The sequence below is a fragment of the Cavia porcellus genome, unplaced genomic scaffold (genome assembly GCF_034190915.1).
Source record: "Cavia porcellus strain 051 isolate PalLab524CR breed Dunkin Hartley unplaced genomic scaffold, mCavPor4.1 scaffold_1, whole genome shotgun sequence".
In the NCBI taxonomy this organism is placed as follows: Eukaryota; Metazoa; Chordata; class Mammalia; order Rodentia; family Caviidae; genus Cavia; species Cavia porcellus.
In genome coordinates, this window is record NW_026947484.1 from 183,448,360 (window position 1) to 183,520,448 (window position 72,089).

The 72,089-nt window shown below is 37.2% G+C and overlaps 2 long non-coding RNA genes across 2 annotated transcripts; one reads left to right on the plus strand and one right to left on the minus strand.

The window, feature by feature from the left end:
• Positions 1-21,474: 21,474 nt before the first annotated feature.
• On the plus strand, positions 21,475-46,560 carry LOC134470410 (uncharacterized). Its single transcript, XR_010039253.1, has 3 exons — positions 21,475-21,767; positions 22,160-22,287; positions 42,888-46,560. It is a non-coding gene; the product is annotated as an uncharacterized LOC134470410 (long non-coding RNA).
• Positions 26,902-30,601, minus strand: LOC134470407 (uncharacterized). Its single transcript, XR_010039252.1, has 2 exons — positions 30,032-30,601; positions 26,902-27,951 (listed from the first exon to the last, which is right to left on the minus strand). It is a non-coding gene; the product is annotated as an uncharacterized LOC134470407 (long non-coding RNA).
• Positions 46,561-72,089: the final 25,529 nt, after the last annotated feature.

Genomic DNA, 72,089 nt, shown 5'->3' on the forward strand with positions numbered 1-72,089 from the left:
TCCGATAAAGTCACATCCCTTTCAAATAAACATACAAAACACAGTAGACTTAAAAGCAAAAAAGAAAATTTGTGGACCAGTAAAGGTAATGAATAAATGATTAACCGTACACATTTTTTTTCAGATAAGTCAGTTGACTCTAAAAGTCAATTTATAGAAGCTTTCCACTTACAAATTAATGTATAGTTTTAAATTAGAGATTATGACATGCTTAAAATAACAGAAGTGTGTAACAAAAAGATAATATCAGAAAATTGCCTCATTTTATAGATAAAAAAATCTTGGATAAGATAAATGGCTTTCTAAAATTAAAAACTTTGCAATTTCAAGAGGAAGACTCCAATCCAGACTCCTTGACCCTAAATTCAGGGCTATATGAACTAGTTTCTAAAATGGTATTGCAGGGTTCCGAGAAGCCTTTGTTCTGTTGGTTGTTAGCATCTTTTGGCAATATTAATTGGGGTTATTCTACTGGAAACACTTTCTGCTGTGATCTGTAAAAAAGTGATTTTTTTCAACAAACTGATTCTCTGTTTTATTTTAGGATTAGTATTGAACCGAAAATGTGGAAGTTGTCAGTGATATCATTTTATTTATCTTCAAACGTTTACTAAAACTATTTTGAGAAAATTGTTCTTTGAGATTTTAATTAATATTCAATATTTTCTTATGGTTTATGAATATTTAGTTGGATTTGACCAAAGTATCTGTAATTATTTGTTATTAAATTTTTAATCTGTTTATTTGAGAAGCAAGTTAGAACTAACTTTGAATTTCTGGGAATATAAAACTAAATAACACATGGCATTTATTTTGAGAAATTCAGAGTAAAATAAGAAGAAAGAAATTACGTATTTATAATGCAATGTAATAAGCAGTAGTGTGTGGGGAAGGATCAGAGTGTTCTAAAAACATATGGTTCTTGTCCCAAGGAGTGTCTATATATGAAAGATCGAAGTTCCTCTACTCAAGGATTTCATAATTGAGAACTTCAATATTTTTAAATAACCAGTGGGACAAATTCCTTATGGGACTAAGTTTGCATGATTATTTAATAAAAATAATGATTAAAAAACATTTGATTTTTACTAGTTTTTTTCCAGTAAGAAACCAGAAACCAAAATACTCAGATATATTTCCCCCTATTTCTAATATGGCAGTGAAGTTAACGATGCAGAATAGAAAGTTGCAGATTTTATGAAAATAAAGAAGGCAATGCTGTGCAAATTTAGAGGTAGGACAGGTCTTTTCTAAATAGGAAGACTAGGACTGGGGATATAGCTCAATGGCACATGCCTGCCTGGCAAGAATAAAGTCCTGAATTCAATTCCTGGTACCAAAGTAGATAGATAGATAGATAGATAGATAGATAGATAGATAGATAGATAGATGATAGATAGATAAGGAAGGGTAGAATCCCTAGCAAACCTGATAGTTTAATTAGTAAATGAATATTATCAACAATCTTAGATTTTTTTAAGTTACAAATATATTAGTTCTATCTGGTTACAGCATCAAAGAAGTGGCATAAAGTGAGGTTTAAAACAAACTTGAAAGCAAATTAGTCATTAAAAGGCCTAGTACTGATTCACCAGTCTACCCAATAACCAATTTGGAACCAACAAAGGTGTTCAAACTACAAACTGATAAGATTTTTCTTGTGTTTCAGAAAAGTTAAACCACTAGTCTCTGTGTAACTTGAAAGTGAGAAATCCTTGAGGGTAAAGAGGTCAATTAGATTCAGCATATGTAGAGATGGGGACAGCTATCACAAAGAGAATGAGAGATGCGATGGTAGTTACTATTGTCTTCCCTAATTTGGAACTTGAGGACCTAAAAAGCCTTCATCATCCTGTAATGATTTGATTAGTTCTATAATATGCAATAAGTATATAAAGTGGGTGAAGATAGGGACAACTATTTGTAAGAAACTAGAGACAGTTAGATAGACAATGAAGATCTCCAGTGGACTTGTTTGAAATCTGTATTTCTTTAAATTGTTTTTTTTTAATGTTCTGTTCTGTTTTGATATGTTTAATCTTACCCTCTTTGAGATGTAAAACAAACGTGTAGGACTGATAACCATATTACTGAGCTTTTGTTCGATCATAGAGCAGAACAGTTTGTAGTGTCACTTTTTGAATGTCATTCTAAATACTTTAATTCTATAACCTGAACAGCTATTTCTAAGATGACAATGTGTAACTTATCAACCAGCAATTTCTTACCGTTTGTTTTTCTGTAATTTTGTATTATTTCTACCCTTTTTTTTTATCTCTATGTATTTTTTTGTTTCCTTTTCTTTAAATAAATAAATAAATAAAAAGAGGTCAATTAGAAAATTATCTCAGCAATCTAGGAGCTGAAGACCTGGAGTAAGCCAGTAAAAGAGATTTCTAGGAAACACTATACAAAGCATGAAATTGTTTTTACATAAAATAAATGCATCTTATATAATCTATACATATAAGTGGGCATTTTACACACACATATTTAAAAATACACATGATAAATATTTTAGTAAAATAAAACATATCTTCTTAGTGAAAGTTACCCAAAATGGTATGCATTTTAGAAAAAATGTAGAAGAGATCCAAATGGATCAATGTGATATATTTAATTTTTCTTTATAAGTGAGGATCTGATGGGAATGAGAAATGGGAAGATGAATTAAAAAAAATACACTGAGTAAGATGTGAGGAGAAGGTATCCAAGAATATTAATTAGAAAGGCTTTATTCTGGGCTTTTTGATATGGAAATATTTGAAGCTATAGTATATAAAGTTTTATCCAAATATTTTAAGGAAAAAGACAGACACTATGGTAACTACTATTCTTTAAAAAAATTATTTAGCTATTTCTTATGTTTATTTTAATTAAGGGAAAAATTTAAAAAATTAGGATATATAATAGTAACTCTTTTCGATCTCCTATTAACTTGTTTTGAAGTCCTGTAATACTCCCACGATCTTGTTTTGACTGATTAGACTCTGTTCCATTCTGTGCGATAGTAGCAAGTCTGAGGGTATAGGCAACTAATTTGAAGGCAATAAGATTCACAAAGATGCCCATTCTGGTTTGACTATTGTCTCCTTTGGAAGTCCTGTAATGTTCACAATGCCTAAGTTTTATTGGTCTTGTTCTCCACTGTTTTGTCCAACTTTATAATATCTAATGAGAGAGACAATTCCTTTTAAGGAAACAAGAGACAACGTTGATAACCATTGTTAATAACCTTGTACTCTGTTCTACATCATGTGCTATGTCTATCCTTGGTTTTGACTTACAGCTTTGTTTTGTCATATTTGACTTTATTCTCTCCCCCCCCAAAAAAGTAATAAGAACTAAGGAGTAATAAAATCCAAAATGTGTAAATTTTGTTGTAAAAAAGAGAGGGAGGAAAAAAAAAAAAGAGCTCTAACGGATATAACAGCAAGTGTGTTTAGGGGTGTTAAATAGCTGACTATATTAATGTTTTTGGATCATTGAACACAGCTGTTTGCAGTCTCTCTGTTTGAATGTCTACTTTGTATTCTTTGATACTGTGATTTGAGCAACTATTTCCAAGATGATAATATGTAATCTATTAACAGGTGATTTCTTACTGTTATGTTTTTTTTTGTAGTTCTGTATTATGTGTAACCTTACACTGCTTTGTTTTGTTTTGTGTTTTTCTCTTTTTCCTCTTAAATAAAAAAAAAAGAATTATTTATCAAAAAGATCTAATTAAGGAGGGATGCTAAAGAGATGACTTAGCTACTACTGAAAGATTTCTGGAGAAAAGGAGAATATTTTCTTTTTCTAACTGTGAACCCTATTGTCAAAGTCTCAGTATGTCAGTTTTTCCATTTTTAAGATAGGCACAGTATTATCTACTGGCTATTGGTAATGACTGAGAAAGTGAGAGTCATATCATAACCTTTACTATGCTTTAATCAGTATTACTTTAATGGTTAGGAAGCAGACAGCAATGGAAAGTGCCATCTAAATGGTAGAAAGCAGAGACTTGGAGGGATAGAATAAACTAAAAAAAGGGAAGACATTGCATGCCATCCACAGGGCATAGCCAATGCCTAGCACATAGGAAAAGATCATTACTTTCCTAAATAGAAACAAAAATAAGGGGTTCGTAGCTAACTATACTTATATTCTTTTGATATGTGATATTTGGAAATTAAATGACCCCAGCTTAAACTCAACAAGAGAAAAACAGCATTAAGAATCTTCAAATTAACAACTGAATCAATTTATTTATGTCTAAATTAGGGAGCCATCATTCAATCCTATTGGGTCCACCAGTTAATGATGTTTTTTCTTAGTGAGTTTCCCCATATGGCATGTTTTTAAATTTAAATTAAGTGAGAAAACAAATTTTTCATGGCTTTCTGAGATTTTACCCAGAAGCAAATTTCTTTAAAACCCCATGTTTTTTTGCTTGCACTGCTTTAATGATGTTCTTTTATGAAAATGTTCATGAATATTAAAATTAAGACAATGCATATTTATATGTATACAAGCTGGCTCAAAAAGACAAAAAAGTTGAGTCCAGTACACAGAATAATTACCTGTCCCTCTTTCTCCCACTACATTAGCTACACAATTTGAAGAAAGTTTCTCGTTTGCTGTGTGCCCTGTAGCATTGTAGTTGTTTCCCACAAGAATAAACTCTACTTGCGTTTTTCACACAGTTATAAGAGAACCAAATCAAGCTTAACTCTTCAAGATGAGTTCAGGAACAGACCTGACCTGTCCCTGGCTAAGTAGTGCTCGGAGGACAAAACAATTATAGGTGATCATCACACACAAGCACACACAGAATAATTTAAGCCAATGGTAACCACATTGGTAAAAAATGCTGCCATTCTTGTGGTTTTAACTGAGATTTACAAATCGGAAGTTTTTATTATAAGTAGTAGGGATATATCTGCATATTTTAAGAGAATAGAGCACATATGTGTCTGACAAAGTAAAGCCAGCACATGAGAAATTAACAGAAAAATTTTAAAATCTGCCCTCCCTGGAGAACATACCAAAACAAAAACAAAAACTAACAAACAAAAACAATGGCTGAGAAGCTTTCTAGACACATTTCAAACACTCTTTCTCTATAGTTACCTCTGTTTATTTGACTCTGGGTTTCAGTGAGCAGGATGATGCAAGACCTTAACCTCATAAGTCTCTTTTAACATAATTAAAAGATATTTCTTCTGATGCACAGACCTGATCTCTGAAAGGGTTGCTGTCTTTTATCCTTCTTTCTTGGCTACTCTGATGAATTGACTTGGTGGAAAAATAAAGATGAAATTTAAACTCTTGAATTGTTTGTACATCTACAAAATAAGGCTATGATCACTTATCAAATGAGAAAATTAAGCTATATATATAAAATATTTGTTGAAATTTTGAAGACAAAATAAATACTCAAAATGATTTGAACAAATTATGTTTCTCATCATAGACATTAAGGTTGAGATAAGAAAGATTATTTTTCTTTAAAAAGTCTAGAGAAAGAAATATAACATATTGTAAAGAATATCTTTTTTGCCCAAATATTAGGAAGTTGATTTAAAAATAAAAATTATCAAATAAAATTTATTTGATAACTATTTTTGAATTCATGCAGTTTAAGAGAAAATTTGGCTCTTACTACATCTTATCATTTCTGGAACAAGATTGAACTAGATTAGTTTAACTAGGGCCTTATCAGCACAATTGACTTTAAGACCATATTTCTACCAGGAGATTTTATCCATAATGATGTTAGTTAGCTCCTAGGTAGAGAAAGAGAAGTTTCTATCATATTCTGTACAATAATAAGTTCAGTTTCAGGGCTAAGATTTCAATCAAGATGTCCCACCCAATGCCTCATGCACTTATAGCTGGGCTTTGGGGAGGTAACTGGATCAAGGGGGCACTATACGCATCAATGATTAGTCTACTGATGAGTTAATAGCTCAGTGTGCCATGAGAAGGTGAACCTAGTAGGAACAGGTAGGTTCCTGGGGGTGTGGTCCTTTTCATCTCTCACTTTGGGTCCTCCCATATTTTCTGCTTCCTGGCTGCAACGAGATGAGCAGCTTTGCCTGTACTATGCCCCTCTGTTTTCCTGCTTTGGAGCCAGTAGAACATGAACTGAAACCTCTACAAACTGTAAGCTAAAATATACCTTCCCTCCTTTAATTTGTGGGTGTTGGTATTGTGTTTTAGTGATGAGAAATAATTAAGACATATAGTAAAAACACAAAGCTTTTTGAAAAGCCAATTAGGCTTATTTTCTTCACTAATAGTGATTTTTGACTAGATTTGACACAGGAAACCAGTGACTTGATCTAACTGGGCTGTGAGTAATAAAACTTGTGTATATACAACATACTGAGTGATTATCCAACAGTCACCAAATCTCCATAGATGAGGAGATTGGAAATTTCACAGCCCATGTTTCAGTCTTCAGTATTGAATAAGCCTGGGGGTCTCAGGTTTTTACACTGAAGTCATTGATTATCTTATTATGGGATTATAAGACTTTTCCAAGTAGTGGGATTCAGAATTGGAGAAATTCATGAGGAAAAAGGGTAATTCGGGAAAGAGAAATCTTCTAAGTGTCATAGAGTTTACTGGGAGATGCATGGGAGATTTTAATGTGTAAAACTTGGAAAGTTTAGGGAATAATTGAAAACTCAGAGAAAGAGAGAAGGACCTTTGGTTCTTATTATATTGTCCAATCATATTTTTGAGAGGAGTCACACTGGTATCATAGAGTGATTTCTTTGCCCCATTTGGCCCACTTCTTGACACGAATGGTTTAAGTCAGGGTCCTGAAAAAGACAGCAGTTAGCAGCACTATTTGTACACTAAACTACTCTCAACCTCCAACATCATTAATACAGACTACACTAACAACACTAAAAATAGAATAGTATAATAATTCTAATATAGCAAAGGCAACTTTGGGTTTTATATTAACAGCTAAACATCAATGACTGAGTTGGGTATCAACATATAATTATTTCTTTTTCCACAGTATGTACAGCCTGGTACAGGATAAAGAAAATAAAATGAAAATGTTAATGAAATTTTACATACTACAGAATAGGAAAAATGAGTCCTTTGCAAAGTGTTAAGCGATAGCTAAGAGAGGTAATAATCTCATTTATTTTACTAAGATCACTATTCCTAGAAATAAAGTCAATATGGTTCTTATATGTTGACATTTCTAAAGTTTATTTTCACATTTAATTTGCTAGTATTTTATCTAGAGTTTTAACTTGTCTGTTTATGCAGAAAATGAGTTATAATTTTATTTATTGTGATAACTATCAGATGTTAGCATTTAATTGTTGTGGGCCTCATAAAACAAATTGAGAGAATTATGTTTTAAGAGTATGTCTAGTTAGGTGTGGTGGTGCACAACTATAATCCCAGCACTTGGGAGGCTGAGACAGAAAGATTGTTGCCAGTTCAAGACCAGAGTGGGTTACAAAGTGAACTCAAGTCCAGGCTGAACTGCATAGTGAGACCCCCCGTATCAAAAAGGCAAAAAAAAAAAAAGTCTATTAAATGTTGGAGTTATATCTTGCTTATGTTTGGCAAAAGTTAGTACTGAAGTCAATTGCACCTGAGGAATTCATTATGGGAATATTTTAAGTTAAAGATTTAGTTTAATAATTTAATTAGTAGACATACATTGTGAATCTAAATTTTTATTACTAAATTAATTTGAGGATATGAAAGAGTTTTATGTGTGAAAGAGATAACATGATTTGATATTCAGTTTTTAAAAAATATCATCTTCACAATCCGATAAACAGATTGGAAACTCCAAAGTCACAGGAAACCACATATGAGGTTTGGCAGTGGTTAGGTGAAAAATTACACTTACTTGGGCCAACTGATTTTGGTGACCATAAAGTGATGTAGAGGACTGGGCAAGAGTTTGTAAAGAAGTTGAGGGAAAAGAATGATTGTGAATAAAACCTAGATTTCATCTTGTACAACAAGAGGAGCATAGTAGAAGTGACATATAATATGAAGAAAAGTAGCTTACACAAGAAACGTACTGACCGTGGAATATGACTCAACCACTTAAAAGGGATGAAACCCTGTCTTTCACCACAACATGGATGAAACTGGAAGACTGTATTAGTCAGCTTCCTTGTGGGTGAGACACAAATGCTAGTCACCTACAATTTACACGAGGAGAGAGGGATATTTTGGCTGAAGTTTGAGAGGATTCAGCTGTGATTGGCTCCAAATGCAGAAATAGCAATGACAGGGGAAGCTACTATGGTAGAGAAGGGAAGCACCAGGGTCAAGAAAACACTCTCATCAGGCAGAGGGATTTCACGTGACAGTGAGCCTCCTGAGTGCATAAACAAGCATGCTGAAGCTGTTGGAGCCCCGCTCCGCTCTCCCTCTCTCCTCCTCCTCTTTCTTCTTCCTTCCTTCCTTTCTATCAGAGAGAGGGCTCCATTAGGTCTCAGTTTCCTGAAAGAAAAAAGAAAGAAAGAAAGAAAGAAAGAAAGAAAGAAAGAAAGAAAGAAAGAAAGAAAGAAAGAAAGAAAGAAAGAAAGAGAGAGAGAAAGAAAGACTTCTTTTAGGTCACACACCTCAGTAACCTACTGCTTCAGATCAGGACTCACTTTATAACAGCAAATTAAACTATGAACTCAGTACTGATGAGTGTAGAATCCCCAAGATCAAATCTCCTTTTGAAAACCTCATCTCTTAACATCTGAGAGTTTTACGTAATATTTATAATCTAATCTATAATATTCTACTCCTGGCCCCTAAAAGACTGGTGCCCATCTCATTATGTAAAATACATTTAGTCTGTCTTTAAGAGTCACCAAAACATAGAGTCCCCAAAGTCTTAAAAATTCCAGCATTATTGAAAAGTTCAAGCACAAAGTCTCCTTTTGAGACCCTACACAAATAAAAAAGAGGCTAAATAATTCTAGTACGTAACAGCACAAAGTAAACATCACCATTTAAAGAACAGAGGAATATGGGAAAAGAATAGAATCAGACCAAAGCAAAAATGAAACACACCAGGGAAAACATTAAATCCTGTAATCCATGACTAGTATTTCGAGTGCATGGTGGCAAAGGCTTGGACAGCCTCTCCAGCACTGCCAGTTGCAGGAATGGTCTGTGTCTTGGGCAGGACCTACTGGTTCCCCGAATGTTCCCTGTTAGACATTCCACATCCCGACATCTCCAACTTCCCGGGGTCTCCATTGTACTTTTGGCGTCATTCTTACATATTCATTCATTTCCCTCTCCATTGTCTCCCCGTTCTTAGGTCAGCAGCTTCTTTCTTTCTGGTGAACCTGCCAACTTTACACATCTGTGTTTTGCTCCTGATTTTCACTGTTGGCCTGGCTAGATATGGCAGAGACAGCAAACCCATGCCACAGCCTGACTATTGGGAGTTTTCTGTGGTAGATTAGTTAGTCTGCCACCTTTAAAGTTGCCTTCACACAAAACCTTGCACTTGCCAGGCAGGCGCTTATGTCACTAAGCTATCTCCTCTGCCAAGTGCAGTTTCTAATAGAATTTTCATTTCCATTGGAAACCTCATGGTTTCTGTACACATTTCAATCAGTGTTGTGGTCTTCTGAGTTCTGATCCAAATGACCCCTAAAGCTCTTTTGAAAGCACCTTAGGCATTCTCTAACACATTTCTCCAGAACTTTCCAAACTCCTCTGTCAAGTTCTAAAAGATTCTGAATCACATGGTCAGGATACATTTAGCAACAACCCACACCTACCGTCAATTTCTGAATTAGCGAGCTATCTTATTGTTGAAACATAATATTTAACACCCATAATTTAAAGGACTATAGGTTTATTTTGACTCATGTTTTAGGGGATTCTGTCCATGGTTGGTTGTCTCTGAGGCAGAAATAGTGAGGCAGAGGAACATGGTGGGGAAAGCCATTCAACTCATGATAGCCAGAGAGCAAAGAGAGAAAGGGAAGAGAGAGACAGGGAAAAGAACTCGCTCATGCCTCTAGTGAGACACCCCTTCAGACCGCAGTCATCTGTACAGCACATTCAGCTATGAACTCTTCAGGAAATGAGTTCAGTATTCTCCAAAATGTGTGCTGAAACATTTCACTAACATTTGGGAACACAAATTTAGATCACTTTCTTATATTATGCAGTGAAAAAAGTCCCGGATAAGTTTACAGCATTGAATGATAAAAACCACCTCAGAACCATATATAACAATATAAATAGTAGATCAATACTTAGCCCTTTTTTGGAAAAATTTCAATTCTCAAAATAGTAGATTCCACTGAAAATAATGAAATGGTTAAATATTAACAGTAAACAAATCCCACTGGAAATAATGAAATGATTGTAAATATTTTAAAATATATCAACACCAAGAATAAAACTGGTTAAAAAATATAAATGACAAGAGGAAGTAATCTGAGACAAAATGCCTGAAAGGGCACTGCTGGGTCAGGAATCTAGCTCAGTGGCACAAGTGCCTGCCTAGCAAGCAGAAGGCTGTGAGTTTGATCCCTGGTACAGAAATAAATTCTATTCTACCTATATCAAAAAGAAATTGAAATGCTACATTAGAGTTGTTTAATAAACTCACTGACCAGGTATACAGAAGGAAAGATCTAACACAAAACCTTGTATGTAGCAAGGTACACATAAATGTCAGAGTTTTGTCTACAGAAAAATGAAGTAAATAAAGTAATGATCAAAGATGTTCATACGACTAAGAGAGATGATCTCCCTGGCTACAGAGATGAATGTGGATTGATCTGTGTTATCGTTTGTGTCTAGATGTCTCCCTAAAGCCTCATGCACTATGAAGGGGCAGATTTTTCAGAAGTGGCTGAATCTAGATTTTGTGATTGACTCATGGTGCAATGCTGGGATTAAGAATGTGAGTGTGACACCGGCCCTGGGGCAGGAAGTCTGCGTACAACATAAGGGACAGAAAGAGGCTTGATCTCTTTTACTCTCAATTGTTGCATTTACTATCTTCTGTCACCATGAATGATTGTCCCTTCCCCACGTGCCAGCCTGCCTTGGACCCAGTTGATTATGGACTAAATAAAGTTTTCCTCCTTTAACTTTGGGTGTTGAGTATTTGGTCCCAGCAAGAGAAAAGGAACTCAGATAGTATGGCCGGTACCAGCAGCCACAATACTGGTTAGAATCATGAAGGCAGCATATAAAAGTCTATAAAAAATGTGATATAATGTCTTGGGAGAGTAAGAAATACTGTAATAATTGACTTCTGGAAAATTGTCTCAACTTTGAGGTTTCATTTTTCCCTCATTTATATCTGCAAAGCAATTTTATTATTTCCATCCATAGAATGTTACATAAACCTCTTTTATGCCACAGCTTTTAAGTTACGTATGTCACATGTTCTCCTCCCAGACCTATTCTCTCTACTTTTGGCCAAATATTTTTCAAGCTAGAAATGCTTTATAAATGTGAAATGGAAACTGGTGATTTTATAGGGACTGTACATATATTTGAGTTTAGTTGTTAAAAATTGTGGTCAAATCATTGACCCAGTAAACCTATTTTGTGACTCTTCATCAACTCAATCCAAAATCAGGTACCAAAGAATTGTGGAGTAAAGAATTATAAAAGATTAATTGAGAATCACAATATGATCTATATCATAATAGAGTAATATATAGCCATTAAAGTGACTATTAAAAAGACTGTAACAATGAGAACATTCTTTGGAATTATTTAAGCAGTATATAAACATTTGTGTCTACTATGGCTAAAACACTATAAAAATTATATATATTTGGGACAGAGTCTGGAGAGGAGCCATAAAATTTTGTTTCACAGAGGCAACAAAATAGTGGTTCTCAAACCACAGAGTGCAGTGGATCACGTGAAATGCTTCCTAAAAATTCACATTTCTGGGCCACTTCTAAGAGATTCATGTTCAGCTACTTGGGAGAAGGGATCCAGGTCTTATGTTATAAAATGCATTCTAGAGTGATTCTAAGGTTTAAACTTTTGGGATCCTTGTGATAAGACTGTGGGTCATTCAGAGAATTGTATCTACAGCCAGTGGTGACACATGCCTGTGATCTCAACATACAGAAGGTTGAGGCAGAAGGATCATCTTGCATTTGAGGTCAGCCTAAGCTACACAGTGAGTTCAAGGTCAGCCTAAAATACATAGTAAGGACCTGAGTCAAAAACAAACAAACAAAACATAAATAACAAACTATAACTCCACCAGTATGGTCATGTGGTCATGTGGTTTGTCCCACAAGGACAAAATATGGATTAAACTGCACTTGTTTGTCTAATCCCTCATTAAAATGTGACAGACTGAACTAGAGGGATGAAGAATGTAGCTCTGAAAGCCTCAGAGCTCTCTGGAGAGTGAGCCTATACTGAAAGCCTGCAGAGGCTGAAGTCTGATGTCCACAGGAGTTGGCAGATGCAAGGGATACAGCAGTGAAAGGAAGACCAGCTTTTAATCCCAGGCTGGACTTCTCCTTCCCTTTTCCTTCCATCTTGTCTATAAGAGGACTGGACACCTGCCCACAGTGCATGCTGCTCTTCCCCTCCATGTGCAGGTTCACCTGACAGTCTTCTCTGTCAGCTTCTCACAGCACACCTGGAAGTGTGGTTAGGCGTCTCCGAGGCATCTCTCAGCCCGGTCAAGTTACCAATCATTATTAACCATCTCAGGCACATTAATAATTTTCAAATTATTTCAAATGTGCCTTTAGCTTCTGTTTCCTCAATTACTTACCCATTTGGTAAGTTACTCATTTGGTAACTTATTCTCATAAAGTTCTCAGGATTGAGCAGGGCAAAAGTAGATTTACTACAAGCATTTACTAATTAATGAGGACTTCTTAATGATAATTTCTACCCGAGAAAGTTTAGAGTTAAGTGTGCTGTTGTGGATTCAGTATTCACATTGTTGGGCAAATCTACCCTTGCTACCTCTGTCTTCTTCAAAACTAGATTTTCTTTCACCTGTTGAAACTGCAGCCCATGTATATGATGCAAGCCCTGCCAGAATCTGCTGAGTCTTGCCTGTGTTCCTCTAATGCTAGCCGGAGCCCTGAGTTGCCTTGCTTGAGTCAACTCCCTAGCTTCTGCCTTGAAAGGGACTTACCAGCAGGAAGCATATAACTGTGGCCAGCTGGGATTTATTTATTGACAACTCCCTAATCAGCTGCTGCACTTACAGCTATAATTGACACATAGAAGCTGGTTTAAAAAGGTTAATAGTTATCAGAGACCTGAACAGGATGTCAGTAGAATCCTATGTTGGCTCTGAACCTAAACAGTAAAAATTCTGCATTAGGTACTTAGATTGGACTTTAAATTAGTTGACCTACTCAGCCTCATTAATGCCCTTAATCCCTAGCTTTTTTCTTTCATCTTTCTCCTCATCTAATCATAGGAATGCAGTTCCAGTAAGTCTTATAACCCAATTTCATCATATTTATATTAGGTTAAAATTGTATGTAATTTGTGTTTTGATATAGATAGGACAGATATGTCAATGTCTTCGCAAAACACCCTACACAAACTATGCACAGAAAACAAGAAAATAGCATAGTTTAGGTGCATGGCACACATTTCAAGAATCTGTGTAATGTGAGGAAGCTGAAGTTGGATGTTAACAGAAGTCAAAGTAAAGTAACCCTAAGCAAGCTTCTAGTTTCACATTTATTGCATTTAGTGTCTTTTTTTGCCACCGTGCTTTTCTTTAAAAGATAAAAACAAACCACTTAGCAGGAAGAATTTCTTTTTTTTTTTAATTTTTTTTTTATTTAAAGAAAAGGAAACAGCAGGAAGAATTTCTAACATGATGTCAAGTGAGACAAACAGTGGCATGATGGGTTTTTGTTGTTTGTGTGGTTTTGTTTTTTTAGAACTGCTACTCTTTATGACTTGGCTATTATGTTGTTTTAAATCTTGGACAAGGCCAAAAATAATGAAAGAAAGATGAGAGATAGAGTTTTAAGTGGAGAAACTGTAGACAAATTCCTGACACAAAATTAATGTGCAGGGCAAATGGGAGGCTAAGCAAAAATGATTAATTGCTCATTAAAATTTGCCTTGATATTAAAGTATGTCAAGGGCATATAGTTCTGAAAGGCTATCAGACAGGACTAAGAGTGTGAGAAAAATAAGAAATAGTTCTGAGGTCTTTTTTTTGTTCTGTTCTATGAACTTAATAGCAGAGGAACCATTGCATAATGACTGACATGATGATATAGATCGAAAACGAACAATACAGCAATGCAAATTAAGAAACTGGTATTAGTCTGACTGAGGAGAGGAATAATGAATAAGAAAGGTCATGGCATGAGTTTTCCTTTTATTCAAGAGCTTTAAAAAGAGTTTTAAATAAAAATTAAGTTGCAGACTGTATTCTAAACTTATCAGTACACTTTCCAATAAAAATACTCACAAAGACAGTTGAAGATAACACTTAAAAATCATTCTGAAAACTATGGATATATGTCAGCCATTGAAAGGAGGACCAGAGGAGTTTCCATGAACCTCCAGAAACAGATAAAACTGAATTGAGAAACACAATTATGACTATGTATTGAATCTCTGTGAGAGAAAAGATTGAAGGGAATTAAATATCAGTCTCGAATATAGTTTTATCCCTCCCACCTTAGCCTGGATTTTGAACAAAAACCAACCTAAACAACCACAGCTTTTCCCTGGGGTTTCTGCACCGCTAGAGGCAGGGTTTGGTGCTACCTACTTCAGTGCTCACAGACACCTTTCCTGCTCCACCCATTCGAGGAACAGAAACAAAAGAAATAAATCAAATGGCAGCAGTGAAGACTGATAGTGCCGTGCGTTTCTTGATGGGCTTTTCCAATCACAGGCAGAGATTTAAGTGCAGAGAGAGAAAGAAGGATACAGATGTAAATAATGCTGATAATTATAAAAATTTACATGTTCTATTCAGTAGATAAAGGGTCAGAAATATATTTTGCCTCAAATTTATCTGCTGATTTACTGAAATTAAAACCACTTTAATTTGTATGAAAATCAATTTTTATTAACTTTCTGTGCCCCTCTTACATTTAATTCTTCATACAACCTGCTCGAAACTGAATTCTGCCCCTCATCCTCCAATTTATGTTACAGCTCAGTTGAGATATGACTTTAAAGGGAAACGGGAAGTATAAAGAGTTAATGGGGAGAAATGAGATTGTAAGGTGGATCCCCAGGCTGATACAGCCAGTGCTCTTAAGGAAGCATAAGAGACATACAAGGACACAGAGAGAAGACAGGAAGGCAGCCAGCCCAAAGCCAGAAGGGGAACCCTCCATAGGAACTGAACCAACAATATATTGACCTTGGATTTCAGTCTCCAGTTGTTTAAGCCATCAGTCCATGGTTATGTTTTGACACTCTAGCTGATATATGTAATCTTGATAGTGATTTACATTACTTTGTTGCATTATTTTTAATTTATTGTATTATTTTTAATTTGTTTAGTTTGTCCTTTTCTAATTCACTTCCATTTCTCTGACTTTTGATTATTCTGATGTCATCTAATTTTTTAGTGTTATGCATTTATCATGTAAACTAGTTGGTAGTAAAAATCTCATTTAATAGTCTTTGAAAAATGTTTACTAAGTTATTCAGGTTTACTTTTTCTTTCTAAATTATTTTAGCTAATTTTGAATGTATCTATATAATTTTGTATATTGAGATTGTGATAACTCCTTAATTAAGGAATAATTAAATCTTTTAGGAAACCAATTCTTCACATGCAAGGTCTCCCTGAAATATTTTATAACTTTGATGCAAACTTTGATGTTGCCCAAACAGACTTTAGAGCAAAAGACAATTATCAGAGAAAGAATACTGTATCATTAAAAATATTAGGGTACAAAGAAGACTTCCAATACTAACTTAATTAAAAATAGAATTGCAAAATATGTCTAGAAACTTTCAAAATTACAAAGAGAAATAGACAAACCCACAGTTATAACTGAAAATTTCAACATCCTTATATCATCAATTGATAGAACATTGTGCCCAGGAAATAAAGGAAGAAATAAAACTGAGCACCAAAGACAACAGAAGAAAGAGAGAAAAAATTACTGTAATTCAGTAGGACAATGAATCTAAAACTGTACCTTGATTTAGTATAATTGTCTTACATTTTTATTATGATTTTTGGCCTAGGAGTCTTTTGTTTAATCTGTACACCTGATAATTAACTTTTTAAGTTCTTATAAGATAATTAAATGATTCTGATTCTGGCAAAATAAAAATGTGATTAAGCAAAAACAAAGAGTTTAAATGTGTTATGTATATATACCAATTTCCATCTCCCAAATGTAAATATTTTGTACTGTAGACATTTACTAATAAAAAGTTAAAAACTAGACACCTACACCAATGAATAGAATATAATGAAAATTTACAGTACATCATATTCAATAAAAATTTGACTTATATAGATCATAATTTATCCCCTCAATACTCATCAAATATAAAAAAATAAAAATCATACAGAATGTGCTCACTAACTATACAATGCAAACTAGAAATTCATGATAGAAAAGTATTGGGAAATATCCAAACTATTAAAAATGAAATAGTTGTTTTCTAAAAAGCTCATGGATCACAGAGAAAATATCAATGAAAAACTGCATAAACCAGTGAAAATAAAAATATTTTATATTAAAATGTGTAGAACAAACTAAAAAAACCAGAAAATGGACAAATGATTTGAGTAGACATTTCTCAAAAGAAGACACATGGGAGGCAAACAGGCACATGAAAATACACTGAACATCACTTATCATTAGAGAAATGAAAATCACAATGTGATAGAAAGTTTGACAATACGCACTGGACAGTTATTGACAAACAAACAGAAATTAACACTTTGGAAAGATATGTTTGTGAGGAAATTTAAACCTCATGAATTGCTGGTGGAAATGTTAAATGGTGCAGCAAGTTTGGAAAACAGTGTAGCTATTCCTCAAATAATTAAACACAGAATTAATATATGACTACACAACTTCATTTCTGAGTATATATCAAAAATAACTGAAAGCAAGGACTTGAATGGATATTTTTACACTTATATTCCTAGCGGTAGAATTCACAGTAGCTAAAAGGTAGACATAACCTAAGTGTCCATTGACAAATCACTAAATATATAATACATAGTACATAATTCATGCACACAAAAAGGCAAGCATTGTACAATTCTAGTTTCAGTGCAATAGTCAAATTAGAGACCAAAAGTAGAACAATAATAGCCAGTGTATGAAGGAAAGAAGAATGAGAAGTTTGAGTTTGATGGGTGCACAGTTTTGGTTTGAGAAGATAAATAATTCTGGAGATGGGTAGCAGTGATGTTTGTGTAACAATGTGAATGTATTACAACAGAACTGTGCAAGTAAAATGTTTAAAATAGAAAATTTTCTATCATGTACATTTTATTATAATAAAAAATCGAGGGACATGCTTTAAACAATGCTGAGAGGGAAATTTATTGCTCTAAATGTACCCATTAGAAACCAGGAAACATGGGCTGAAAGCTTAGCTCAGTGGTATAGTGTGAGCTTTGTACAAACGTATCCCTAGGTCTGAGGACTGGACAAGGGGTTCAGGAAAGCCAGGTGGGGACAGAATAAGAAATATCTCTCTACTTGGTAATCTAAGATCCCAGATTAAAGTCTAAAATAGACAAACAAAATAAACATGGAGCAAGCAGATGGAAGAAATAATAAAGATAGCATCAGAAATCAATGACATGGAAGATAAACCAATAGAGAAATACAACTACAACCAAAAACAACTTTCCCTTGAACTTGAAACGATTAATGTAATGAATAACCCTCTTCCAAGACTGACACAAAAGAAGAGAGAGAAGATTGAAATCACCAATATGAGAGATGAGTACAGCTAATCATCATAGATTTTAGAACCCTATCAAGTGTTCTTTTTGAGACATTAAGTTTGCTACACATCATGAAATTTCAAAGTCATCAGGCAGACACAGAGTTTCCAGTGCTTTGAAATACAAGGGTTTTTGTTAAAACCTGCCTGAGTAGCTCAAATATTTCTTGGTCATTTGCCATGTGACAATATATCCTTCATCTGAGAACAAACAAGCCTGATTAAACTGCTATGTGGAAGGTATTGTACAAGTCTTATTTTCATTCATTGCACTGAGATAATTTATTTGTCATAACAAGAAATAGAATGAGAGCATGTACATTTCCTAATACATTTTTCATGATGCCATGAACATTTTTACATGATTGCTACATTATAATAGCTCCATTAATAAAAGAATCAGGTACTTCTACATCCCAAATGACATCATTGTAGTCACTGTGTGTAGGTGAAAGAAGGTCACTTTATAGGAGAAAGAAATGATAAGATGATGTCTATGTAGCTTGACTGCTAATGAACCATGCATACCCACCTTCTTTTTTAAAAAAATTTATTTTAAAGAGAATAAAACAAAACAAAACAGAACAAAACAAATCAGAATAGAACAATGCAAGCAACACAGACTTCTTAACAAGACAACAGGAAATCAACAGTGGCTACCATAATGTCTTTTGTTTTTCTTCAAAATAGTAGTTCAGACCTTTACACACAATACAATCAAACAAAACAAAATAGTATAAAACCAATCAAAACAAAAGAATGAATGCATTATGGGACTTCAAAACAAGACAATAGGAAATAAAGAGTTGCTACCATAATGTCTCTTTTTCTTTTCAAAATAACTGTCTATACCCTCATACACAATGAAATCAAATAATAGAAAAGACTAAAACCAATCAGAACTTAAGAATGAAAGCATTACAGGACTTCAAAATCAGATAATAGGAAATACACAATGGTTACTATAATGTCTTGTTTTCTTCAAAATAGTTCATACCATCACACATAATAAAATAAAACAAAATAATAAAACCAATTAAACAAAAGAATGCAAGCATTATAGGGCTTCAAAACAGGATAACAGGAAACCAACTACAATTACCATAATACATTCCATTATGTTGAAAATACCATATCTTACCCATTCTGAGTTAATGGGTAAGTTACCCTTGCTTTTTTTCTGCTCTCCTGTCCCTTAGAATGATTGCTTTCTTTTCTTTGATTTTCAGTCTATGAATTTCCTCTCAAGTTAAAGGTGTTTCTTGTATCCAGTATACTGATGGATCTTGTTTCTTGATCCTCTCTCCCTGTGTTTCTTTTTATTGCTGAACTGAGGCCAGCTACATTAATGGTTACAACCAGCATGCATTGGTTTGTCTCTGCCATGCAGTCTTCCTGCTGTTGGCCCTCCACTTCCCCTCTTCATTCAATTGCCTGTTCTATTTGATGATCCTCCTCGGCTGCTGTTCGTGGAACTATAGTCATCTTTATCTCTTTCTAGAATATCTTTTAGCATTCTTGGTAGGGTTGGTTTGATGGTCATGAATTCCTTCAGTTTTTTTTTTTTATTGTGGAATTATCTTATTTTTCTATCTATTTTGAAAGATAGCTTTACAGGGTACAACAATCTGGGTTAGAAGTTGTTTTCTTTCAGGATTTGAAATATTTCACTCCAAACTCTTCTTGTCTTGATGGTTTATGTTGAAAAGTCTGCTTTGATTCTGATTGGTTTTCCTTTATAGGTGATCTGGTTCATTTCTCTAATGTCTTTTAATATTCTGTTCCTGTATTGAATTTCTGGGATCTTTATTATATGTCCAGGTGTAGATTTACTTTGGTTATGACTAGTTGGAGTTCTATATGCTTCACTAATCTGCATACTAGATCTTTTCCCATGTTTAGGAAGTTTTCTGCTGTTACTTCTGTAAAGAACCTTGGTAGTTCATTTGTGTTGACCCCCGCTTCTTCACTGATACCTATCATTCTTGTTTTTTCTCTTTTCACAGTGTTGCAGCTGTTGAATTATTTCTTACTTCATTAGTTTTAGAAGATCTTTCCTTTCATGATCGCTAGCTGCAATCCTATCTTCAAGGTTTGAATGTCTACCTTCAGTCTCTTTCAAGTGATTTTGCCAGATTTTGATTGACTTTTTAATTTCCTGTTTATCTTTTTTAATCTATCTCATGCATTATAATTTCTATGTTGTTCATTTAAGTTTTCTCTTATTTTCCTATGCTCCTCTTTTCTATCTTTTTTTTTTTTTTTGACCCAAGATTGAACGCATGACCTGGTGCTTGCCAGGCAGGCATTTATGCTACTGAGCTAAGTCCCTGGCTCCGTCTTTTTTAGATATGCTGATCAATTCTTTCATTATGTTTTTCATTTCTTCTTTTACCTGAGACATTATTTCTGATTTGATTAATTTTACAGTCTCCTGAAGTTGTTTTCTTACTTCAGTTGCTCTCCTCTCAGAGATTTCAGGTGACTTCTGTTTTCTTCTATGATTGCATCTCCCAGACTTCTCTGCATGGGACAGAGGTCTGAGATTGTATTTTGCTCCTTTGTCTTGATATTCTCCTGGGTTCCTCCCAACAAGCTGGTTGTGGGGTCCTAGGCACTTCCCATGTTGGTTACCCCTCTGTGGTGTGGGGCAATGACACAAGCACCTGTGTTCCTCTGACCCCAGATTTACAAGGAGGTAGTAGGGCATGGGGTGGGCTTCTCCAGGCCTGTGCCTCTACACTGGGGCTTCCCAAGTGGCCAGGGGTGCATGGAGGTGGGGCTGCTTCTCTTACTCAGCCTGTGTGTCTACCCTGGGACTCCTCCGATACTGGCAGACACACAGGGATGTGTTTCTCTGATTCTCCTGGTGGGTGACAGCTGCCTGAAGGAAGCAAAAGCCTCCAATAGTGGCCTACAGGTGGGCTGCATGGGGCTTACCTGGCTGTATGTCTCTATTCCCACACCTGCCTGCAGGAAGGAGGCTTTCTCCTGTGGGCAGCCTGGCAGGCAAAGGTCATTCTGCTGATTCTCTTTGCCCATACTGGCTGCTTACAGGAAGAAGCCTCTGTCCACCTTCTTAAAGGTAGCTGACAGCGGTGTGACTGCCCAGACAAAACAGTCTCCAGTTCTTCTCAGACTTTTGAAACTCAAAGTATAAAATATTCCTTATCAGAGTGCTGAAAAGAGAAGTGTGTGACACATATGATTGCCACTTGATCATGCGGAAAGTGATTACTTTTGCAGAGGAAGATTTCTGGCTGTAGTCTTTCTCCAAATTCTGAATGTTTCACTCAACTGACTTCTAAAAAGAATCTATTATATAGTTAGGCTCTGGAGAGAAAAAAATACAGTCTGTACTTTTTTCTTTTCTTTTTTTTTTTTTTTTGCCACAAGTTTCTCTAAATCACCAAGGAGACAGCATCATAAAAGTTGTAATCAAAATACATGGTGAAAGTTTAAAAATTGTCATAGTAAGACACATCTCCATTAATCCCTCTCAACATATTCTCCCTTGCTTCAGACACATCTATCCTAGCATTCTTTTCACTTTTGAAGCAGTGCCAGAAGTTGTCTTTCGTGACTGGTGTTAGGAGATGTGGCAAAAAGTATAGTCAATCCTGCTGCTACCTGCCACCAGTGGAAAGCAAACTCATAAGAATATTATTCCTTGTTCACCAGGTCTGGCATGTGAAACTTCTGGCTGTTTGGCAAGGAAAAATGGTCATGAAAAATAAATTTCTTGAGTGAATTTGAGGCATCTGGGCATCCATGCCAGCACAACTTCAGACACTTCAGCAACAGAATTTTCAGAATTGCTTGAGAAAGAGCAAAAACAGTGGGTAAGTATGTTCTAAATGAGGGGGAGTATTTTGGAGGGATTAATGTTAATGTATTTTTATTGTAATAATTTTATAAAGTTTATTCACTTCTTTATCACACTTCATATACATTTTTGAAAGAGAAATTTCTGTAGTTATGTAGAAAAGTGTTTCTCAAGCTTTTGGTAACTTGTAATTGATTTAAAGTACATTAAAAAGATTCATTAAAACCTAAAGCAATAAGAATAAAACAATAATATTTAAAATGATCCTTATGATGACTTTTTCAGGTCAATGAAAAAGAAGATAGTTATTATTTGAAATTTCTCACCAAGCTTTATCTGGTGAGATAATAATGCAGGATTGTAGTTGAGAGTTAAGGGTATATTTAGTTGATGTATTTTGTTTTTGAGACAGGGTCATGCTATGTGGTTCCCTCTGGCCTGTTGATCACTATGAGGTCTGGGCTGGCCTTTAACTCACAGTGATCCTCCTGCCTCTGCCTCCCAATGCTGGAAACACAGGTGTACCACCATGCCTGGTAATGTATGCTTTTTTTATTTTCTTATTTTATTTTCAGCTTCATTAAAATTTTATATGCTTATAGTGGAAATGCAATATTTTAATATACATATACATTGTGCAATGTTTAAATTAAGTTACTTTAATGTATTTAACACCTCATATATGTCTCACTTTTTTCTTTGTGATGAAAATGAGTAAGATTTATTCTCTTAACAATTTTCAAGTACATATTACATTATTAACCAGAGCGACAATGGTTTACAAGATATATTCAGAACTTACTCCTTTTCCTATCTAACCCTGCATACCTTTGAAAAATATTCCTTCATTTCTCAGCCTCTGAAAACTACTGTTTTGCTCTCTGCTTATCTTTAAAATACCACATAGCTCAGCGGCACAGTACCTGTATGGCAAGTGCAAGTTTCTGAGTTCGATTCTTGATATCTCCCCCGAAATAAAACAAAATATCACATGTAAGTTATACCAGGTAGTATTTGTCTTTTTCTTTCTGTGCCTGTTTCATTTCAATTAGCCAAATTCCCTCCAGGTTAATTCATATTTTTGCAAGTGGCAAAAAAATCACCAACAAAAAAACCAAAACCACACAAGTGAGTTGGCGTCAAACTAAAGACTAAACTTTCTTGCACAGCCAAGAAAACAATCAGCAGAACAATAGATAGTATATGGAATGGTACAAAATATCTGCAAACCTGAGATCTGATAAAGGGTTAGTATTAAAAATATGTGACTAACTGAACTTGACAGTAAAAATAGTAGCTTCAGTAAAAAGACAAAGATTTTACACTGGTAACTATATTCTCTCTACTCTACAACAGAATACAGAGACTTTTTCCTTCTATCTAATTGCAGCACTACACCCATTGATAAACTGCTCATCTCTACTCCTCTCTATTCCCTTTAGCCTCAAATAACTACTATTTTACTCTTAAATTCTAAATACACACACACATATACACATATACATATATATGTGATATTTGTTTTGTGTGTCTGGCTTATTACACTTAATGTGATATTTATTGTATATCTTAAAATTGTTAGAGGATTTTGAATGTATTCACCATAAGGAAATGATAAACGTTAGCCAGGAGCAATGATATATGCCAGTAACCTCTGTACTCTGGGAGGCTGAGGCAGGAAGACCATAAATTCAAGCCCAGCATTGGCAGTTTAGTGACTTTAGAAAACCCTGTCTTAAAATTAAAAAAAGAATGGAATGGCTTCAATCCCTTGGGATAAAAGGAAAGGAAGGAAGGATGAAAGAATAAAAGTTTCAGTTGATGGATGTGCTAATTATCTCCATTTGTTTATCACTCAATATATGCCTAAGACAAAATATCACATTTATTTCATAAATATGTACAGTTTCATATCAATTAAAAAATAGAAATAGTATCTGCATAGACAGTTCTTAAAAGAACATATGTGAATTGCTGAGAGATACGTGAAAAATGCCTAACCTTACCAATCATTAGAAAAACACAAATTAAAACCACAATGAAATATCACCATGTATCTACTAGAATGGCTCTTATAAAGCAGACAAAAGATAGTAAGTGTTGCAAGCTTACAGAGAAAGCAGAAACATTACATACAGCCATTGTGAGATTATGAAGTTTTCTCAGAAATAAAAATAGGACTACTATGTAATCCAATAATCCCACTATATTACTACTGGCATATGGAAAGATAAATAGACAGATAGAAGATATGTAATGAAATGAATTCATCAAATATATCTACACTTCCATGTTTAGAGTAACATTCTTTACAATAGCCAATATTTGGAATCAACCTACATGCCCACCAATAGATTGTTGGATAAAGAAAATGTGGAATATAAACACAATGGAACACTAGTTAGCCATAAAAAGAAGGAAAGAATGTCATTCATGACAGCATGGATAAACCTGTAGAACTCTATGGAAAGTCAAACATGTCAAGCACAAGAAAGTCACGCGGTCTTCTTCCTATATGGAAGGTAAAGCAGCTGCACTTATTTAGGCGGAGAATAGGATGGTTGTTACCCAGGGCTGAGGCTGTGACAGTGAGGATGCAGGAGACTTCCATCAAATGATACAAAATTTAATTTACCTAGGGAAATCTGTTCAACAGATTTACCGTTCATCATGGTGACTGGAATTAGTAGCAATACAGTGTACTTTGAAAAAGCTAAGAGAGTAAACAAATGTTTTTATGACCAAAATGATAATTAGGTGAGTCAATGCATATGTTAACTAGCCAAGATTAGTTATGTAACCTTCAAAATCATGCTATACACAATAAATACATACAATTATATGTCAATTTAAAAATTAAAATAGCACCAAGAAACAAAAGAAAATTGTAGAAAAGCAGGTCTTTCTAGTTAATTCTTTTCCAACCTTCTTTTTAGAAACCTATTTCTTCATCTCTGGCTGAATTTTCTGGCTTGTTCTCTGTATTTTGAATAATAAAAAAAATAGCTTCATCTCCCAGTGTTAAAAAATTCAGATTTATATGAAAGCATCAATGTTTCATTTACTTTGAAGTGTTCTCCTATCTTTCAACAGGAGATTCTGCAGTGGGGAAGTACAGATGGTGCTGATTTCCTTGCCGTTTTCCCTGTTTGATTTTCTCTTTCTCTAACGCTGAAGTGGGAGAACAAAGAGAGATGGGGGCAAGAAAGGCTTTTCTTGTAGGGTGTGATCATAATCTGCCATGAGTTCGTTCTGAGTGTGGCAAATGTTCAAACACTCTTTCTGATTGAGCGCTGTAAGAGTTTCTTGGAAGCTTACCAGGAACCTCTTACTTGTAATTCTTCCACATGAATGAGGCACCCCATGGCTAACCACTTACCATTTTCTGTTTGGTTCCTGGATTCTGAAAAGCATTTCAAGATTCTCTCTAAAGAATATACTCACCACGTCTGGTGGCACTTTTCGATGGGAATCAACACCCAAAGTCCAGTTAAACAATCAAGTTTGGTGATCTTCCATAGAGTCTACATCTATCCTAACATACTGCTTCCAAAGTCCAGGCCACTCTCAAGTAGCAGTCTATGCTGAGATTAGGAATGGCATTAGCTGATTTTGTACGGTTATCTGATTTAGTTAGGCTTCCCTGCTGCCGTAGTCCAGCGCTGCCTAGATTGGGGTATCCCACTTTTCCATTTTGGAGTTAATTTAGTTGATGTATTTGATTTTCTTATCAAGTATATTTTTCTACTTTGCTTCATCAAAATTTTAGATAATATTTTAACCTTTAATTTCATTGTCTGTTCTATTTCTCACATTTTTTTTTTCAGAATCTAGCAGAGCAAAGAGATTCTGTTTAATAAATAACCTGAGGAATCTTAGCAGTCCACAGCCCACAGTGCTAAGCAGTATTAATCTGCTGGGGAAAATATGGACTCAAGCAAGGGAGAACTTAGGCCATGACCTCTCTGCCCTCCACTTTTTCACCTATTAGTGAGCTGGACAAAGAAATGATCATGTGCTGCTTAATATGCTCACAACAATAATGGATATTTTTATTAACAATGTCACTATTTATATTTTTTTTATTGTCACAACAAACCTGCATTAAGAACAACCATAATCTCCATTTTATAGATGTAAACTGAGGGTTAAAAGGAGTCAGAGATCAAATTTAAGCCCAGGTCTGTCTGGTCTCAAATTTGAAAGGCTTCACTTTGATTATTAAAAGCTGAGAATCAAAGAGAGAGCCAGACATCCAAATCTTCAATTCAGGGAAGCATAAGAACATTCTAAGTAATAATGATTCTTTTATTTTTGTGCCAGGAATCAAACTCAGGGTCTCACACTTGCCAAGCAGGCACTGTGCAACTGAGTTACATCACTGGCCCTAAATAATGATTCTTAGTGCTCATACGTACCACCCAGTCAGCTAAGTCATCGCCACTCGGGTTATTAACCCAACCCAGTGATTTTTAGTATATTCCAAATACATGTAAGCTTTACTCAGAATCACAAAAAAAACCATCATGTTTTGAGCTTCCAAAAGATTAAAATGTTTACATTTAAGATATATAGCATTAAATTGCACACAAATAATAGCTCAACTTAGTATTACATTTTTAAAGAGGTGATTTAATATACATCTACTTACTTGATATTTGTACTGGTTTTATGGCATATAGTAGTATTATTACCAACAGCATTATGATTATTATTAAATTTTAAGGACCCTCGAGCTCAGGGTTATAAAGCAACTTGCCAAGTCACCCAGGCAGCAGGTGTGTAGCCTTTTTTCCATTTGTCAATTCTGTGCTCTGTGCCTCGGATACCACCAGCAGTTGTTCTCGCCTTTCCTTGGCGAGTTGCTCCAGAATAATAAATACCTTGAAAAAACTGCCAACGTGACTACAAGAACTGATTATTGGCTGACAGGAAACAAAGCATACATCAGACGCTGTGGTAAGGTACAAAACACTTTTATAGAGGCATTGTTTTGAATCATGAAAAGCTGGTATGACAGGCAATTTTTTGAAATATTAAATTGTGTTTTGCTTTTCGGGCCATAAAAACATAAGAAAATGAATGAACAGAATTTATGTTTTGTCGATGTCCGCTCCCGGCCGGCAGGAAGGACACACGACATAGTCTGGTAGTGGACAACCTTTTCTTTTTATTTTTCTTCTCCGTACAGCCTGCCCTGGGTTCTCCCAGCTGAAGCCTCCTTTGGTCCGCTCTCCGCGGCTCCTCTTGTGCTTCAGTCTGCCCCGAAGCCTCTATCGGTCCGCTCTCCGCAGCTCCTTCTGGGCTTCTACTTCCGGGCTTCTATCTGGCTTCTACTTCCTCCCAGGGGTGGCACCAGTATATATACGGGTACAGTGTCCAATCATGTTAAAGTAAGCAAGGCAAGCTGATTGGCTAACATCATCAGTTGCCAGGCAGACTATATTGTTGAGCGGGTTGTTTACGCGGTAAGCAGGAAACTAGCATATTCGATGGGAGGGGTAATCTACCTCAGGCCTCACTCTTTACTACAGGCCTCACGTCCGCCAAGTGAGGCGACCGGGCTCGGGGCTGCGGCTCCCAACATCTCCCCCTTTTTTATTTTTTATGAATGTGCGCATCGTAGCCCTTCCTGGACTGGGTGCAGAGGCTTATGCCCTATGCGTAGGCCCACCGTAGGTCCTTGGCTTAGACCCTGGTCGGCCGTCCCATGGTCTGCCAAGGCCCTGAGGCCCTCGTCCTTTTTCTAGGGCCAGGCACAAACTGGACGGAACCTGGATGCACACAAGCTTGCACTCATTTCCTCTCCGTAAAGAAATCCCCTCGGAGAGAAATTTAGACCTGGGCAGCATCTAACAGTCCAGCGGCTTACGTGCAGGATGGGGTAGGGCCTGGCTTAGGTCGAGTCATGCTGGGGAGGCACGCTCTTACCCGTCATTGACTCATCTACCCTGCTATATCATAATTTTTTAGAGGAGGAGTGTGGGAAGCTCACCGTCCCTAGACTCGGTCGTAGGCTAGGCGAGCGAGCCATGCATATGCCTGAGGATCTTCTTGTCCATTTCGGGCTACCGCTATTTCTATTCATCTTGTTGGTTGGTCTGTGATGGATCTCCAGTAGGGCAGGTCTGATCTTCAGTCGAGGGCTTTGTTGCCCGTGTCAGTCTCTCCGGTATCCACAGTGGTTCTCGTCCCGGTTCCTGTGGGAAAACACAAACCGCGCCTCGGTTCCAGCTGACCACTGGATCCGGGCCCATCCATTGTCCTGTCAGGACATCTTTCCACTTCACCCACCCTTTATGGTTGGGGGAAGGGTTGCAGTGCTCCACAGCTGGGGAGCGATTATCATTATTTAAATTTAAAAAATTGTGTGTGAATAGTGCCATGGATAATCGTGCCTTTGGGGCCAGGCCTTGGCCTACTCCCCCTTTTTGTTTTTGTAAAATTTTTTTGAGGCTTCTATGAGCCCTCTCAATGATTCCTTGACCTTGGGGATTGTATGGGATACCATGTTTTAATTGAACCTCCATCATTTTGCAGAACTCATTGAAAGCTTTGCCTATATAGGCTGGTCCATTATCAGTTTTTAATATTTTTGGTTTGCCCCATGCGGCCCAAGCCGCCAGGCAATGATTGATCACATTAGACACTTTTTCACCTGTTTCTGCTGTTGCAAATATGACGCGAGAACAGGTGTCTGTGGAAACATGAACATATTTAAGAGTCCCAAACTCCTGTATATGTGTGATGTCCATCTGCCAAACATCACCAGGGATCAAACCTCGAGGGTTTACTCCCCCTTTTTGTTTTTTATTTTTTATTTTTTATTTTTATCTTTTTCGTTTTTTTTTTTTTTTTTTTTTTTTTTTTTTTTTTTTTATTGGTACCAGGGATCGAACTAACAACTGCACACTTGCAAGGCAGGCGCTTAAGCCGCTGAGCTAAATCCCCAGCCCCTTTTTCCTCGACCGGCGTTTTTCTCAGCCTGCTCGGCAGAGTAGCCGCCCATGAAAATACCGTCTGCCCAGCGGCGCGACGTCATAAGACTGCGGTCGCGACAGAGTGAAACGGGGCGTCACTTCCTGTGCCGGCTGAGGGAAGGGAGGGTTTCCTGTGGCGGCCTCTCGGCGGGGAGCCGCTTTTAGAAAAGAGCTCCAGGGCGGAGCGGATGGCTCTCTATCTCCTCCCCGCCAGAGAGCGCCGGGGAACCGAGTCTGACCATCAGCGCGCCGACCCTCTCCCACAAGCATTCTCTTGTTCCACCCCCGGTCTCCCCGATTGGCGTTTCTCTCAGCCTGCTCTGCAGAGGACTCTGCATACCAGGCTCGCCAATCCAGGTAACCACCCGAGGGCAGACACGCCCCCGCCAGCTGAATCCAGTCCGCGGGGGTGAGGGGCCCAGAAGACAGATTCTCCAGCATGGCAATGGTGTAAGGCGCAGTCGGCCCAAAGGTTGTAACTGCATTTTTAAGTTCTCTAATCTGCTTTATCTCAAAAGGCTCCCATACATTGCGTCCCTGGCCCATAGCTACTTGTACAGGAAATATCTCGTAGGGGCCACTATCTATCCCAGGTGGATGTACCTCATGAGACAAGCGTCTCCCCTGCCAAAGCCACCTGTGAAAATACCGATCCGCCGGCGGCGGAGCATAAAACAACGGCCGTGATTGGGCGGAAAATGGGGGCCCGTGCATCACTTCCTGTTCTGGCGAAGAGGAAGGGAGCTCCCGGGCGGCCGCCCCGCGGCGAGGGATCGCCTCCGGAAACGGCCCCCAAGGTGGGGCGGAAGGCTTCGCCTCCCTCTCGCGCCGGGGCGCACTCAGGAGCTCTCTACTCCTCCGCAGACCAGGTTGAGCAGAGCGCAATTCGCGGGGCAACGCTGGAAAAGAACCCTGCGACTCCTTATTGAGCGACTTAGGCTCCTGACAGCTGGTCTCTTTGGCCTCCTTGCCATTCAACTTTCCCTCGTCCTCGGAGTCAGACGACTCCGAGGCTAGAGCCCCGTCCTCCTCCTTAGCATCCTTGTTCCCCTTGACAAACACCTCTCGGGAGCTCCCTGACTGGGCCTGCTCAGATACCCTGCGTACTTTTGTAAGCTCTTGAGAGCTTTCTCCACAACCACCCTCGCTCTTAGTGTTGCTACCTAACATGTTTCCCATCTTTTAATATGTTACTCACCGCGTGAGGCCCAAAAATCCGCCACTTACGCGTGAGCCTGAGGGGAGTCTAAAAGCCCTGTAGGTGCGCGCCACCCAGAGCCCAGGCTTATCCCCAACTCACCTGTCTCGCAGCTCTGTACTGGAGCGTTGTCCACTTCCACGTCGCGGGGGTGATCAGTCCCCGGGCGGGCCTCCAAATGTCGATGTCCGCTCCCGGCCGGCAGGAAGGACACACGACATAGTCTGGTAGTGGACAACCTTTTCTTTTTATTTTCCTTCTCCGTACAGCCTGCCCTGGGTTCTCCCAGCTGAAGCCTCCTTTGGTCCGCTCTCCGCGGCTCCTCTTGTGCTTCAGTCTGCCCCGAAGCCTCTATCGGTCCGCTCTCCGCAGCTCCTTCTGGGCTTCTACTTCCGGGCTTCTATCTGGCTTCTACTTCCTCCCAGGGGTGGCACCAGTATATATACGGGTACAGTGTCCAATCATGTTAAAGTAAGCAAGGCAAGCTGATTGGCTAACATCATCAGTTGCCAGGCAGACTATATTGTTGAGCGGGTTGTTTACGCGGTAAGCAGGAAACTAGCATATTCGATGGGAGGGGTAATCTACCTCAGGCCTCACTCTTTACTACAGGCCTCACGTCCGCCAAGTGAGGCGACCGGGCTCGGGGCTGCGGCTCCCAACAATGTTTTATGTTTTATATTTTCCTCCACTCATTCCAAAAAGGCAACAGAACTTTGCATTGCCTTCCCTTGGGTGTAATTACTGAGTCAAAGCAAAATTACCGGAAGAAAATAACTTTTTATGGTCTTTATGGAGGCTTAAATTCATGGAGGATTACATGAGAGGCAGGGAAGAGAAATGAGGTTTTTCCAGATTGAAAAAAAAAACAGATAAAAGCAATGTAAGAGTTGGGGCGTACAATAATAAGAGTTCAAGGGCAAATGATAATTTACTAACTTATGGAATATTTTAGATGTGACATCATCTCCCTTGCAATACTCAGAAACAGGAAGAATCTCCAAGAATGCACAACCCCTCGATAACCTTCTCAAGATCAACCCTACACACCAGGGCTGGAACATAGGCTAAATCCAGGTATCTTTGCCAGTACAGAAGCTCTCCAGAGCCACACAACTTCAAAGTTCTGTGGAGGAATTGATTTGTTAGCTTTTCTAAAATTTCCTAAGGGCAGAGGAAGTCTGTGAAGTCCAGTTTTGGTGGAATCCCTATCACCATCACATAAAGACAAAGGCAGGAAAAAGACAGTCAAAAAGATTAGTGTTCTGGACAAATACAAGGTAGAAACTTGAAGTCTAATTTAATTTAAAAACAATCATATATATGCAAATATGTTCATGAAGACAGTTGGATAAATAAAATGATGTTGGAAAAATGTGAGTAGTTCAAGGAATGATGGTCACGTGGGGACACAGTTTGAAATTATTCATAAGAAACCATTGAAAAGGGCAGTATAGCTAGGTAGCAGTTCTTGCACATCAACTCTGTAGATTAAAGGTCTATGCAGGCTTTGTGGGAAAGAGCCTGAAAGTACAGTGTGAAGACAGTGTCTAAGTAGCATTGCCAGTCATAGGCTTAGACAGGAGAAGGGACCATCTAAGTGACTTGAATTTTCTACCTTTAATCAAGATTCTACAGCTATTTTTGTTATAAACAAAACTAAGAAATCAAAACTTGCATCCAGCTATCCTCACATATTATACTTTTGTGAGGACAGACTAGTAATTTAGAACCATAGGCACGCTTTTGTTATCAATTATCTTATTGCCCAATGGAGGTATTTTGTTTACAGTCTTTTTATGAAAATACTTACTGAAATGTTTCTGTTTCCTTTAGTTCCAGGAAGGACTATGCTAGGAACAGAGGTAGGATTTAACTAGAATCTCAGATCCACTGAAGATTGTAGATACAACTATTCCTGCTGGTTTTAGCCCACCAGACTGAAAGAAGCGTGGCAGATCGTCTCCTAGAATCTACAGGCCAGACTTCAAACTCAGAAAAAAATTAATTAATACATTTTTTAAAAAATGCCCTTGTGTCCAACTTTCACCACATGCAGGTGTCCTGAGTCATCAGGTTCCCCCAAGGTCCTGCCAGCCTTCTGGGGCAGCCCAGTCAGATATGTAGGGCTCCCCGGTGATCAGAGTCTTGCTTTTCTGGAAGCTCAAGCTGTCAGACTCACTGATGTGTCTGAGTTGGAAGCTTCTTTCTTATTTTGCCGTAGATCTTGCAAACTGAGCAGTCCCAGAAGTCTGAGTGAACAGGTATTCATCCAGGCATGGTGCCTAACACTGCCATGCCCTGAATGCAGGAAACTCATACTGAGGGAAACCAAATCACCATCTAGGAAGGCCTGGAACGAACTTCAAAAGGCTCTGCTCTCTAAGAGGGGCGACACCGGGGAGAGCTTGCCCCCTTGAGCCAGTCATAAAAGGTTGCTTCCAATAACTCTTGAAGATTTAAAGGTTAGCTCCTGTGCAACACAGAATACCAGAAAAGTACCAGACACATCTAGGTCTTTGAGGGATATTTAATTATACTTAGGACTGACTCAAGAGCAACTGTGTCACCAAAGGAAACAGCTTCTACTGAGAGTTTCCCACTCAGATCACTAAGAGGTCTTTGATCTCTAAGGGCTGAGGAAACAGTATCAAAAACAGAAAAAGTGCCAGGCATCCTGGCATATGCCTGTAATCCCAGCACTCAGGAGGCTGAGGTAAGAAGATTGCTGTGAGTTTGAGACCAACCAGGGCTACTAAGCGAACTACACAGTGACACCTTGTTTCAAAATAACAAACAACGAAAACCACACACACACACACACACACACACACACACACACACACACACACACATTCCACTTTTTTTTGGCTTTAACCAATACAGTTTCCTTGTTATTTTTTCTAACACTAAATGACAAGAGCCGCAAATTTGATGACCCTTATTTTGATGACTAGTAGATGTCATTAGAGTACTATCTGCAAGAAATCCTCAGAAAAAATTAAGACACTATGTACTGTCTCTTCCCAAGGTAAAGATGAAAATCTAATAGTGAATGGGAGAATAATTATTTGTTTTGCTTTTAATCCTGCTATAGGAAAAGAACATTGAAAATAGATGTTTGGAAACGTTTACATCATCTTGTAAAAAATGATAAGGCTCATTTCTTTTTTTTTTTTTTTTTGTTTTTTGTTTTTTGTCTTTTTCATTTTTATCGGTACTGGGGATCAAACTCATGACTGCCTGCTTGCAAGGCAGGTGCTTATGCCGCTGAGCTAAACCCCCAGCCCCTAAGGCTCATTTCTTACATTTAACTTCTCATATGTTGCATTTAAAAAGTTGAAACGTATTTTTCGACTGCATTTTAAGATCTTTCAGGTGAAGATTTTTCAGGAAGTTTTGAAAGCATTTGATTAAAATCTTAAAATAAACTATCTCTTCTGATTTATTCATAAAATCTAATTCCACACGTATTGAAACATTAGAGTGTATCACTAAAAATATATAATCATTGTATGTCAATCAAAAATTTTAAAAGTTTTTAAATATATATTTAAAATCTGATTTTGACATCAGGGAAGGGAGAATTTATTAAATTTTAACAATACAAGTGATAAGACACATCAATGAGAATAAGAAATTAATGACTTAGGAAGAGTGGCTAATCATGCACCTATTCCGCTGGATCCACAGATCTTTTGAGAAATATTTTGCAGCTATGATGGTCATGAAAACCATCAAAGTCAAATGAACACAGTAATTCAATTTCTGAAACATAAAACGTAAAACCAAAATTTTGTCTAAACAATGAAAGACAGTCTATCAAAACACATTAAAATAATAATTTTAGTGAAGTTTTGAGTGCAGACTTTTGCCAGGCTAATTAATGTAGTTTATGTGCTTAACTAGTCATATTCATGTTTATTCTTTGTGCAATACACACTTTGATAAATGGCTTGCAATGTGCATATCTAGTAGTTGACATAAGCATGCACAATCCCTATGTGTATTTATCCAGCTATGTCCATATCTACCTAAAGAATAAAAAGTATGCAGATATTCATGAATTCCAGAATAACTATCCATAGATTTGAAACACAAATTGAATTGTTTTTGATGCTAGCTCATCTCTACATCCCTAGTATTAAGCATGAAGCCTTGCTATGCTCAATACACTAAAAGAAAAGTTTCAAAATGACTAAAGGTTGGAATTGGTCTTATATACACATAAAGATCCTTCAATTATTTAAAAAATGCTTTGATTTAACCATACCTGCGCAGAGCAGTGAAATAGAATTGCAAAATATTCCTTTATAAAAACTTCTGTCAAAGCAGGGAAAGGCACCTGACGTTCCTATTATTAGCCACTAGATGGCAATAGCTCTACACTACTCTCTTCCTGGGAAAATCACTCCCTAGCTGGTGGTCTTGAAGATGGCACCTAGAATGATTGTTATCTCTGCAGATATTTGCCAAGAAAAGACATGTCAGCTTTAGGAATTCTGAGATTGATATTTCTAATGAAAATGCATTTCTGTGCCTGCTTCTTGTTGTATATATCTATGACAATTTCAACAGTTACCTGCCAATTTGATTATCTTGGAGCCGTAAATCACTATAGCAAAATCAATAAAAAATTTATTTTAAACTGTGAGTCCATAAAGGTCTGCATATGGAAAATTTAAGGTAATTGCAGCACTTTAATGTAGAATACCAATGTTCTTCCTTCTTTCCTCCTTCCCTCTGACCTCATGTCTTTGAAACATATGCACAGCTACAAATAAATATGTAATAAATAAATAAATTGATGACAGGAGTGAGAGTTCTGCTTTTCTCCTCTTCCTGCGTAGTGCTGTATATTCACATACAAGCTTTCTAACTGTGACTGAGAGCTGTCTAACTCATTTTTCATGGAGCAGATTTACCAAAAGAATTAGGAAAAGGCTTGTGATTTTGAGCAAAAAAGATTAAAGATATAGAAATGACTGTACAACAAGAACCTCTTTCAAGGCTAATACCTTGGGAAATTCATATCACATAATTTTGTTTTGAAATAGGGTAAATATATAATTCATGGACTGTTTTGTTTGAGTTGACAAAAGTATTCATGTAGGGTAGTGGAAAGAAAGTATATGCTCAGATTGGGAATTGGTACGATCATTAGCTGTGTCTAACACTCTCCACAATGAGACTTACATTTCTTTGTTTTCTGTGACTTTATTAACTATAGCTCTGAATAACTCAAAGATTTAGGAAAGAAATTGAACTAAATTCTAAGGAAACCCTTAATCTTTGTATCTTTTTGTTTCTTGAATACTTGGGCAAATATATCACTGATGGGTTCAGAAATGCAGTTTTATTTTACCATCTTTCTTTGCCATGATAATTGTCACTTGTCCTTTTCCCCCTATTTTAAGATTATTCTGAAGGCAGGATTAAAAAAGAGAGAGCTAAAATGCAGATAATCTGAATATTTCTTTTTAGAATTCAGCAAATATTAAGGATGAAGAAATAAAGCCCCCATAGATTTTTTAAATTATTATAATTTAAGTCTACATCAGAGTGACTTACAATGAAAAAACAGCCCAAGTGACTAATCTCCCTCATGTATTCTGCATTTATATGACTTAAATTTATTTTAATCTATTTCTTTCTTCCATTGAGACTACTAAAGGGTCATTTGGGGATCGAGTCTTCTTTCTCTTGACTACCAAAAGCAATTGTTGAAAATAGTTTTTAAAGCATGTTAAATAAATTAGAAGCAAAGTGGTGTCTCTAAAAAAGGAAGGCATTTATTCAGCAACTCCCCAGGGAATCGCTAGCATTGTATCTCATGTAGTAATCCCAGAACCGAATAAGAAAGTAGAGAGGAGTCTCTCTTTCATGCATCTCTTTTCCCTTCTCGCTATTTTAAGGAGAATACTCGTTATAGGTGTCTTCTAGCTCACATTCTTATATCTTTTTTTTTTTTCCAGAACCAGATTTTTTACTGTAGCCAATCTATATGACAAATGTACGGAGTTTCCTTGCGTTTCTTAAACCAGTTGTGAATCTTTCTCTAGATCTGATTATACAGTTACCCAGAAAACGTAGAGTTCTGTTGGCCATGAAGAAACATAGCAGTGGTGATTGGGAGGGAGAAGATAAATTGGATGATTAAGGAATTGTGTCTACTACACTTACCATTGTGAATGAAGCTGAGTGCATGTAGTATAACACAGCGATGTAGAAATGAAAAGGGAAATATAAGTTACAATGTCCATGGCAAGCGGGACTTAGATTAGGCATCCTTGAGGTCAAACACTCTTCACAGGCAGTGAGGACTCTGGGAATAATTTTATGTAATGAATTTGGTGGAGTTTGGGTAAGTCTAATATTTGCAACTTGGAAGAGTAGCCAGTGTGTATCTGAGAATAGATGTGCAGGGTATTTCTTACATTGTGTTCACTAGAAATTATTTGGAGTAGTGGGTGAGGACAGCAAGAAGAAAGTGGAGTGTATACTTAGTATACAGAGTGTATACTCTTAGTACTAGGGAATACTGAGAAGCCCCGTCTGTTGACGCGTGGGCTGGAGCGCAGAGGCATCTGCAGCTCTGCAGAGGCAATGCCTGGTTTCCCTGCAGTTCTTAGCAATGTGATACTTCAGCGCTCCATGTGTTCACTCTCTTGGGATGGAGGGTATGTTAGTCACCTTTCTTGCCTCTGAGTCTAAATACTAGCTACCCACATGTTGGAGACCACTATGAAGCAGCTCTGAGCAGTATTTAAATTTAACTAAAGTGGCTTTCTATGTTTATCTGTGAGTCTGTTCTACGCCTCAGCCCCTTGCCTGGCAACTGGAGCCGATTCATAGTAAGTGAATCTTTATGAATCACTGGTCCTGGCTGAGGCCTGTAGTGGCATGTGAGGCCAGAGGTACCTCAAAGGGCAAGATAAGGCCACAGCTGTGGACCCTTGGTTCAAACATCAATGAAGTAGATAGAGACTGAAGCTGCAGGAATTTCTCCTACAGTCTCACTCCTACCATGTCTTCACGATAAGACAATGCTACTGAACTGAGTTGATCCATTACTTGGAGATGTCCTTGAGGTGACTCCCAAGGTCATTGCTCATTGCCTGTGCTTTCCTCAGTTTCCCCACCCCTTGTTGGACCTAATAACATGGGCAGCCCAGAGAAGTCTTTATCTTAGCCCTCAGAGCCTCGATCTCAGCTAAAGGGTTTTGACCCTCCTGGAGTCCTAAAACCATATAACTTGTTTCATTTTATTTAAACCTCAGCTGTACACTCATTGGGGAGATCTGGGATCTAGGTCAGGACCCAATACCCACAGCTTTAAAAAGGAAATGATTTATTTGGTTCATGGTTTCAAATGTGTCACTCTGTGATCAGCTGGCTCCAGAGCAGGAAAAGCACAGCAGGAGAGTGTGGTAAGCAAAGCTTCTCACTTCACCATGACTGGGAAAGAGCACAAGAGAGTAATTGGCTTGATGGGAGTCCTCGAGGTCAGGCCTCCATAAGCCACCCTGACACACCCAGAAGTGTGCTCTACTAATCCCCTAGGTGGCTTCCAAGCCAATCAACTTGAGAATTAAGTGTAACTTGGGTGAGTGAATCTAAGAAGGCATGCAGGTGTGGTCAGAGGGGAGGACTTGTCTGCCACTCTGATTATGACAGGAGCCTGGTTTCTGCAGCATTTGATAGGGAATGACTGATAATTTCTGGTTTTGGGAGGCAGAACACGTACAATACAGGGTGAAGGTTTCTGGAAGAGAAGCTCCTAACGGTTTGAAGAACTAGCCGATCAAGATCCAGTGTTTCTGCAGCCCTCAGTGAGGCAAGACTTCATGTTCAGTATCAGAAACAGGGCAAGAAACACTGAGGCTCAGGAACCACATGGTAGAACCACATGGTAGAGACTGAGAGGCCTCCACATGGAATGACTGAGTCCAGTTTGTCCAGCATCATGAGTGGGTGGTGCCTATCACTCTGTGTCACTATTACAGGTGGAATTGCTGTCTCTCACCGTTAGAACAAAAAGAAATTATCTTGAGCTCTGGGAGGGAAGAGTAGTTTATCTCATTCACTTGCAGGAAGGTGGTATTTGTAGCTTTCTTTGGGGTTATTCAGAAAGTAGCTGAGTGTGTGTTGAATATGTTTGCTCCACTGTAAGAAGGTATGTCGATGTCCCAGGGTGTGGGAAATTAATGGAAGGAGTTTTGTTTGTTTGTGACTACACCAGTAAGACTGAGGTAAATCAGTGGATCTACTATATTGGACAAAGTGAGCTCAGAGTGTTTGCAAAGCCATGGGGGAAGTCCCAGTGTGTCTCCCTTTTTACCGTATTGAGGCACGTGTCATTAACTGGAGATGGTGTCAGAAGACCTGGCTCTTGCAAAAACCCGTGTATCTTAAAGGTCAAGGACAAGAGTTAGAAATTTGAAGACTTACTTGCACAAGGTTTCTGCATGGCTGTATCAATGACTATGGACAGAACGGATACTTTGGAAACCCTGGAAGATAAAGAACCCATGTATTAAGTATATGTGCATATGAGGGAAAGATTCAATAAAGCAGGGTATTTTATTCGGTGTATGTGGTCTGTGTGACTACTGCATTTCCATTATTAAATATGCATCACCACCATCTATTTTGCCTCTAATGACAGTAGAAGACAAGCAGCAAATCCTGCTCTTCTCCACTGGTTCAGATTTAAAATATGTCAGTGAAAACTATTCAGAGTGTTTCTTGGAGACTGTTTCAGGCAGACACCTAATTAGACAGGACAGTCATAGCAAATCCCTATGGAGTAGAACCAGCCATCCAGTGCAGAACAACAAACTGAGATCTTTGGTGGTAACTGGTCTGTCCAGCTGGCCCAGCTCACTCAGCAGGGGTATAAATGTTTAATCTCTGGTTTAAGCTCCTATAAATATGGACAACATGGGTGAATTCTGAATATGAACTAAAACAGTGATTCCAGCATTTCCTACACTATTTGCCTAAACTTATATGCATTAGATTGGACACAACAGAGGACAGAAATGCTAATTGGTCTGGCTAAAACCATCTCTGCAAACACCTGGCCAGACTGCATCAACTAAAATGTAAAGTGGAGTTATGAAATTCTATTGTGGCACTGGTAATTTCAAAATCTGTTTTTACTTATGTAAGCTTTTAATTCTGTCAGCAATTGTCCACTGAGACTCTTGTGCCCATTTATGATTATGATTATAATAAAAAGAAGAGAATGAGATTTTTACTAGGTGTTCAGGTATTGCCATTCACTGTGAATCAAATTGAGATTTTGACAGTATATAATGGACTAATAAAGTGATACACAAAAGCACAAGTAGTAGGGTTCCAGAAATGGGAGAGAGAGGAGTTGGGATTGGGGTTATTAAGGACAACTCTGAGATGAGAAATTTCTTGTTTTCTGTTGTTTAAATTGTGATAAGATATTCATCACAAGCTTTACCATCTTAACCCTTTTATAGTGTACAGCTTACTAGTCCTTAATGTATTCACATTGTTGTTCAATCAACCTTCAGGGCTCTTTTTTACTTTATAAAACTGAAGCCATATATTTGCTAAATAATTCCCCATTCTTTGCAGCCTGTCCATTTCTTATTCTCTGGAAACCACCATTCTGCTTTCTGTCTCTATAAATTTGATTACTTTGGAAACCATATATAGTTGGGAATTGTATGCAGTCTGCCTTTTTGTGTCTGATTTATTTCACTCAACATGATGTCCCTGAGATGTCTCATGATGTTCATGAGAGTTCATATTCATGAGAGTTGGCAGGTTTGAAGAATGCCAGAAAGAACTGAAAGGTTTTGGAGACTTGGAAAAGAAAACTGCAAGCAGGGTAACATACACAGTTATTTAAAATACTTCAAAATTTCAAGTTTTATATAGGATATCTACCAACATGGAAGAGTTACTATTAAAGAAATCATTTTATTATAATAACAAGAGAAAATACAACAGAGTAAAACAAATACATTAGAAATTCAGAGAAGTTGATTAAATTATTATAAGAATGAGAAAGTTTAAGAATCCAGTCTCTGTCGTTGCATATAAAAAAGGCAGATATAAAATGAGTATGTAAATAATTTGAAAAATATAATTGATTTTAAATATATATCTCTAGCTGTGAACCCTACAGCTACAATATTTTAAGCTATTTTTATTACATTGATAAATATTGGAAGCCAGGGGGAAAATATAGTATGTATAAACCCAAAAGTAAACTACTTTTTCCCTACATTAGGACAAGATTAGCAATATTAGCTTCAGGTTATCATATCAAAGGAAAGAATTAGAATAAGTCAGAAGGCCTGTTTTTGATTATTTCTTGATCTTTCTGCAAGCAATTTCCTCTTCTTTTAGTTCATTTGCTTATCTGTGAAACAGGAAAAAAGATACCTGAGGACTCCTTTCAACATTATATGACATTCAGATAAGAGGAGATGAAGTTTTAGCCTTTTGAGAAGTGTTTATTGATGGTATGTTGCACACATGTCCTGTTCATTTGATCAGAATAATATGAGAAAAAAGACAAATCAAGGTAGATTATGTACAGATATGAATTCCCTGTGATGAATGTTATCATTATATATACATAAATTGTACCAATAAAGTTAAATACATTTTAAAAAATAATATGTGAAGAAATTATAATTTAGGGACTACCCAAATATGTTTGGAAGGTTGAAAGGAGACTTTGTAGAACATTTTAAAAATGAGGCATAAGAAAATGCATAATATATTCAGAGAATAGAAAAACATACCCATCATTTTCTTTCCAATGAGTAATTTATGATCCTCAAAATACATTGCACAATTCTCTTTCATGCTACTAGTTCCTCTGATGATTTTAGAACTAGAGAAAGAAAACAAGTTATTGCAACTGAGAAATCACCCCACTGGGCCACAGCATATGAAATAAAGTTTGTGATGTTATGAAGAAAGATAGAAGTACAAGAAAATAGGGAATCAAGGAGAAATGGAAAAGTTTGAAAAATCAATTGGAGTTAAAAGATCAGTAAAGAAAGTAACGACAGTGGTGATTTCTCCGAAGCTTGACTATTGATAGCCTAATACATGCGACTCCTAAAGAGTCCTTAACACCAGGAAAAGGATATAAAGGCTGGTGGTAAACAACACCTAACTAATAAAAATCAGTTTGATCTTGTTACAAAAGCTATCGTTGTTATTTCCATGGGTATTAGAAAGGGTATAATGCTAACTAAGGAAGGAACCCTAAAGAATAGTTCAAGTGAATATTGGAAAATGACTGGTTATTTCTAGCATTGGTGTTAATTCAGACAAATATGAATTTAATCTCAAACTATAAGATTTAGCCACTGAAGGACCATGGAATTTAACTTATTTTTCTGAGCTTCAGAGTCCTAAAATGTGCAATGATAGTATTTTGCACCATTAAAATGCTGTAACTATTCAATAAAATAACGAGGATTGGGACTGGGGATTTAGCTCAGCGGCATAAGCGCCTTCTTTGCAAGTGTGCGGTGTCGTGAGTTCGATCCCTGATACCGATAAAAATGAAAAAGACCAAAAAAAAAAAAAAAAAAAAAAAAAAAAAAAAAAAGAAGATAACGAGGATGGAGGATGCAATGCATAACATGCTGAGAAGGAGTGTCTATGATTTATTGGATACCAGGGATGTTGCTGTGTGACATATCTTTGGAAAATAATGGAGGTCTGTCCTCTATGATACGGGGAAAACCGTTCATGGGGAGGTATCTTGCCTGATGGAGTCCATTGCAAACCTCTGAGGGTGCTGCAGGAAGTTGCTGGTTGTATGTTGTTGGTCACTGCACTGAAAAATGTCAGCAGTGGGAAAGTTATCTGGGCTGCACAACTTTGGTGCTAGAGGAACCTCATTGCTGTAGGAACTTGGTGCTGGAGAAGCCATGCATGATGTAGGAGTGAAGTTTCTCATGCTTCAGGAACCAGGATTGGAGAAGCTGTGCGCACTGCAGGAACTGGGCACCAAAACACCTTTACACAGTGCAGGAGATTATGGAGTAGAGCATGCTGGACCCAGAAAGACGATCAATCCCTTCCTCCTCCATTAATTGTCTTTCCAAAGTTCTGTCAAGCAGAGTTTAACAGTGTCCCACAGGGCAAAGAAAACATAACTCAAGACCACAAGTCAGTTTCACAAATCAAGAAATGAACAGTAGCTTTGGAGCTGAGAGGCAATGCACTGATCATTCACACACCGGCTAACCCAGTTTTCTCTTTGGAATGTGTCAAGTGTGAAATCTAACTTTATGGATTTATATAGGTGTGAATGGCCAAACAGAGACATGCTGTCTAAATCCTGGGAACAGCCATTTAGGACTGGTGACTTTCAAAGGCAGGGAAGGAATTTTAGCTTGCTTCTGTCCATGTGTATTCTAGCTCCCTCTTCCTCCTATGATAAAAAAGTTTCTAAGCTTATTCATCAAACTCTGAGCCACAGTTATATTTGCTAGGAGGTAGAAACACTGCCATAAATAACAAAAACATGAATACTACACATTTTCTCTTTCAGTTCTTTTCTTTCTCCTTCTTCCTTTTTTTCCCCTCCTCCTCCCCCTCCCTCTCCCCCTCCTCCTCTTCCTCCTCCCCCTCCTCCTCCCCCTCCTCCTCCCCCTCCTCCTCCCTCTCCTCCTCCTTCTCCTCCTTTGTTGCTGTTGAGAGGAATTCTGCCACTTCTGACTTTCTCCACAAAACCACCCCAGACATCTGGCCAGTGTGTTAGGTCCTGCACCATGTGGCTGGTCAATAGGTTATAAGAATTTAAGGTGTGAAATTAGAGTAGAGACAAGGAAAAAGTTGCAGACTCGAGACTCAGTTTCACAAACATTGTACACTGTGAGAATCAGGTACTTGATTAAGTCATGAAAACATAATATTTATTTGCTCTTGGCTTTGTTTCCAGTGTTCATCTCCTTGTAGAATCTACAGAGATGGATTGTGATCTGAAGAATGGATCCAGGCAGCTACGTTTTTGCTGACAGTACCAACACCTTCAAGCCACTATGCTAACCATCACCACCTTGTTTTTGCATCCAAACATACAAAGTGGTTAGCTTTTAAACAACACAATTTATGGGCAGACATGGTGGCTCACCCCTATGACCGCAGCACTATGAGGGGCTGAGGTAGGAGGATTGCTGTGAGTTTGAGGTCAGTCCGGGTTACAGAGTGAGTTCATGGCCATCCTGAACTGTATGGCAAAACTCTGTCTCAGACAGACAAAAAGAGAATCATATGTCATGTGATAACAGCAATGAAACAGAGCACTTAAATAGTAATTTACACTTTTCAATAGAAATATTCATATATAATTTTACAATTACTCAAATTTAATTCATTGCACAACTTCCAAATGATGCCAGCTTTTACTCCCACTTCATGCCTTAGAAAACTGAAGCAGAAAGATGGAACACATTTCCCAGAATCACGTAACTTTATAACAGCAGACTAAAGACTTAGGTTAAAGTTTTTTGATTCTTGTTCCCATGTTCTTTTTTTTTCACGTTTGAATTGTTTTCAGTTTTTATTTTTTATTAACATATGTTTGCAGTACATTGCTACATTCCTGTGGGGAACTGGTACATGTACATAATGTACTTCTATTCATTTTTCATCCCTTTCTCCTCTCCCCAGATACTATTTCAATTAAATATATTTTTAAAATTCCTACACATAGTAGGCATTGCATAAACATTGATCTTCTCAGCCCGTGTGCTGCTCTTACGTTAGCTGCTTTCTTTGCACAGGAGGTGATCTGTTAATACAGCTTCTTTTCAGCTCCCATTGCTATGGTAATGCAAATTATTTAACATCTTGCTCTAAAGGCCAAGATCCCAACTGAGATCATCCATGGGGCTCCTGCTATAATGAGCAAGACTCCTGGTGGTGCGAAGAGATATATTTTGATCCCTGTCTACAGTATTACAAAGTTGTTTTGCCATTTGTAATTTTCCTTTATTGGGAAACAAGATAAATGCACCCAAGTCTGTTCATGCTGCTTAAACTTCCACATTTTTTCAAGTTCTTCTTGGGAAATGTTAGTCTAAAATCAGCATTTAGAACAGCAGGGTCAATTGTTATAGATATATTCTGAGGGAAACAGAGAATATCTGATGCTTTAAAAGGGCGTTTTCCACACATATACTACTGAGGACTAACAGCTTTGGAAAAAATCAGTGCTCCCATACTGTGGATATCATTCCACATTTAAACAGTCCTGCATTTATTCAGTAGATATGACCCACCCAAATGTGCCATTTATCAACAATATAGGACACTTGAGTTACTTTATTACTAAAATTTAGAAAATAGGTAATACTCTTCCTGTGTTTCTAGACCATCTTCATGAGTTGTTCTTCCATGGGAGTATGTGTCCTCCTGGACCTGGTAAATCTTTTTCTCTTTGTTTGCTTCTTTTTCACCCCTTCTCCTTTTATTCAGGATCTTGAGAGCTGACACCTGCTTTTTGCAAGTCATCTCCGGGTACCATTCCTGTATTTTATTCCTCCAGAATTCCTCCTTATTTTACTCTTCTAGCCTTCCAACACTACAGTGGGACAATTCCTTCTGTTTAAAAATCTTAAAACAATTTCTTTTTTTCTAGTTGAACCTAACTGATAGAAGTTACAAATTAATGTTGATTTTAAAAAGTCAAGTACTTTGAAGGAAATAAGCAGAGTAAAATGAAACTTTTTAAATTATATCAAAGCCTCTTAAGAGCAAAGCTGTTTGAGCTTCAGTTTGGATTATGAGAGAAGGTAAAAATAAGATCTTAAAGATGTGAGTTTCAGGGAGAGGAGTTCTTCTGTGGATGATTAGTGGGAGCTACGGTTGGAGGCATGGCATCAGAGCTGAAGAAAGGTAGGTAGAAGTATTATAGGCAGCCAGATGAGTGGATGCTTGAGGGAGTCAATGCAGAAGACTCTTTACAACTGTGGATGGAAGTAAATTCCTTGCAGGCCAGACTTCAACACAAAGATGAAAAGACTACATCTACTTAATGATAACGATTGATGTTTTAAATAGGCATGGATCAGCTAGGATCAGCTAGGAGGGACCAAGACCTTGACCCACCTCTTCCAGGAAGGGGCTTCCATGGAGCTTTCTCCATGCACACTTGCTATACCACTTGCTTCCTCACTGACCAATATTACCTGAGTGACTATATTTGTAATCTTACCAGTTGATCATAGTTTTGTCCCATATTATACCTGCCTCATGATTTTTCCATTGGATCAATATTACATACGTGTCTCTACTTGTAATTTTATTGGTTGATTATAGTTTTGTCCTACCTTATACCCACTTCATGATTTCATGCCCACCTCCTGGCTTTTGCTCTATAAAGCCTCCCCTGTAAGTGAAGTCCACAGGAACCCACTTGTCAGGTCTCCTTCTGTTTCTCTTAGACAAAAGCTGTCTTTCCTTCAATAAATGTTTTCCTGACCTGAGAAAGATCCTCCCCAATAAACGTGGTGCCCTCTACAGACAACAGGAATCCATGCTGCCCTCAGCAAACAAGAGTTAATGGCTTTAAGGAAATTTAGGACTGGACATGCCGTCTCCCTGATGTGCTGGACCCAATTTTATATGCACAGCTGTGATGAGTGTCCTTGCAGTTTTGACCTCAAACATTTCTTTCAGATGCTTTGAGACTGCAACTCTCAACTCCAAATCCTATATATACATAGCTTCCCTGCACTGATATCACTCTGATTTCAGCCTGCCTGAATGTAGATAAAATTTCATCTAGTCTTTCCCACAGTCTTGGTCTCCAGATGTTTCTCTATGTGCCATTAATTAGTGTTTGGTGCTGAAACAGATATAATAGGAGGTCTCTTTCGAGAGGGTACTATACCCTATCATGAGCCTTTCTCCACGGAGGTCACTCTGTGACACTGACTCCAGACTTTCCTCCAGTGCTCCAGGCAGCTCCCAGGATCTTGCACACTGACCACTTCTGAGCTGGTAAGCTGTCTCCCCTTCCCAGGCTTCTAACACTGGGTTCCTTTAAGACCACCGTCTCCCCACTGCTGCTGCCTGCTGCCCTCTTAGCTCTGGACATTTAACTCTTTCAGTAGCTAATCTTTCTCTCTCTCTGCTGTGACTGCTCTCTAGTTCCACTCTCTTCCCTCACCCTCCTGGGACAGAGAAAAGCTTGCTCCTCTGTGCCTTTAAACCTACCACTAGTCCCTGACACTTCTTGGGGAGGCTGACTCCGCCCACCCCCACCCCCTCACTGATAAATTAGGGCTGCAAACCCTTTGCTCATTCACCCTGGCTCCCTTATGGCCTTGAGCCTTGTTCAGTACAGGCCCCAGTGCTGCCATTATTTTGCCACACCAGGTGTGACAGCTCCCTCTCTTTGTTCCCTCCCTTAGCCTGTCTCAGAAAGTGCTCTAAACTATATAACTGCATGTATATTTAAATGTATAAGATAGAAAATGATATCACAGAGTTTTATTGGATCATTGAACAGAACTGTTTGCAGTATCATTGTTGGAATGTCCACTCTACAAGCTTTAATTTTGTGACTTAAACAATTATTTCTAAGATGGCAATATGTAATCCATTAACTAGTGATTTCCTACTGCGCATTTTTTTATTCTGTAAATCTGTATAACTTGTACCCCTTCACTGTTTTTTTTTTCCTTTCTTTTCTTTTCTCCTTAAATAAAAATTTAAAAAAAAATAAATAAATAAAATAAAAAAATAAAAAAAAAAAAAAAAAAAAAAAAAGCTCTGTAATGTTTCTGACTCCAATCCAATCTGAAGTCCAGGAATCTAATATTTTTCTGCAACAATGCATGACTAGGGTACAAACTGGAAATTGGTTCAAGGAGCCCAGAGCATGTGATTTTGGATCCCTCCATTTTCTAGGACTTAGATAGTTACTGTTGGAGGATAAAAATGTGGTCAGAAGTCCTGTACATATTCTTTGCACTCCATAGTATTTCCACTTTATGCATCTCATGGAATCCCTCTCAGATCTTTTTCTTTCTCTCTCACCTTCTACACCAAAGACATGAACTCTCTGCATCCTGCACTACAGTAGCTTCTCCTACTGGGGACCCTCCTGCTGCTGCAGCCCCCAACTTTCTTAGGAACCACCTGCAGTTATAGCTGTTTCTTCTTCTCCCCCAGAGCTTCCTGAGGCTGCTACAGCTGCTCCTTTTCCTCCTGCCAGTTAGGTGCCTGTTCTCTCTTTTTATCTGGCACTTCCCTTTGAACTTAATCCTCCTCCACATACTACACCCACCACATCTGACCCCATTTCACCCCACATCTGATCTGTATAGCAGTTTGGGCCCAAAACCTTGCTCCCCACCAATTCCCACTCTAGGAGGTGGTAGAAGCAGAGGGAATCAGTACTTTTGCTCAAATTAATCAGTGTCTAGGCTCCTTCTCCTGGTATTCCACTCCATATACCCAACAATTTCAATACCTGACTCAGTGATATACCCTAACCTGGACTGATTTAAATGTGATCCTTGGCTCCACTCTTTCTTCTGAACAGAAAAAAAAATGATCTCCCTGGCTCAGTCTTATGGGGATGAACAACACCTCCTTTAGACTAATCTTTCAGTAGGCTTTCAGACAGCTGTCCGTCAGGAAAACCCTAATTGGCAGAATCTGGGGACTTAGCAAACTGAGACCACATGGTTTCTTACTTAGCAGAGGAACTTCTCAGGATGATTCAATAGACAGTTAATTTTGATAAACCAAAGGAAAACACTTAGAATAGGAATTAAAACCCAGCTCAGTTTATGGCTTGGCTCACTGCTGCTCTTAGGTGATAAACAGCATTAGATCCAGAAAGGCCAGAGGGACAATTTATCCTAAAGATTCATCTTATTACCCAATCAGCACCAGACATCTGTAAAAAATTACAGAAACTAGAGGCTGGCCCTCAGACACCACAGTAGGAATTTATCAATCTGCTTTTCAAAGTTTTTAATAATAGCAGTGAAAGTGCTTGAAAATAGCACTTTCTGAGCTGCAGATGTTAGCCTCTGCTGTAAGAAACCCTCAGGCTGCACCTGACCCCGCCCAAGGCTGAAGCATTTCTAAGGCTTCCTGCCCAAGGGCGTTGGTTGAGGGCCAGGCTTAAAATGTCGCCAGAATGCTCACTAAGTTAGGGAATCCTGACAGCCTGAGATTCTCCCTACTCTGTGACTTTCCTGTAGAGGTGTTCACTGGAAGCTGGACTGCTCAGTGCTGGCAGAAACCCTTGCTGCCTCCAGGTTATAGTCCTGACATCCCCCACTGGCTCTTTCCGAGACCTTCTTGACCTGGTCACTGAAGACTGACAAGGCCTGAAACCTGCAGAGCCTGCTGGAATGTTTCAAATGCCGAACTCCAGGTAACTCTTACAGTGGAAAGTGAGTGTCCCATTTTTAATCAGTATGAGCGGCTGTCATTCCACTTTGCCTTCCTTCCAAGACCAACCTCCTTGACCCCAATTACTGGTATGAGAACTGTCAATAAAGCCTCCAGACTTAAAATTTTCCTGAGTCTAGTGCCAATTGGGTCAACACATTTTCCCACATCCATTTTTATGCATTAATGTCTGTCCCATTCCCATTTCAGGGTGAGACATTAGCACCCTGGCCTATTAGACCCCTCTCCTATCTTTTCATATTCCCTTAGACCCAGTTAACAGCCTTTTCATTGCACACCACTGTTACTGCCCTATAGTCTCTCCCAGGGATTCTCAATTATCTTTACAAAACTTCACTGCTAATTCATTGCTTGCTGAATTACTTCAATCCTACCATAGCCAGGATTGCTTGCTTTGTATTTCTGTGTCTATAGCGACCTATAGGGCCATGCTGGTCCCCTCCCAGGTCTGTGCCTTTACCACCCTCAATTATGACATGAAGGGCCTACTCTGTCTCCTCAGCAAAATGTGCCTAGCCACTCTCCCATCACTAGCCAGACAAGAACCTTCAGTCAGGATGCATGGTTTGACTCTGCCAGTCCTATCATCCTCCTCCTCTTTGGACCATGTCTCCCCAGACTTTTCTGTTTTTCAGCCATCTACAAATAATTACCAATTGACAAGTGCTGGCTCTGACCAGTCCTACATCCAGCCCTGTTTTCCCAAATTTTCCTCCACTTATGCTACTCATACCATCCCATTTGTCATGCTTGAAGTGTCCATGAGAGACTGTCCAGTTTCCCATCCTTCTCTGTATATAACAAGAAAAAGACAGGAATGTTGGTTCTGTCTCAGTTCTCACCCGCCATTAATTAACAAATATGTGCCTCTCTTAACCTCCGTTGTTCCTTAGAATTCATTCTTCGATTTTGGAAAAAAACTCAGTATATCAAATATCTAACAGGTCGGGAGTTATAATGTTACTTTTGGATTATTTGGAGATCCTATATCATCCTTATATCAGGAGAAGGAACCCAAAAGATCTACTTTTCAAGTAGAACTGAAAGGAATCACTTATGAAAAAACAGAATGTGGGGGTGGGAGAGGAATCTTCCAAAGCCAAGTGGAAATCTGAAAAATGGGCCCCAAATGAGCACCAGTCCTTGGGACCTGTGAGTGTTACTCCTGCTGCTAAAAAGAGATTTTGTGGATGTAATAAAGTTGAGGATGATCAGATAGTTAGGATTTTCTTGAATGGTTCAGGTAGGCTAAAAATGCAGTCATAAATAGCTTTATCAAAGGAAAGCAGAAAGAGATTTGCTACAGAAGAGAAGGCCGTGTGAGAGAAACGGAGGGAAGCAGAGTCACAGAAAGAAGATGTGACACAGCTGGCTTGGAAGACAGAGCTCAAAAATGGAGAAAGTGTTCTAAGCCAAAGAATGCAGTGGCTACTGCAAGCTGGGAAAGGAAGGAACTGGGCTGTCTGCTTCATTCTCCAGGGGCGGCCCTGCTGATCACTTGATCCTGGTGCAGTAAAATCCATGTCAGGATTTCTGGCTTGCAGGAGGGGAGGGTAATAACTTGGTGTCCTTTTAAACAGCCAAGTTTGTTATAGTTGTTATAACCAGTGCAGGAAATGAACACCAATGGTTTACAGAATTTTATGTTGAGCAACAGGATGACTGTGATTTCTTTCACTAAATGAGAAGTTGTGGGGGGTAGGTAGGCAGGATTGAAGGATGAGACTATATCAAAGAAATACTGAGACATCATTTTTGAATTCGCTAACTTTAAAACCTAGGACTAACTTAAATTGAAAAGATTAGTGGTCATTAAATATATGTTACTTGAAATTTATCGGGGATCTACTGTTATTTTCATCACATTTGAGACAGTTCAATAATTGTCCCTTACATAGTATTTGTTCTGTTCCATTATCTCTTTCTTCCTTTTCTGGAAATCGTATTTTCTGTGTGCTAGACTTTTGACATTATTCCACAGACCACTGAGCTTATGTTCATTTTTTAAAAAAATTTTTTTTGGTCCCGGGGATCAAACTCACAACCTAGAACCTGCCAGGCAGGTGCTTAGGCTGCTGAGCTAACTCCCTGGCTCCATTTATTTCTTTTATTTTGTTTTGCTTTGCTTTGTTTTTGAGACAGGAGCTCACTATGTAATTCAGGCTAGGCTTGAACTCACTATGTAGCCCAGGCTGACCTTGAACTTGTAGGAATCTTGCTGCCTCAGTCTCCTGACTGCTGGGATAACAGTTGTGTGCCACTGTGCCCTGGTTATTTTATATTTTTATTTCTATGCGTGAATTCAGTCATTTCATTGTATTTGGTCTTCAATTTCACTTATAGTTTACCTCTAAAAGTCCTTTTGTAATCTTCAGTATTGAATTTTTCAGTTCCAGGTTGGGTTGTTTTCAGTTTTGAGATATTTTGTGAAACCTCCTCCATCTGTATTGATAATCATCTTTTCCTACTGACTCTTCCATATGTTTCTAACAGACATCTAAAAATGTTTACTAATTCCAATATTTGATATATATGTGCATCTGATTTGTTGACAGATTTTTTATTAGAATATGGGTCAAAAAAGAATATAGGCCTAATTTTCTGCTTACTTATATGTTCAAACACTTTATTGTACGTAGGTTGACAATATGCAAAGATTCTGAATTAGGTTAACTTATGAAAAATAATTTCCTTTTTCTTTTATCGTCTGATAACAGAGTGTCTTTTCTTTTTTTCCCTTTTTATTAGTCTAGCTAGTATTTTATTACTCTAGCTAGTATTGATTACATTCCTCATGGGGAGTCGGTGTATGTACACAAAACACATTCTTTTCTTTATCCCGCCTCCTCCTCTCTCTTTCTCTCATCTCCATCTCTTGGTCCCTTTTCCTTTGAAAAGGCGTCTCTCTCTGTTTTCTATTATCTGTTTCTATTATCTACCTCAAATTTGCAGCAATCCACCTGCCTCAGTCTCCCAGGTACTGGGATTATAAGTGTACGCCACAGTGACTGGCCTTATTTTTGCTCTTTTTTTTTTTTTTTTTTTTTTAGATTTTCATATAAGAGAAGTTGTGTGATATTTAAGCTTCTGTGTTTGTTTCATTTAAGTTAACATATCTATCCATTCTACAAATGATTCAAGTTGATCCTTCTTAATGGCAGTTGGGCTACATTGCCTGTAAGTACTTACATTTTCTTTATCCATTCATCTGTTGATGGATGCATAAGTCATTTCCAAGATTTAGATATTATGAATTGTGCCTCTATAATTAAAACAACACAATTCCCATCTTACTTCAGAAAGAATGGCTAACATTGAGAAATCAAATACTAACAAAGGCTAGTGAGGACATGGGGAAAAATGAGTCCTCTATATTATTGGTGGGAATGTAGATAAATTCCATTTGACTCAGTCCTTCCTCTTCTAGGTCTCTTCTTGAATAAGTTAGAGATGTCATATAATACTGTTAATTTTCTTACAGATCTTACATTAAATTCTGGAAGAGCAACTGGACCCTGTGTTTTGGTTTTGTGAGGGTAGTGGTAATTCAATTTTTTTCTCAGTTCCAGAATATAGACTTTAGTCTTGGGAATGACCATTAGTACTATAAGCTGTAGACTTTCTAGGATAAGCCTTAGATTTGAGTCATTTAATAAGGTGTGATTTATACCTCAAACTGTGTCAACCGAGTATCAGAAAATTACTAAAATTCTGGCTGAGTTTTTTGCGTTTCAAGTAATTTTCTGAGATTCATTGGGATCTTGCTACACGTATCTAGCCGTATGGTGGGGGAGGTTACATGCACACCTGGGGATTCCTCCCTCTGTGGCTACATCCTTTTATATACTTAGTCCTTGCATGAAGCAAAGTGAGGGTGCTGTTGTGAGAACAGCCAGCTAATCCTGGATCTCACCCAGGGTGGCATCATTTTTCAAAGTATTGGGTCCAGTTTGTATCTGGTTTTTGTTGATTTAAATAAAGATATAGATATAGATAAAACTGTGTTGGCATAGAATTTATAGCTATTATTGGCAAGAAACAGTGCAGTGTAAAGTATTCTGCAATGTTGTCACTAGAATTCTAGCAATCTTGATCTTAACAAAGAGCTCTGGAACAGAAAAACAAAAATTACCATTTATCAATAAGGAGAAATGCAGACTAGAAAAGTGTTTCTCATTGGTTTCACATTAAAATTACTTATTGAAAATTTTAATGGACATGGTTGGGATTATCCTAAATCAACCTCATCAGAAATTCTGGAGGAGAAACCCAGAAAGAAGTATTTTTTTAAATCCTCCACTTTCCTTTTTGAAAGAAAGTAAACCTAAGAGGAGAAGTAGGTCCAGATTTGAATCTAGAAAATTTTATTTCTATAACACTTCTCACCTTGATCATGTGCCTTCTGCTTTTCTATGTTTGTAGCAGAAAAAATTAAATTGCAGACTGTAGATTTCTGTCTCCTCCAGTTTGAAATCATTTCTTTCATGTTGTCAGCCGATTTCACATTCTTAGTCTTGATCACAGCTGGATCAGTTCTGACTTTCTCTATCCCTGCATGTATGTGATAGAAGACTGATACGCTTCAGTAGCTTGCATGCCCTTTGTGAGGTTAGGGTTAAAGAATGATTGATATTTTAGGATTCTTCACTAGTTTTCAAATATGTGCCCACCACCCACCAAGGCATTGGATAAGATATTAAGCCTTCATATTCCTTACTCTTGCATCTTCTGCCTGGAGTTGCAGATAGAATCTTCAACCGTGAGATTTCCAAACATGTTTTCCCCCCAGCCAAGATCCAGGCTTCAATTGCATTCCCATTTCTCTATTATAAATTTTCAGTTGTACATATAAAGTCAGTCTAAAGATTTTAAGCAAGGACGCTTAATATGAAGATAAAACTTGAGCAAAAATTAATGTAAATAGTGTAACATATAAGTAGCTAGAACATAAAAAAATCTTTATTTATATCAGAAATCTACCTTCAAGAGAAAAACTGAACAAATATCCAGTGGGAGTTATGCCTCTTACCTAAATTCATCCTTCATGGTTTATCATTTCCTGATACACTCTAGGTCTCTTACCTTGAGAACTGTGTATTCCAACCATAGCTAACTGATAATATCTTAGGGAAATCTTTCCTCCATTAAATCTATCTAAATATTATAAGATAATTCTGGTAACTATTTTTTAAAAATGAGCAAACAGCATGGAGTGTTTCATTTTCTTAAATTCTCAATAGCAAACCTAAAATACACACAATATTGTAAATTTATAAATGAAAGTGAAGTGATAGACACAAGAATATTTGAATAATACACTTTTGAGAACTAAACACAATTTTGTCTGAGCTACAATTGAAATAAAATATTCATGATTAAACACAATTATCAAATTTAAAAATGCATGCATATTTTTCCAAGAACTCAGAGCATGTCTTAAAATTGCATATCTTGTTTCAAAGGAGACACACGAAGAACCTGGGATGCAGAGAGGTTCATTTGTCTCAGCATGCACAATTGCTGAATTTCTCCTTTCTGCTTGTGACTCTACTTTGATGTGCATTTTGTAAGCGTGGGATATAGAAGATGGGCAAACAGAATCAAAACTGTAGTTGAGTGGGTGGCCCAAGGATTCCATTTTTAAGGGGTGTTGTTATCACTAGGACATAAGGAAATGACTATCAGGATAAATATTCAAGTTATCCAGAAGAATAAGTTTAAATAATTGATATCTACATGCATTACTGAAAAAGTTGTCCCAAACTCACTATCATCAATTCTGCCCAGAAATATTTTAGAAATTCAGAATCTCAGACCTCACCTACAGCATCAGAATTTTCATTTTAGTGTGATCCTCAGATGGTTTGAAGGTATGTTAAAGTTCAATAACTGATGGAGGATATAGCTGAAAAACAAAGCAAAGTCTCTAGTATTTTAGCGTCATAATCCAATTATTATAATAAAGCTCATGTAGATAGGATATGATTGCAAAAAATGAGATATATAAGAGGGAAAGGAAAATACACTTATTTTGAATATAAAAAGGTCAATTAAATAGTCTGACTTAGGTGGGGCATCTAGTGATAGAGACAGTGATGTTGAAGAGCTGTGTAAGTCATAGGAATGAGCTTACATGAATATTTACTCCAGTTATGCACTGTTTGACCTAAAACGTGTCTCTTCTCCTGAGACTTAATGTTTTCCTTTTGGTTAAACAGCAAGGAAATGAAAGGCAATGCTAACTGAGCTGCAAAAGCCTAAGCATAGCAGTGATGACCTTAAATAAATATTAAATGCTAATTCAAATATTTATAGGCAACAGGGATTGAAAATGAAAGCACACTTAGTTAATTAGCCAGGATCTTAAATCCTGAGTTCTAGTATACTGATAAACGAGACTTCTATGAATTGTAGATTTGAGTTGGCAGCTTCTTACCACTTTACTTCAAAACAAGTCAATGTTGAAAGAAAACCAGGACTTGGCGTTGCTATTCTTCAGTCAGCTTTGTGTAACCTGGCAGTTTTCTTTCAATGAAATGGCCTTGGCAAAAATTTATTTACTCATAATTATAGTTTATTTCCATTCGTCTTCTCATCAAAACTTTATAAACATATTTTATATACCCAATAATGATGTGTATTCTGGGCTGAACTGAAAAATAGAACGGAAAAAAACTAGTTCTTGACCTGGGTGGGGTGAGGAAGAGGAGGAAAGGAAGTATCCACACTGATAAAAGGAAGTAGCCCTTGGTAGTGGTTTAAGCAAGGAGTTACAACAGAGCACAGACAGATCAAAGGTAAGACTAAAGGGACAGATAGAGCACTTAAAATATACTGAAGAAAGATGTAGCATGTATAAGCTTTATCAATGTACAAAATGGGCTGTGCTGTATATCCCATCTGATCACATTTCAGGAGACTATGTGATATAGATATTAATCATATTTTGCAAAAGAAGAACCTGAACCTGGTCTTTTAGGTAAAAAATGGAACCTAAATGAGAAGCCAGGTTTTCTGACCCTATAATTGCTCATAATTCATATAACTATTATAAATAATGACATGTCCAAAAAAAAAAAAAACATTTTACACTATTTTAAGGACCTCCCCCATTTGCCTGCGTAGGTGGTCTTGGGGATGTTATATCACCTCACGACTGACTGATATGTTTGGCTGATGTATTTAGTTAGACACAGTCCCTTTCCCCACTGCTGCTCTTTGCTCAGCCCTCTGAACCCTGGCTATTTCCATGCAAGCAAAGGAACACCTTCTAGTCTTCAGCTAAAGACTGCTGCGTGTTTGGTTTTCATTGTTAGAATTTTGAAATATGCTTATTTTATTTAAAGGCTATTTATAGCACATGCACTCTGTGCAAGGTATTGTGGAAGAACAAAATTATTCATATTCTAGTTTTAAGACTACCTCCAGTCAATCAAATAAAAATTTTTGGTGATTGGATTTAAGCATACATAATAGTAACATATTGTAGGTGATTCCATGGTTCACCTCCATGAGGTGATTAACTCCAATGGAGTGTGAAATGATGCAGAAGCCAAAACAGCTAACTGTTGCCCAACACTTTTCACAGAGTAGGCAGCGCACTAAGTTCTTTAATTGGATAATCTTTTCATCTTCACAGTGAGTCGCTGAAGGGAGGGTTATAGTTACTTATTATACTCATTTTTTACATGGGAGAAATGAGGTTTTCTTAGAGGATAATTAGTATGTCCAAGGTCAGTGGGAACACTAACATTTATAATTATAGATTATAGGTTCTGGTCACTAGATTATACTACTTTCCTACATAAAGCTTATGGCCTAGATTATCAGTTCAACATACTACAGTTTTCATTAGTTCTTTTATTTTCCATTAAGTGAAAATAGAATACATTTATGAGAGGAGCCCTTGACAGTATTCTTTGAAAAGGAACAAGAAATTCAGAAAGAATTGTGTCATAGGCAAGAAGGAAGAGTATGTGGGAGCTTAGCTTAGTGGTTAGAGGGGTGCAGGAATCACATTGTTTGTCATTTATTAGCTCTCTGACATTAAGCAGGTTACTTAATACTTCTGAAGGTCAATTTCTTCATCTGTAAATTGAAGGTAATGATAATACGAAACATTTGGGATTAATCATGTCAATATTTATAAAACTCTTACAGCAATGTCTTATATAAATATAAGGAAGTATAAATATATAAAATAAATATGACATAGAGATATGAGTTTGCCAGTATGTTTCAAGGGAGACCTTGGTTAATTCTGAATGTGTGATTTAGGAAACTTTCCTTGATAGAAGTAATACTTCAAGTATCCTGCACACCGTTCCTAGTAAATTTCTGCTCCAAGGAGTGAGGGTTGATCTTTTTGGATGATTTCTATTGCCTGTAGTGTATGTAAACCTCAGTGACCTCCAACATTAATGGAAAGGCAAGGATTTTTGTCTTCCGACACAGACAAATTCGGGGTTTAACATATGATAAAGGTTAGAGGTAATTACAAGACAACTAGAAATGATTTGCCAAAGTTGCTGGAGTGGAGAACATCTACTGTCAACTACCAGCCAATGCCCATATCCCCAGACAAGGTCTATTAGGGTAAGGAAACTTGGCAGTTTTTTTTCCCTTTAGCTCTGCAAAAGGAAAGTCCACACCACTGAGCTATACATCTTATGATCTCAGCAATATAGCTCTTGTATTTCCTTGATTTTAATTCCTTCTTCGGGAACCAGTGGCGGTAGGTTACAAAAAAGAAGCCAGGGCAGCCTTCAGAGGTCAATTTTATTGTTTCTTTTAATAATTTAAGGAATTTAACAGAAAGATCAGTGCTCATCTGGAGACATTGTCGAGCCATGGTGGGGGGAAGGGTTAGCAAAGATCAGCAGATATCATAAAATGCCCTCTTACATTTGCATATGCCCCATTACTAAGTTTTAACAAATTATATGTAGTCACATACTTTGAAAGTCTGAGCTTCTAATTCATTTCAAGCATTAGAAATGCAGTGGTGAACTGACCTCAGCATGTAGGGAGCAACTAAATAAATTAAGCTTCAAGTTGTGCTCAGAACAAGTCAATCAGAGAGGAATTAAGCAGCACAAAATCAAGAATACTGTGGGAGACCAAAATTGTATTAGTCTAAAAAAGAGTTTTATACCAAATTCCCACGATAAATATAATCATAATATACTGCACACATGTACTAATAAAAAAGATTTAACTATAGGGTTAATATGAAATTCACTGAAACAATCTTAACACAGCTATTTACAAAGTAAGAGAGGAAATCTAAGTTTTAATAACAGTATATAACGGAAGCAAATGTGTATAACTTTCTATCACAGAAATGCTTACAAAACTAAATGTGTAAACTCTGATATTTACAAGTGTAGCCAAGGATTCTAGCTGCTCACAAAGTATTATTGCACTAATTATTGATAAATATAGAAAAGTTCTTTTAATCAACCATGACAAGAAATGAAGCTTGCACAATTTCATCTTTCAGAGAAACATTTTCCATCTGACTAGCATCTCCATTTATATTTCTCCTGTGGTTACGAGATACATACAGTCTCATTCTTTCAGTTTCTTGTCTCACTTGGAAGGAAATTTTCAACAGAGTATTTGCAATCTTCAAGTATGTATGTCCATAAATATGATTCAACCTACATTTTTATAAGTATGGCAACATAATTAAAACTCCCTGATTTTGATTTCCATGGAGCTTACAGTCTAACAGGGACCAATCAGAATGGCAGATCATTCCCTTAGGCCTTTGTGAAAATTTCTTTTAATATTGTCCCCAAAGCCTCTAAAATGGATTATTACAGGAGTAATCTTGTGAGTAATCACAAGAATATGCCACATATTAGGGTCAATTATCTGTGTTTCTACTTTTCCTTTCCTGCTTACTCACCAGACAAGTCTATACACAATATGGCAGCAGAGTCATAAAGTAGGCTATCAGTTCAAAAGGTTCCAAAATTGGTGTCAAGCCCGTACATTTTAACAGTATTAACCCTTCATGTTAGTATATATGTCTTGTCTTATTTTACAATGGAATTTAACAACTGCGATGAAACCATGTTGAAAGTAAAGTCTGAGATTATGTTGGAAAATATCTTCTTTCCTGCACTTTCTTCTTATTTTAATGAGTCTCAGTCAAAAGATAAATCACTTAAATGTCTTCGTAGAGAAATAGAGTTTGGTCTTCATCAGCAGTTCCCTTCCTTTAGAAGTCATGGAGATTTTTTTTTAACGCCTGTTTATAAACTGCTTCCAACAGGAATACTCTCACATATTCAAAGTTTTTGTGTGTAGTTAGGTGTCTGACTACACATAAGGTACGTGAGAATATTCTAGCACCAATGCTATACTTCATCCACAAAACTCTTGGGGCCCAGGTGACACTGGCAGACCCTAAAATGTAAATGTATTTCCACGAACAAAAGCATTTGCTGGGGGAAAAATAACTGCTTCTGAAAAACAAGAGCTATCATAAGACAGACTCACTGTCTATTACAAATAATAGATAACATAATGGGCCTTTTAATAACTGGGGAAGACTTAAGAAGAAAAAAATGTTCAGAAGAAACTTATTTCATTTGAATTTTTCAGGATGTCAGTCAATTTCTTGAGTCCAGAGTCTATTGTGGATTTAATCCTTATGTGAGAATAATCTCTCATTTAGAGGCTGTGAGAATATGCTTCTCATATTCTGAGGGAATAATACAGCAAAAGAGGAGGAAATAATTTAAAAATAATTCCTGCAACCATAAAGTAGGTATTTTTCATGCCTAAATATTGTAATCTGACCAACTTTAAGATAATAATATGCAATATATTAATTAGTGTTAATTTGCTATTATTTTAAAATTCTGTATGTTTTTATCCTTTTGTTTTTAAAATTACAAACAAACATAAAATATCTCACTGTTTAAAAGGGAGAGGATAGAGCCTGGGATTTACCTCAGTGGCACAAGCTTTTGCCTGGCAAGTGTGAGGTCATAAGTTAGATCCCTGGTACAAAAAAAAAAAAAAAAAAGGAGAGGATAGCATTCAAAAATTTTGCTGTATTAAAGCCTACTTTTCTCTTATATGTCATAAATGGCCCACTGATCTTAATTAGCATTTCTTTTTTACTCCAGAGTTCTTGGAATCCCAGACTCTATTTGGTTCTAGGATTTCCATTCTCTCATGATCCCAGAATTTTACTTATTACAAGGACCAATATAAGATATGGTATTGCATTTCCTGCTTTTCCAAATTCTTGCTATTCTCTGGAGTTGTTCCTTCTCTGCAAGAATCACCCTGTTCATTAGCCATTTACTGACACTTACATTACTGCTTAGTGATAGCTGCAGACTCTGCCCCTCAACTTCTGAATTCCTTAGATCTTGGATTCGCCCAGAGAACATTTCTCCCTGACTCGACGTTTGTCCTTGTTGGAGGACAAAATTACAAACCAAACCTGCTCTTCCTTTTGCTTCTCTAACCTGGGCGGTTGGGTCCAGGTTGAGTACTTATTTATTTTGGTACCGGGGATCAAACTCACGACTGCATGCTTGCAAGGCAAGCAAGTACCTATTTATGTTCCTCCTACAAACATTGTTTTTCCTGCCATTCCTTGATCTGCAGAAACTTCTCCATTCTTCTTGCAGAAGAAATATTTCTTGCATCTCTATTTTGCTATTTATAGCAGAGAAATCTGATCAGTTTCACTCCACAAATCCATTTTTTTCCTTTGGTGTCTCTCAATACCCTTTTGAAAAGGCCAGTAGAGATTTTAACAGTTCAATGTGTTTCTCAACGTGCTGCTTAATTTGATCGATTTCTCCATGACTGTGTGTAAAACTAATGTATGCTGAGTCTGAATGTCTCTCTTCCTTTCTTTTACTATTTCCCACAGCTCATACTTTACCTCTTAGATCAAAACTTTTTATAAGAGGATTTCTTTACTCCTTAAGTTTCCAATAATTTTCTTACAAAATGCAAACGAGAATTCTTTGTTGCCGGTCTTCCTCCTTGCTGGTGGTAGTTGTTCCTCTGCTTATCAGCAATGCTGAAAACTAGAGCCATTGGGTTCGATAAGGCACCAGTTTTTTCTTCATAGCAATAGAACTTTTATAAATGCACTCAGTTTTTCTTTGCCTCACTGGAAGGAGAGAGTACAACTTCAACACAGTAATGATTCACATTCCTCTTTATCTTTATTGATGAATTCTGAAAACAACTGTACTGAAGCACAGCCTTGGGGATCTTAAATCTATGCCATTATCAAGACTTAGTAATAAATTGGTCCTTAGAACATGAGTGGAGAGAGAGGGAAAAAATGACAGAAAGATTTTGATAAAAAAAAAAGTCAATCTGAAAGTTGAAAACCTTTACATAGGAATTCTGACTATTCTGAAGTGAGTCTTCCAGGATCTTAGAAATGAATATGAACACTGGTGCTACAATCAGTAGAAGTGTGTCAGATTTATGTTTTCATACAAAAAAATTGCTTTTCCTCACCTGGGCTAGCAATTAGACTATATTGCTTAGGCTCTTTTCAGGTACAGAAGTCTGTCAACTGGAAGATGAGTAAATGTATCCTGTATCCCATCCCAGGGGCCTAGCTCATTAAAATACTGAAGTGTGATCCTCTGTGTGTGTTCCTCTTTTCCCTTCTCTGCCAGTCAAAAACAGGGTTTTGTAGGGCCCTAGAAAATGATGGAGGAGGGGCTAGAAATATAGGTCAGCGATATAATCACCTGCCCGGTAAATGTGAGATTGTGAGTTTGATTCCCTGTACTGATAAATAAATAATTTTTTCGAAATGATGGAGGAGGGTCCTGAGTTCTTGGGACAACTAACTCTCCTTTTTTCCCTTCTTTTTCTACATGTTACTAGACTTCTTATAAATGAAAACTAGAAATCTATTTTTTAAAACATTGAGATATTGAAGTTTTGGTATTATGTGCTGCCAAAGTGAGCATGTATTGAAATTATTTGTGTGAGTAAATGGACTGCCTTAAATAAAACAATACATAAAGATTGTTTTATGAGATGATTTTTTTCTGAATTTTTCTCAACACTGAGAAGATTTTCTGGCTCAAAATTCAAGTAGCAGTGTTCCCCTCCCCTCAAAAATAGACAAAGCCATTTCAAGATAAAGTTTCTAGCATTCTTTAAAACATTTTTATTTTTTTTTTATCTACTGAAAGAAATATCAAGTGATCATCTACACTTCTTTTTTTCTTGGAATGTCTCTTTTACCTTTTTCTTAGTTACTGCATATATCTTCACTTACTTTAAAATTTTTGCTATGTTATTCCTGCTATATAGGAGTGACCCAAGCAAACTAAAGATACAGAATTAAATGTCAGGCTTCCTGTCGGGACCAGTGAGTCGGGGGCCGAGGCGCAGAACCCCATCCCAGCCTGGCAGAACTCTCTCCCTTGCCTGGGGCCAGGCTGCAGCTTCCTGTCCAGACCAGTGAGTCCAGCGGGGGTGTGGAACCTGCCCCAGGCTGGTGGAACTCTCTCCCTCGCTTGGAGGCCAGGCCTAGGCTTCCTGCTGGGACCAGTGAGTCAGGCCAAGGTGCAGACCCAGTCCCAGCCTGGCGGACCTCTTGCCCTCACTTGGAACAACACTTGAAGTTCAAAAATATAGGAAAATGACAAAATGAAAGACCAAAATACAATCTCAAACCCCCAGCCATCTCAAGAAAGCCTAGGAGCCGTGTGCATAGAAGAAAACACATGCCACATACCTGAAATACCTGAAATAATAGTAACTGAAATAAAGAAGCAACTCTGGGAAGCCTTAAAGGAATTCAAACTAGAAATAATCTCTCAGGTAAAAGAAGAAATGACAAAAGAAATCAAAGAGATGCTGAACAAACCTAAAGAAGACAGTTAAAAAATTGGAGGAACTAAACAAAAAGGTAGAATCCCTGGATGAACAATATAAGAAACAAATGCAATATAAAAAGCAGATGCAAAGAGATACACAGGAAATCAAAAACTCCATTGAAAGTTGTAAAAACCGCCTCAATGAAAGTGAAGATAGTATTTCAGACCTCGAAGACAAGATTGCAGCCAGTGAACAGGAAAGAAAAGATCTTTTAAAAATAACAAGGAATCAGGAAATAACAATTCAACAGCTGCAAGATGATGCAAAGGGGAACAATATCAATTTCATTGATAGGGATAAATGAAAAAGAAGGGGACAACATAAAGGATGTCAGGAGGATATTTAGAGAAGTAATAGCTGAAAATTTCCCAAACATGAGATTGGAAACTGATATCAAGATCAATGCAGCATATAGAACTCCAATAGCCATAAACAAAATAAAACTACACCCCGACATATGATAATGGCCATCCCAGAAATCAAACAAAAGAATAGACTATTAAAAGCTGTCAGAGAGAAAAGACAGATCACCTATAAAGGGAAACCTATCAGAATCACAGCAGACTTCTCAGTACAAACAATAAAGTCAAGAAGAGCATGGAGTGAAGTATTTCAGATCCTAAAGGTAAATGATTTCCAACTTAGACTGATGTACCCTGTAAAACTGTCTTTCAAAATCACTGGAGAAATAAGATACTTTCATGACAAAGAACAGCTGAAGAACTTCATGATCACCAAGCCAACCCTGCAAAGAATACTGAAAGACAGCATAGATACATTTAGGAAAAAAACACTAAACAAAGCAGACAATTAAACAGAACAGAAAGATAAAGATGCAACAGCAGAAAGATAACATCAAAATTAAACCAACAAATAACAGTTATAACCAGTAATATAAATGGTCTCAATGCACCAATTAAAAGAAACAGACTGGCAGAATGGATCAAGAAACAAAATCCAACCATATGCTGTCTACAAGAAACCCATTTAACCCAAAAGGATACTCACAGACTAAAAGTCAAAGAATGGAAAACAATACTTCATGCAATAGGAAACCAAAAAAAAAAAAAAAAAAAAAGTGGGGGTAGCTATTCTGTTTGCAGTCAATGTGAACTTCAAGCCAATAACGGTTAGAAGGGAAAAAGAAGGTCACTATATACTGGTTAGAGGAAAACTCCAAGAGGAAGAGATAACTATCTTAAATATATATGCACCAAATTCCAGAGCACCCAGTTATATAACATGAGTAAAAAGAGAAATGAAAAACCAAATTAGCAGTAACACAATTCTAACAGGAGATCTTAACACACCATTGACACCAATGGACAGATCAACGAGAAAGAAAATCAGCAAAGAAATAAAAGAACTGAATCACACCTGTGAACAAATGGACTTAATAGACATATACAGAGTATTCCACCCAACAACAACAGAATACACATTCTTCTCAGTGGTACATGGGTCATTCTCTAAAATAGACCATATATTAATTCACAGAACATATTTAAATAAATGCAAAAGGGATGAAATTACCCCTTGCATGCTATCAGACCATAGTGCTACAAAATTAGAAATTAATGATAAAAGATACTGCAAATTAACCACAAACACATGGAAACTGAATAACACACTCTTGAGTAATGAGTGGGTCACAGAGGAAATTAAAGAAGAATTAAACAATACCTACAAACAAATGAAAATGCAAATACAACTTACAGGAATCTGTGGGATGCAATGAAAGCTGTCCTCAGAGGAAAATTTATTGCACTGAGTTCCCACATTAGGAAAACAGAAGGAATACAAATAAATAACCTGATGTTATGCCTCAAACATCTAGAAAAAGAAGAGCAAGTCAAGCCCAAAGCCAAAAAAAAAAAAATAAAAAAATTATAAAAATCAGAGCAGAAATCAATGCAATAGAGACTAAAAAAAATCCAAAAAATCAATGAATCAAAGAGTTGGTTCTTTGAAAGAATCAATAAAATCGACAAGCCCTAGCCAACCTTATTAAAAAAAGAGAAGAAAAAGCTCAAATTCATGCAATAAGGAATGAAAGAGGGAAAATCACTACAGACCCTATAAAAATACAGATCATCAAAACCTATTTCAAAAACCTCTACTCTCAAAGGTTTGATAACACAGAGGAATGAGATTCTTAGAAGTGTATGAAGTATCAAAGCTAGATCATGAAGATGTAAAACTGCTGAATAATCCAATTTCTATTAATGAAATCAAAAATTTAATTAAATCTTTACCTACAAAGAAGAGTGCAGGCCCAGACGGATTCACTGCAGAATTCTACAAAAAATACAAAGAAGACCTAATGCCAACACTCCTCAAACTCTTCAATGAAATTGAAAGGGAAGTAATCCCTCCTAGAAGCAAATATTACTCTAGTACCAAAACCTGAGAGGTACCCAACTGAAAAAGAGAACTACAGACCAATCTCCCTAATGAAGACAGATGCAAAAATCCTCAATAAAATATTGGCAAATAGGATGCAGCAAATTGTCAAGAAGATCATACACCATGACCAAGTGGAATTCATCCCAGGCATGCAGGCATGGTTCAATATATGTAAATCAATAAATGTAATACACCATATCAATAGAGCCAAAAGTGAGAATCACATGATCATTTCTACAGATGCAGAAAAACCTTTTGATAAGGTTCAACATTCATTTATGATAAGACCCTTGCAGAAAATTGGAATAGATGGTCTTTACCTCAATATAATAAAGGCCATCTATGACAAACCAACAGCCAATATCATACTAAATGGCCAAAAATTGAAGGCCTTTACTTTAAAATCAAGCACAAGACAAGGATGTCCCTTATCACCACTCCTATTTAATATAGTACTGGAAATACTATCCAGAGCAATTAGACAAGAAAGAGAAATAAAAAGCATAAAGATAGGAAAAGAAAAAGTTAAATTATCATTATTTGCAGATGACATGATACTCTATATATAAGATCCCCAAAACTCCATTGAAAGACTGCTAGATATAATAAATAAATTCAATAATGTAGATGGATATAAAATCAATACTCAAAAATCAATAGCATCCCTATACACTAACAAAAAGTCACAGAGAGAGAAATAAGAGAAGCCACAACCTTCACACTAGCAACCAAAAAAATGAAATATTGAGGAATTACTCTCATGAAAGAAGTAAAAAAAACCTATGCAGGAAAATTATAATACACTGTAAAATGAAATTGAAGATGATCTCAGAAAATGGAAATACATCCCTTGCTCATGGATAGAAAGAATAAATATAGGGAAAATGGCCATTCTCCCAAAATTTTTATACGGATTCAATGCAATCCTGATAAAAATACCATCAACATACCTCATAGAACTCGAGAAATCACTCCTAAAATTCATCTGGAGCGAGAAGAGACCTAGAATAGCAACCACAGTTCTAAGCAGCAAAGGCAAGGCAGGAGGTATCACAATCCCTGACTTGAAGTTATGCTACAAAGCAACAGTAGTAAAATCAACATGGTACTGGAACCAAAACAGAGCCAAAGATCAGTGGAATAGATTAGAAGATACAACAACTACTAACACACTCAACCACCTTATCTTTGATAAAGGGACCAAACATGTTCACTGGAAGAACGACAGTCTCTTTAATAAATGGTGTTGGAAAAACTGGCTTTCTAAGTGCCGAAAAATAAAACTAGACCCGTGCCTATCACCATGTACTAAAATAAAATCTAAATGGATCAAAGGTCTGAATATTAAAACAGAAACACTAAATCTATTGGAAGACAAATTGGGTAAAAACCTTGAGTACATAGAGTAGGTAGAGAATTCATGAACGGATTCAAACCACATGGGAAATACTTCCCAGAGTCAATAATTGGGATCACCTCTTATTAAAAAATGTCTGCACATCAAAAGAAATCTCCAGTATAGTGAAAAGAAAACCCACAAATGGAAAAATCTTAGTGAACTTCCCCTCAGACAAAGGACTTCTGTCTAAAACATAGAAAGAATTAAAAAACAATCAGACTCCCAAAATTCAAAGACCCAATCCAAAAATGGGCATCTGAGATGAATAAACAATTTTCAGATGAAGAAATACAAATGGCAAATAAATACATGAAAAAATGTTCATCATCATTAGTCATTAGAGAAATGCAAATTAAAACCACACTGAGATTTCATCTCCCTCTTAAAAGAATGGCCAAGATCAAGAAAACCACCAACAAATGCTGGAGAGGCTGTGGGGAAAAAGGAACTCTCATGCACTGTTGGTGAGAGTGTAGACTAGCGCAACCATTGTGGAGGTCAGTCTGGAGATTTCTCAGAAAGCTGGGACTGGAAGCCTTATTTGACTCAGCTATTCCACTTCTAGGCATATTCCCAGAAGAACTGAGAGCATCATACCACAGTGATATATGTGCACCCAGGTTTATAGCAGCACAATTTGTAATCGCCAGATCTTGGAAACAACCTAAGTGTCCATCAGTTGAGGAATGGATAAAAAAGTTGTGGTATTTTTATACAATGGAGTACTACTCAGCTATAAAGAATGATTACGTTGAGATATTTATAAATAAATGGACGCAACTTGAGACCATACTCATAAGTGAAATAAATCATTCTCACATGTATAAATACCGAATAGTTTCCCTAGTGTAAGAAATGATAAGAATACATAAAAGTATGTGGTAATCATGATTCCCAATCATATTGGTTTGAAGCCGTATAATGTTTTCACTCATTAATTGCAATGGTTTTAACCTGGGTTGTACGATTTTAGTATCTGTGATAGTACGAATAGCTATTTTGAAGAAAACAGCACAACATAAAGGCTAGTGCTGACTTAATATCTTTTTTTGAAGTCCCATCAAGCTGTTGTACATCTGTTTCCACTGGTTTTAACATGTATCTTACTATATTTTACTATGTGCGATAGTATAAACAAAATATTTTATAGGCAAAGAGATAATATAGAAACCATTCTTCATTTTCTTTTAGCTGGGGTGAAAAATTAAATATCACTCAATATTGAAAACTAAGAAAAAAATATACCCAGAAAATTCCCCAGGCAAATATCTCTAATTCTCTACTGGTGCATATTAATTCTAATAAATTCATGCTGATTATTTTCTTCCACCACGTTTGACATGAAAACCATCCAATCAGCAGGTAGATTGTGATATCAAAAAGGCATTAAATAGGAAACAAATTATGAAATATTGTATTGCAATAGACAGAGGAGATTTTTCCTACCCAGGTCTTATTCAAAAGACCCACTTTGGATCTAAATCAAATATAATAATGGCCCAGCTCCCATGATTTAGAGTCAAACAAAAAATAGCATTTTAAAATTTGTATTCTCTGGATCTCAAAGTTGTTTCCTTTAGTGTATATTCTCACCAGGCACATGAAAGTATATGAAATGTACTTTTGTCTGAGCACACCACAGTGGAACAGGAGTCATCCACAATTTAGTGTTTTCCTGTTACTGAAATTTGAAAGCAGCAAAGTATGAATGGATGATAAGATCATGGAAGTGGTACTTAGTTATTCCTGAGACTTGTCCCAAGCTCCAATGTGGAGCTTTTGGGGTAGGAAAATAGACAGAGTAGACACAATTCTGAAGAACCCTTTGCTGATACCAGATAGTCATAAATCTTCTCCTTGCTGATAGGCTTTGCTTTCTTTCCAGCATTTATCTCAATGGCAATGAGGAAATGTGTGCAAAAGAATTGAAATAAAACTTAACCACAATTCTGTTCTAAGAATAAAAACTTCAAATTCTGACCTCTGACACTGTCGTATTGTAATGAGAACTTAAACCACTCTCGACACAGTTATACCTTGCTAGGAAAGGAATTTTTTGAAGCGATAGATATATTACTTAACGGTAGGAATCTTTTGTCAAAATAGCCAATCTTTTGAAAAGAGAGGAAGGGATTTAGGGAAACAAAAATGTCTTGAATGTTGGCAGGTTAATATTTCAGCTTAATTTCCCCAAAGGAAAAACAGTTTAAACAGCATTTTAATATCAGTTAAAAAAAATAGAATAGAAATTTGAATAGAAGCATAGATAAAATAAAGTATAAGGAAGCACATGGTTTGGTTTGTTGACTTTTAGTATCTTTTAAACACATTTTTGAGGGTTTTTAAACTATCAATTTTGATCTTTGGTTTCTTAAGTGGTCTCATGCAAGTCTACAGCTATGCTTTTGTGGATTTGATGTCAAAGTAATTGAAGATCATCCTTCCAACTTGCTGAACATGATTTTCCATATTCTAAACAACAACCCATATGGCTCTTAATGAATGCTCACTATTCATAGAACTTCACACCAATCACCAAAAAGGGTTCCATTTAAAAATTATTTTGCTTCAAATTTTTATTTTTGATTGATGCATAAACTCATGAAAGTTGCACATGTTCATGAGATACTATGTAATGTCCAAAATACATAGATATTTACTAATGCTTAAATCAACTTAAACAATGGTTTGAATCAAAAATGATCCCAAAAGGTTCATGGGTTCAGAGATGGAGAATTTGCAAAGTGATTGGATGGTTGGGTGCCAACTTCATGGATGGGTTAATCAATTCATGAGTTAATAGCTGAATGTGCTCTTCAAAGGTGGGGCCTGGTCAGAGAAAGTAGGTCACCGGGGCGTAACTGGAAAGCTACATTCTTGTCAGCAGCTCTTCCCCCTCTTTCTCTGATTCTCTTTTTCTCTCTGTATCTCATCCATGAGGTGAACAGATTTCCTTTACCAGTTTACCATGGACTGAAACCTCAGAAATTGTGAACTAAAATAAGCTTTTCTTCTATAAATTATTTGCCTAGGTATTTGTCAAAGTGACAGAAATGTAACAGAAAGGTGAATCTTTTTAAAATACCAAAGTACAAGATAAAAATGTAGATGTCATGGAAGCCATGAACTACATCTAAGGTTTGTCATACAAATTATTTGTGGCTATATTGGCACAAGTTTATTTAATTTGTTGTTAAGATCAAAGTACATGCTCGTGAGGTAGTAAAATAGGAATTATAAGTCTGTTGATTCATTTTTTCGGAGAAAATGATTTTCATTGGTACATTTTAGGTATACACAATGATCACATTCCTCACAGAGAATTTATACCTGCACATGATAAAACTTGATTCTCTTTTTTACATTCTTCTACTCTCTTTTCAACTCCTCTTTGACCTCTTAATTTATAAAAGCTTTGTTTCCATTTTTCCTTCTTATTTCTTGCTTTTACTTTTCCTTTCCTTTATTTTCCCTTTTCCCCTCTCTTGTTCCCCTTCCCATTTGAACATTTGCTTCCTATTTCACAACATCTATTATGTATTTTGGTCCTTATTTAAATTTTTGACTTCTCACACAGAGAAACAATGTAGCAATTGTACATGTACATCCAATTTGTTTCGCTTATGGTCTCAAAGTGCATCCATTTACCTATAAAGGTCTCAAACTTATCCTTCTTTATGGCAGAGTAGTACACCATTGTGTAAAAAAATAAAAGACACCAGCATGAGCCTGGGGAGAGTTTAAGATAATGGCTCCCAGTGGTTAAGGACCCGCCCAACTTCCAGCCAGACTAGACTGGGCTCTGTAGGTTTTGGGACTACCTGGGCCATACCCAGTGACCTTCTTTCAATCCAGGGAATGGAGCTGCTAGAGTTGAGCTCCTGCACACCAGCTCAAGCCCCTGGAGAGTTTAAGATCATTGCTCCTAGTGGTTAAGGACCCGCCAACTTCCAGCCACACTAGACTGGGCTCTGCAGGTTTTAGAATTTCCTGGGCTGTGCCCAGTGACCTTCTTTCAATCTGGGGAACTGGGCATCCAGAGATGGGTTCCTGCACAGCAGCTCCGGCCCAGAGAGAGTTTAGGATCATTATTCCCAGTGGTCAAGGACCTGCCCAGCTTCTAGTCACAGTACACTAGGCTTGGGAGGTTTTGCGGTCTTACTACACCACATCCAGCAACCTTCTTCAATCAGAGGAGCTGAGGGCACGTGAAGTGAGTTCTAGAGCATTGGTGCTTGCCCGGGGAGAGTTTTGAACCATCATCCACAGTGGTTAGGTGCCCACTCAGCTTCCTGGAACACTGGAGGTAGCATAGGAGGTTCCTGTGGGTCTGACTGGGCCACACTCTTAGCAAGCTCCATTCAGTGCCAGGAACTGAGGGCAGAGATGATTTCCAACACACCCAGGGGAAGCTTTGACACAACACTTGAAACATGGATAAATAGGAAAATGAGAAAACAAAAGACCAAAATTCAATCTCAAACATCCAGCCCATCCCAAGAAAGCCTAGGAGCCATGTACATAGAAGGAAATATGTGGCATAAACCTGATATACCTGAAATAATAGCAGCTAAAATAAAGAAGCAACTCCAGAAAGCTTTAAAGGAATTAAAACTAGAAATAATCTCCCAGGTAAAAGAAGAAATGATAAAAGCAATGAAAGAGATGCTGAACATATCTAAAGAAGACACAGTTAAAAGTTGGAGGAACTAAACAAAGAGATAGAATCCCTGGATGAACAATATAAGAAACAAAAAGAATACATGAAGCATATTCAAAGATATATACAGGAAATCAAATATTCCATTGAAAGTTGTCAAAACTGCCTCGATGAAAGTGAGGATAGAATGTCAGACCTCGAAGACAAGATTGTAGCTAGTGAACAGGAAAGGAATGATTTTTTAAAAATAACAAGGAATCAGGAAATAATTCAACAGCTGCAAGATGATGCAAACAAAAACAACATAAGATTGATAGAGATAAATGAAAAAGAAAGGGACAACATAAAGGATGTCAAGAGGATATTTAGAGAAGTAATAGCTGAAAATTTCCCAAACGAGAGTGGATACTGACATCAGGATCAGTGATACATGTAGAACTCCAAATAGCCATAAACAAAATAAAACTACACTCATACATATAATGATGTTCCCAGAAATAAAACACAAGAATAGAGTACTAAAAGCTGTCAAAGTGAAAAGAAGATCACCTATTAAGGAAAACCTATCAGAATCACGGCAGACTTCTCAGCACAAACAATAAAGTCAAGAAGAGCACGGAGTGAAGTATCAGATCCCAAAGGAAAGTGATTTCCAACCTAGACTGATGTACCCTGAAAAACTGTCCTTCAAAATTAATAGAGAAATAAGATACTTGCATGACAAAGAACAGCTGAAGAACTTCATGATCATCACGTCAGCCCTGCAAAGAATAGTGAAAGACAGTTTAGATATATTCAGGAAAAAGCCACTAAGCAAAGCAGACAATTAAACAGAACAGAAAGAAAAAGATGCAACAGCAGAAAGATAACATGTCAATAATAAACCAATTTATAACAGTTATAACCATTAATGTAAATGGTCTCAATTTACAAATTAAAAGACTGGCAAAATGGATCAAGAAATACCATCCATACACTGTCTACAAGAAACCCATCTAACCCAAAAAGAAACTCACTGGCTGCAAGTCAAAGGATGGAAAACAATACTTCATGCAACAGGAACCCAAAAAAGTGGGGAGAGCAATTCTGTTTGCAGACAATGTGAACTTCAAACCAAGAATGATCCAGAGAGATAAAGATCACTACCTATTAGGGGAAAACTTCAGGAGGAATCGAGAACAATCTTAAATATATGGACAATTCTTCTTAAGGAAGCAAGAGGCATTATGGTAACGTTGTTGATAACCCTGTACTCTGTTTTTACATCATGTGCTATGTCTATCCTGGTTTTGACTGACAGCTTTGTTTTATCGTGCTTGATTTTATTTTCTTACAAAAAAAAGTAA